Source organism: Canis lupus, chromosome 2 (genome assembly GCF_003254725.2).
Source record: "Canis lupus dingo isolate Sandy chromosome 2, ASM325472v2, whole genome shotgun sequence".
In the NCBI taxonomy this organism is placed as follows: Eukaryota; Metazoa; Chordata; class Mammalia; order Carnivora; family Canidae; genus Canis; species Canis lupus.
The window spans coordinates 56,310,754-56,382,842 of record NC_064244.1 but is presented as its reverse complement, the minus strand read 5'-3'; positions in this window follow the sequence as shown (position 1 = coordinate 56,382,842).

Here is a 72,089-nt window from a genome sequence, read left to right as displayed (position 1 = left end):
GAGACAAGCAAGACCCCGAAGCCCTATAGGTCCCATGTCTGGTCCTAATGGCTTACAGCAAACCAGAACCAAGTATCAGAGCCGCAAGGACTTCTGTTGCACAGCTGGTTTAGGTAACACCTGGTATGGATAAAAATGTGGGGGCAAGATTTTACTTATCAATAAGATCAAAGATACTATGAAAAGGAAGACAGCTAATCACAAATTCCAAGTGTCTGGTGAAAAAGAGACAGAGCCAGCATCAATGAAAAGAGCTCAGGGATCTGAAACAGGCCTAGGGAAAACTCCTTCACCTGAACAAAAGCCCTGATCAATCCTGGGCTCGCCCTGGGGCCTAAAGACTCCCCATGTCAACCATCACACACTATTTGACTTTTACACAACCTGAGTAGATGCCTCCCAAATTGCTTCCCTAAGCAAATAATAAGGTATTTATCTAGATATTCATTAATTAGCAACTTGAAAGAAACAGGTACTTTTTTTTTTTTTTTACTTTCTGGCAAAAGCTTTTTTAAATTCTTTTTATTGGAGTTCAATTTGCCAACATATAGCATAATACCCAGTTCAATTTGCCAACATATAGCATAATACCCAGTGCTCATCCCACCAAGTGCCCCCCTCAGTGCCCATAACCCAGTCACCCCCACCCACCCACCCCCACCCACCTCCCTTTCCACTACACCTTGTTCCTTTCCCAGAGTTAGGTGCCTCTCATGTTTTTCACCCTCACTGATATTTTCACTCAGAAATATGTACATTTCCTTTGTTATGAAATTATTTAGCTCTTAGACTCTCCGTCACATGGATCCAATTTAAAATCCTCTAGTGGAAAAAGTGGTTGGGGTGAAAATAGCCCCCTGGAGACGCTGTCAGGGCAGATAACTTTGCTGCACTGCTAATAACAATACAGAGTGACTATTGAGATCATGCACATGAAAGCAACAAAAACAGTATTGTAAATGTTTTGCTTCCACTTCTTTATACACTCACAAAACAAAACTTTGACAAGCTCCAAATTAGCATTTAAGTAATAAAGAATTTGTGGATTTGAAGAATAATGCACTCAGGATATGTTCAATACATAGAATTTGGCTCAAATTAAATATAATGCTGCAAAAGAACCAGACATCAAAAATCAGGAATAGGCATACATAATGCTCAATTCTTTGACAAAATGCTCATGTCCAAACTAACATGCCAAAGAGAATACTATGCCTTCAAAGAAGAGACAAGTTAAACTGCTTTTAAACATAGAAAATAGGGATCCCTGGGTGGCGCAGCGGTTTGGCGTCTGCCTTTGGCCCAGGGCGCGGTCCTGGAGACCCGGGATCGAATCCCACATCGGGCTCCCGGTGCATGGAGCCTGCTTCTCCCTCTGCCTGTATCTCTGCCTCTCTCTCTCTCTCTCTCTCTGTGATTATCATAAACAAATAAAAATTAAAAAAAAATAAATAAACATAGAAAATATTGGTAAGAGCATTTTAAGTTTTTTTAATAATTAATTTTTTATTGGTGTTCAATTTGCCAACATACAGAATATCACCCAGTGCTCATCCCGTCAAGTGCCCCCCTCAGTGCCCGCCACCCAGTCACCCCCACCCCCCGCCCTCCTCCCCTTCCACCACCCCTAGTTCGTTTCCCAGAGTTAGGAGTCTTTATGTTCTGTCTCCCTTTCTGATATTTCCTAGCCATTTCTTCTCCCTTACCTTCTATTCCCTTTCACTATTATTTATATTCCCCAAATGAATGAGAACATATAATGTTTGTCCTTCTCCAATTGACTCATTTCACTCAGCATAATATCCTCCAGTTCCATCCACGTTGAAGCAAATGGTGGGTATTTGTCATTTCTAATGGCTGAGGAATGTTCCATTGTATACATAAACCACATCTTCTTTACGCATTCATCTTTCGATGGATACCGAGGCTCCTTCCACAGTTTGGCTATTGTGGACATTGCTGCTAGAGACATCGGGGCGCAGGTGTCCCGGCGTTTCATTGCATCTGAATCTTTGGGGTAAATCCCCAACAGTGCAATTGCTGGGTCGTAGGGCAGGTCTATTTTTAACTCTTTGAGGACCCTCTACACAGTTTTCCAGAGTGGCTGCACCAGTTCACATTCACACCAACAGTGTAAGAGGGTTCTTCCCTTTTCTCCGCATCCTCTCCAACATTTGTGGTTTTCTGCCTTGTTAATTTTCCCCATTCTCACTGGTGTGAGGTGGTAGCTCATTGTGGTTTTGATTTGTATTTAATTTTATGTTTTTTAAAAAGGGAATGAAACTTTTGCAAAATAACGAAGAGGTCCTTGGAGGTCCTAAGCTGCAGACTTGTAGAACAAACTGCATTACTGACGTCTTGAAAACGTACTAAGAACCTAAAGTTTCCAGGAGTTTTCAGATACCATCTTAGAGCATGGGGAGGGGGATAAATATCCTCTCTTTGAAGGAAAGAGAGAGAAATTTTCACTAGCTCTGAGTTGCACATTTTGCAGATTCAAACACTTTAGAGGTGGCCATGCTCCCCTGATGGATGACATTGCTCTATTTCTGCTCACCTAATAGAATTAAGTCTATGTGAAGAAACTAATTATGATACAGTAGCAGGGAAAAAAGAAAGCCTGGCAGTTGAGGACATAATCATTGTGGTGTTATTTTTCATGACATGGCAACTATAGTATTATTTCGGGAATGCACAAGATGTATTTCTTTTTTAGTGTCAGCAATGTTTACTTCTACACTAAGAATTTGAAACTACTGCTTTAAAAACTCAAAAAATACAGGAAGAAATAGACAAAGTGTACTTTTACATCATTATTTTCGCTCATTCAAACACATGTGCAGAGGTCAATCCCCTCCAAATAAACTTTTCTACTGCTTCAATGTTATTTCACAATTCCACAAATTCAAAGTCCTTCAAATCGTTGCAAATATTTTTAGATCAGAATTTTTAGAATTACAAGGACATTAAATGTTTGTGGAAAAATGGTATGAAATGTCATATTCAACAACGGAGTACCACAAACGCAAAGCATGATGAACTGATTTGATAAACATTCTAGAAGTCACATCATTAAACAAGGCCTAAAAGGCAAATATAATTGTATTTCTTACAGTTTTTAAAATGAGTGAAAATTACCTTTCTTTTGGTATATGTGCTGCCGAAGCGAGCACTAAAATTACCTTTCTTTTGGGATGCCACCTCCATGTTTGCCTAGTAGATGAGTATTTAATTGCTTCTTCATTACAAAAGCAACCCTAAAGAAAGAAATAAGAATAATTATAGCACTGAAACATGACTCTCTGCTAAAAATTTTCCATAAAGTACTTTTTTTTTTTCATAAAGTACTTTGAAACAGGCATTTATATGTGGATATAAGACGAAAATGCACATTAATACAGTGGCACTCCTGGTAAACAAGAGACTTGTCTACAGATAGAGAGTCAAACATCACCGAAAAACTTTTGTTCTGCCCCACTCGCATCTGCAAATATTAAGTGAGGAACCTAGATTTCCATCCTTATTGGATGCTAACAAATTATCCCCAACCTCCTGCTAGAGAGGTCTCACAGAAAACTGAGTAGATGCCTCCCACCCTCACCCTTCCTGTCAGGGGAGACCACATGTAGAACCTGGACTTCTACCCCCAGTTGGTAGTAACAAGGTGCCCTCCTCCTTCCTTTTTTTGTGATGGTGGTGAGAGTGTCACAGTGTAATGTCATAATGTCAGGGAGGCCTACTCAAAAGAAAGAATTTTCATCAGTAACCATGACAACCCCTTCAGCTCATAGAGTCAGTAGAAGCCACCTGGGGAACAAGAAAGTGGCATTCCTATACTTCCCAGCCATGGATGTATTAGCGGAGGACTAGTAGGGGGACAGAATTGCAATCCCTGCCTAGCAGTAAGGAGGGCACTCTACTGTCACGATAGGGTGAGTGAGAACCCTAGTCTCATAAATGTCCATTAGTCATAGCAAGAACCAGGAAGGTCTCAAACTGAATGATAAAAGACAACCAACAGATCGCAAAACAAAACAACAATGACAAAAAAAAAAAAAACAGACATATTAGAATTATCTGAGAAAGAATCTAAAACAGATATCCTAAAAATGCTTGAATGACCAGTTGATAAAATGCTTGAAAATACGGGGGGGGGGGGGGGGGGGAAGGGAGTCCCAGCAGACATACAGCAACTATAAAGATAAAATGAAATTTTGTAAGTGAAAACACAATAATTGAAATAAAAATTACCAGGGACAAAGAAGAATATCAAATAATGGTAAAAGAGCCAATCCACCAAGAAGACATAACAACTTCTTCATGTGTATGTAACAAACATAGATGAAAACTACATTAAAAAAGAGAAAAAGGAAACTACGTGAAACAAAATTTGATAGGAATAAAAGGAGAAATACACAAATTAACAACTATAGTTGGAGACTCCAAAACCCCTTTCCACAACTCGTAAAATAACTACACAGAAGTGTAAGAAGGATACAGAACAACTAGAAACATCATTCATCAATAGGATCTAATCAAAATTTACAAAATATTCTACCAATCAACACCAAAATATGCATTCCTTTCCAGGATCCACAGAACCTATACCAAGATAGAGTATACACTGGGCTATAAAACAAACCTCCTCAATTTGGGAGAAATTTGACATCACGCATCATGTGTGCATCAACTACCATCAGAAATCAGCAAGGGAAAAAGAGGAGGGGTTCCAGGGTGGCTTAGTCGGGTAAGCATCAGCCTTAAGCTCCTGTCATGATCCCAGGGTCCTGGGACCAAGCCCTGCACTGGGCTTCCTACTCAGTGGGGAGTCTGCTTCTCCCTCTTTCTCTGATGCTCCCCCTGCTTGTGCTCTCTCACTCAACACACACACTCTGTCACTCATATGAATAAGTAAAATCTTTAAAAAAAGATAACAAGAAAATTTCCAAATCCTTATAAGTGAAACAACAAACTTCTAAATAATTCATGGGTCAAGTGGAAGTTTTAGGAAAATCAAAAGAGTACACTGAACTCATGAAAACAAAAATACAATGTATCATATGTAGTCCAAGACAACTAAAGCAATGCTAGACTCAAAATTACAGCAGGAAATGCATATATCAGAAAACCACAAAGTACCTTATCTCAAGGACCTAGAAAAACAAAAAAAAAAATAAAAAAACAAAGTAACCAAAAGAGAATAAAGAGCACATGTCAATGAATTGAAAACAGTAAAACAACTCAAAAAAAATGTTACAACTAGCTGTTTGTTTAAAATGATTAATGAAAGTGACAAATCTTCATCAAGATCAAACAAAAAATGAAGATACAAATGGCCAATATCAGTAATGAAACAAGGGACACCGTTATAGACCCTGTAGACATCAGAAGTTTAATAAGATAATACTACAAAAATTTTACACACAAAAGTTTGACAACTTTGATAAAATGGACTAATTCCTTAAAAAAAAATAAAGTAACAGGATGCCTGGGTGGCTCAGTGGTTGAGCATCTGCCTTCGGCTCACAGTGTGGTACTGTGGTCCGGGAATCAAGTCCTATGCCAGTCTCCACACAGGGAACCTGCTTCTCCCTCTTCCTAGGTCTCTGCCTCTCTCTCTGTGTCTCTCATGAATAAATAAATAAAATCTTAAAAAACAATAATAGTAAAATAAACTAATACAAAAGAAAATAGAAAATTTGAGTATTTTAGCTGTAAAGAAATTGCATTTCTAGTTAAAAACTCCTAAATTAGATATCTTCAGGCTGGTTGCACTACAGAATTCTACAAAATATTTTTAAAAGAATTAATACTGGGCAGCCTGGGTGGCTCAGCGGTTTAGCGCCACCTTCAGCCCAGGGCCTGATCCTAGAGATCTGGGATGGAGTCCCACATCAGGCTCCCTGCATAGAGCTTGCTTCTTCCTCTGCCTGTGTCTCTGCCTCTCTCTGTCTGTCTCTCATTAATAAATAAATACAATCTTAAAAAAAAGAATACGAATTTCCAAATAATTCCTTCCTAAAATATAGAAGGAAAAAATTCATTTTATGAGGTGAGTATTACCCTAATACCCAAACAAAAACAGTAAAATCCAAATAAATCGACAGACCAATATCAATATCCCTCATGAATACAAATGCCAAAATCTCTAACAAATATATGCAAATAGAATGCAACTACATATAAAAAGTACTATTCCAGGAATGCAAGGGTAGCTCAATATTTAAAAATCAATCAATATAATCCTATATTAGCCTGCCAAAAAAATTATTTTATCATATCGATACCGAAAAAATATTTGATAAATACCCATTCATAATAAAAACACTCAGAAAAATAAGAATAGAGGGGAGATTTTGTCACCTTTATAAAGAACTTCAAAAACTACATGTAATGCTATACTTAATGTTCAAACAACTAAATGCTGCTAAGAAAGGAGAATAAAGCAAAAATGTCCACACCAGGAGCTGCTGGGTGGCTCAGTAGGTTGAGTGTCTAACTCCTGATTTCAGCGCAGGTCATAATCTCAGGGTTGTGAGATCTAGCCCCAAATCTGGCACCTCTCAGCGGGGAGTATGCTTGAGATTCTCTCTCTCTCTCTCTCTGCTCCTCCCCTCACTGCTCATATGCATTCTCTCTCTTCAAAAAAATGTCCACACCAATAAATTGTATTCAACAGAGTGCTAGAAGCTCAAGAAACATAACTGTACAATTATGCAAGAAAATAAAATGCATTCATATCAGAAAAAAAGCTTTATAAATAAAACTGTGCTTCTTCATAGGCATGATTTTCTATATACAAAATTGCAACAAATAAAAATATATTAAAAACCTCCTAGAACCAGTCAGTGAGTTCAGCAAGGTTATAATATGTCCTAGTCTATTCGGGCTGCTAACAGAATTGTTATATACAGCGGCTTGTAAACAGAAATGTATTTCACATGGTTCTAGAAACTAAGAAGTCCAAGATTAAAGCACCAGCAACTTTATTGTCTGGTGTAGATACACTTCCTGGTTCACAGATAATCATCTCTTCGTTGTGTCCTTGCATGGCAGAAGGGGTAACAGAGCATTTTTGGGGTCTCTGTTATAAGGACACTACTGCTAATCAACCTCCAAACGCCCCCTCCCCAATACCACATCTTTGGGGGTTGGATCTCTATGGGGTGGTACAAACTGTCTATATCACAGTAGAATATCAATATAAAAATATCTGTTTGATTTCTGTAGACAAGCAATGAACACATAAACACCCAAATTAAAAAAAAAAACATTTATGATCAATTAAAAATACTGAGAAATAAATCTAACAAAACACATACAGGATCTGTATGCTAAAAAACTACAAAATGTGATGTAATAAATCAAAGATACACATAAATGGGGAGACATACCTTGCTTCTGAATTGGAAGACGAGAAATAATAAAGATCTCAATTATCTTCCAAATTGAACTATATGTTTAAACCAATTTATTTTAAAATCCTAGCAAGATGTTTTATAGACATGATAAGATTACATTAAAATTTATATGAAAAGGCAAAAAACCCTGGAATATTCAAAATTACTTTGAAGGAAGAATAAAGTATCTTATTCTGTCTACCTGACTATTCTATAGCTATAGAAACTAAGACTATTTGGTACCGTCAAAGAAAAGCATTGATCAGTGAAATAGAATATTCAGAAGCAGATGCAGACACATAAGCCCAATTTCAGTAGAACTATCAAAGTAATTCAATGGAGGAAAGATGGCCCCTTCAATAAATGCTGCTAGAGCAATTCAACATCCATTGTCACACACGAGAAAATGAACCTTGAGCTAAATCTCATACTTTATACAAAGATTAATTCAAAATTGATAAGAGATTTAAAGGTAAAATGTGAAACTAAAAAACTGTTAGGAAAAAATGGAAGACATGTTTTGGGATCTAGGGCTAGGGAAAGGTCTTATACTCAACACCAAAAACACCATTTGTAAATGGTAAAGTTGATAAATTGGATCTCATCAAAATTAAAAACTTTAGGCCCTGTAAAGAGTACCTTCAATCTAACGTCAGGAATAGATAAAGAAATTTCAAAATCCAAGAGTTAAGAAAATACAATTAGAACATGGGGAAAGGAAATTATCCATTTCACTGAAAAGAATATACAGATTTATTTTTTAAATTTTATTTATTTATTCATAAGAGACACAGACACACAGAGAGAGGCAGAGGGAGAAGCAGGTTCCCTTTGGGGAATCCAATGCGGGACTCCATCCCGTGATCCTGGGATCAAGACGTGAGCCAAAGGCTAAGACTCAACCACTGAGCCACCCAGGTGCCCCAGGATATACAGATTTACAGATAATCTATACGTTCAATACAGTGAACCAGTAGGTAAATGCAAATTAAAACCACAATGAGACACCTATGGGAATGGCTAAAATTAAAAATTTCATCAACATCAATACTAGCAAAGATGCAGACATGTAAATGGTACATTATGGAAAACAGGTTGGTACTTTGTTAAAAAAAAAATAAACATATGTCCCAACAATTGCATTCTTGATCATCCAGAGAGATTAAAAATTTCTATTCATACATAAACTTATAAATGAATATTTATTAGAAGCTTTATTCATAATAGCTAAAAAATAGAAACTCAGATATCATCCAAAAAGTGAACGGTTAAGAGTACTAGGTTGATACCATAAGATTGTACTCACAATGCAATAACAAACAGAAAACCACACTAGTGAAACACAAAACAATCAGGATGAATTTCCAGAGAATTGTGCTGAGTGGGAAAAAAATCATAAGATGTTACATGTTGTATGCTTCTATTTACATGATAGTCTTGAAGTGACAAAATTAGAGAATTAGAGAACAGCTTAGTGGATCGAGTGTTACAGAAAAGGAGAATGTGGGAGGGAAGCAGGGATGGCTCTAAATGGGCAAAGTGGGCAAGCCACGTAGTGATGGAAATGTTCTGTATTTTGACTGTTCCAGTGTTGGTTTGTTGGGATACTGAACTGTGGGTTTGTATTTGCATGTCCCTTAGGGGAAACACGGTCAAGGGTACAGGGGATCTCCAGTCTGTCTTTATAAGAGCATATGAATCAACAATTATCTCAAAATAAAAAGTCTAATTTAAAAAATGAAAGCTCAAAAATGCTAATCGCTCCTGAAATTGGCAAGAAATATGCCCACACCCTTTCTAATGAGCCACTCGGCCTGAGTTAATCAGAGTAAAAAGACAGGATAGAGTCACAATAAATGCTTGAAATGAAAGAAGTAATCAGAAAGGAAGGGCTGACTGTTCTAAAAGAGGCCCATCTGGAGAAAAAGCCAAGTCAGAAACAAGGTCAAGAATAGGCGATCTCCACAAAAGGTCAAACCAAAATTTTAAGATTTCTGCCTGAACAGAAAAAAGCAGACATAGGGAAGAGGAAAATGAAAATACCTGGGAGTTTCAAGCACTTATCTACCTTACTCCTGATGGCACTTCTCCATCTTCAATGGTTGAAGGTTAGCTGCCACATGACAAAGCTACCCCGCTCCCTCCAGGGACCAATGTGGACCAGAAATCAACTGACGAATATTTATGGAGGACCCACCAAGAAATAGTCAGTTCTTGGGAAAAGCACTGCATCAAATCTGACCACAGGATTTAAAAACGTAATAAAGATACAATTGCAAAAGAAAGTATATTATAAATAGTACCATTATGAACATGAAGTTCAAGAATAAACAGGTCAGCGGTATAGCATGATGACTTGTTCCAACATTTATTCACTATGTACATTAGCCCAAGTTTCTGAATGTCGTTGAAGTTCTCAGATTCTCCACTGATAAAGTTAGAAGATTTTAAACATAGCGTTTTTATAAAGAGCAAATGAGATTAAGAAGAAAGAAGAAAGAAGAAGAATCAAGTCTAAATTTAAGTCTTGTTGCCTAGGCTAAAAATGATATTCAGGTTACTAAAGCATCTTTTGTATTCTACAATTTAAGTTGCCTTACAAACTGAAAAAAGTAACAGCTTACATTTATCATATTTCTACTTTAAATATTATTTTGTGCTTTTTTAAAACAGTAAATATGCTTTTTAAAATGAGTATTCTAATCAATGCCTATGAAATTCATGAGTCTGCCCAGATACAGATCTTGTAGACTAAGCTGAGTTGACCCTAAACCCAATACTAGCCTTCCTAGTGGAAGTATCAAATATAGTTCCACAAAATCTGAGTGAGAATTTAATGAGAAAACTGCCCTTATGAAGAGTCATCCTGACTGTAAAGCAGTTGACTGACTCTTTGATTTTTTAAGACTAGCTCAATACTATAAAGAACCTAAGAAGTATTCATGTTAATTTCTAAGCCCTTTCATCAGCATACTCACCCTATTATCACATATCAATTTTTGGTACTTAGATTCATTGCTATATAAATTATGACTTTAACTGTCATATACATAAGCCTATCTTTGCAGATATATACTTTTTATAGCTCATTTTAGCAAAGATGAAGCTATTCTAGAAATCTATAATTATAAATAACTATGGGATATAGTTATCAGTAATTTAATAGACACAGAAACTTTGTCTTATGACAAAAAAAAAGACCACAGATAAAAGAATCCAATCTGTAATCTGAATATATTCAAGTATTTTTCATTAAAGCAATGTTATTTCAGGAAACAAAGTCATCTGGAGATATGCTGCAATACATAAGTGTCTTTATTTTCCTTAGGAAGCTTTATAATCTGAAATCAGTAATTCAGTCAATCCTTTGTGATTTCAATTTTAAAAGACTTCAAAGTAAGATAAATAGAACCAACAAGTAGCATGGAAGTGTGTCTTGTACCAAACTTGATTCCACAATTATACTATGCATTCTTCATCCTATTGGATTTGTTGCTGATGTCAGGATTGCTATTCACTTTTCTTCCCAAAGAGCACTTCGCACAGTGTATTCTCTCCCTCCTTCCCTTAGACTTGCCAATAATCTGTCAATTTTCTTGCCCATTTGAACAAATCAAGCTTGGAGTTCAGTGCTCCTTTCTGAGATACAGATTTGGGTTAGGGAGGCAAAGAATGTATCTTTTTGCTCTGAATTTTGAAAAAGATTTTACTTATGTATTCATGAGACACACAGAGAGAGGCAGAGACACAGGCAGAGGGAGACGCAGGCTCCATGCAGGGAGCCAGACGTGGCACTGGATCGCACCCCGAGCTGAAGGCAGACTCTCAATCGCTGAGCCATGCAGGTGCCCAATTTGCTCTGAACTTTTATTTGTATTTCACAGTAGCAAGAAATGTGGCCAAGGAGCATCAATTTTGGAAATACAATGGGATTCTCTTCATGACCTAATGTATGTGTGATGTCTGCAAATATCCTATAAAAAGTTATTCTTATCTTAGTAAGGTACAACACTGTACAATGCATTTAATAAAATGAATTTCCTAACCTTTGTGATAACATCATTTATATATATCCCAATTATATTTTGTTGTTGTTGTTGTTTATTACTTTGGACAAAAATTTTGTATCATTGTAGATTTGTCAAATTGCCCTTGTATTCTCATAGTTTGTATTCTTTTATATTTGTTTTTGAGTCTCTTCTATTTTGTCATCTAAAAGGCAACAGCACTATCATCTAACATACTGTTCCTTTCTTTGACAACTGTGTTTTTTTGTTGAATGCAACAGTCTCTATTACCTGATATTTTCTAATCCTTGAGTTCCTTTTGCTTGATATACCTTTGTCTATCCATTTGCTGTAATATTTTACTCTTCCTAACTGACTCAATTCTTTCTCATCCTAAGTACCATGAACTAATCTGAGAACCCCCTTCAAACAGGGAAGTACCTCTGGTCATCAGATGTGAAGTACTGAGGTTTCAGACAGCTTTGTTTTGCTCTTCTTTTAGTCTCTTTCCCTTAAACCAGAACAAGGAAATTCTCTCTTAGCCTCAACAACTGTCCTCCTAGGTTTACCAAGGTTACAAACACTGTAGTCAGCAGAGGAGCAGAGGGCTGCCTGGGGACCAATGCTTTAGCAGACTCTTCTCTGGGGGGAAGAAATCTATTGTGAGTTCCATAGTGAACGATGTCTCTTTGCTCTGAAGCCAATTTCAGCTTCAATTTTTAAAAAAATTTTCTCCTCTGATTTCTCCTTCACCCCACTTGTTGAACACATTTTAGAAATGTATTGAACTTATTTTCTGGGTGTATCCTTTCCTGCTTACCAGGATCCTTGCAGCCAGCTTTCTCCACACATACATTTTTCTGCCTTTTCAATGAAGTTCGTGGAAGCATGGGGAATTTAAACTCCTACGTGTCACATGCCATTTTGAACCTCAAGCCAATACTATAGATTACATTTTCAGCTCTGAGTTTCCACATAGACATTGGGAAATAAAAACTTTTGCTAAAATTTATCCAAGTCTAGCTACTTCCATAACCAGAAGATATTAACGAAGAAAATACATGTCCCAATATCAATAAAATGATTCAATTCTCATAATTTTTAACATAATCAATTCTTTGTCATCCATTTAAAGATCAAATGAAGAAATAAAAAGCTTGAATTGGGAACAGAGAGGAAGCAAAATGTCTATTAAAATACAACATTGGAAAGAAAGAAAAAAAAAAGATAAAAAAAACAACATTGGAGAATGATATAACAAAGTTAAACAAAGTATATGTTCATTTCTCTATAGGAGAAATAAGGCAAATGTGGCATGACATAGGTTCATAGAGTCCTGGAGATAATCAAGCAGTGCAGTATCCTTCCTATCAGCACATAACCTAGAGTCAGACTGCACGGGTTCTTAGCTCTGATGCACCATTAGCCAGCTGTGTGGCTTTAAGCAAGTACTTAACTCCTGACAGTCAGCTTCATCTGCCATATATAAAATATGGTAGCAGTGTCTACCTCACTGTGCCTCTGCCTCATTCTCTCTCCATGTCTGTCATGAATGAATAAATAAAATGTTTAAAAAGACCATATTTAAAAAAAAAATCACTAGCTAAGAACAGAGAGACCCAACACTCAACAGCGCCATCAAAAAGATGGCTTTGATACATGCTCACAACACCTCTTACCTGACTATAGTAGCCTTGTGTCAAAGTCTCCTGATTGTAATCTTGCCCCTGCTCCATGCCTCCCTCACAGTGCTCATGGCATGAGCTTTTTAAAATTTTTTATGTATATTTTTACTGGAGTTCAATTTGTCAACATATAGCATAACACCCAGTTCTCATCCCATCAAGTGACCCCCTCAGTGCCCGACACCCAGTCACCCCATTCCCCACCCACCTCCCTTTCCACCACCCCTTGTTCATTTCCTAGAGTTAGGTGTCTCTCGTGTCCTGTCTCCCTCACTGGTATTTCCCACTCATTTTCTCTCCTTTCCCCTTTGTTTCCTTTATTCCCTTTCAGGACACTTTATATTCCCCAAATGAATGAGACCATCAACACAGGGGTGCCTGGGTGGCTCAGCTGGTTAATCTCATGTCTTTAGCTCTGGTCATGATCCCAGGGTCCTGGGGTGGAACTGCTGAGGGGGGAGCCTGCTTCTTCCTCTCCCTCTGCCACTTCCCTTCCCCCACCTTGGCTCCTGCAGTCACTCACACACATGCTTGCACTCTCACTGTCAAATAAATAAAACCTTAAAAAAATTAATATTAAAATTAAATATCAACATCACATCAGTGTCCTGCTTAAGCCGTTCAACTTCCAAACTTTATATATGGGACTCTTCCTGTTTGGCCTTTCCTCCTTTCACCATACACAATCCACTGCAGACATTACAAAGCTCCGGGGCTCCTTCAAATGCACTGTTTATTTTACAACTCCATACCTTCCCCCATTTGTTTATCTTCTGCCTCCCTGCCAAGTAGTCTTACAAAATATGGCTTCAATACATTACTTATCCCTCCATAGAGCTCTGTTCAACCATCACCAAGTCCGGTCACATTTGTAATTACCTCCCTCTAAATCTAAGCATAGGTGGATCACAGTGTACTTCATTCCAGTGTGCCTGCCAAGTACCCTCCACCAGACTGAAAGATTTTAGAGAGCAGATACTAAAGAGCTGGACTTCTACTGCCTAACCAGCATGAGTAGTTATTTGATCAAAACACACACACACACACCTTTAAGGTAAAACAAGCAACAGAATTTACAGAGGCCTAAACTTGAGTCTGACTGCTACATCAATATCACGTAAAACTCATAAGCTTTCCTAAAGAAATAACAGAAATGCTGCCCACCTTGCGATCCTCAAGGCCATGATCTGAGGCTGTAGTGGGACAGGTGCTCTCTTGTTCAGACACGTAAGTAAGCCTACCCACACTGGCTTGTGGACACACCAACGTAGATGACTCACTCTCACAGGGGGGCTTCTGAGGAGCTGCTGAACCAAAAGACTCTAAAGCTCACCTGAAAGGGAGAACATCTCATGATTAGTCTTCCATTCCCTTATATAACATTATCTCCACTAACAAAAAGCCTTTTCTGCCTGCCCAATGGGCTTGTTCATCTTAGGCTCTGCTCTACCTGCCATGTATGATAACTCAACCATGGATTTTCCGTCTTAGTTATCTAAAATTCTAAATCATATCCCTATTGAATGAACTATTATAAAAGAAAAAGGCCGTGGCCTTTAAAAAAGATTTTATTTATTTATTTATTCATGAGAGACACAGGGAGAGAGAGGGAGAGACACAGGCAGAGGGAGAAACAGGCTCCATATAGGAAGCCCACTGTGGGACTCGATCCCGGCACTCCGGGATCACACCACAAACTAAAGTCAGACACTCAACCGCTCAGCCATCCAGGCATCCCAAGGCTGTGACATTTTCATTAATAAACCTCATACATAGTTGCCTAACAATGTTAGCTATTCATTTGATAAACACCTTCTGAATACCTGATATAAAGCTTTGAGTAGAGCATTCAAAAGTTCCTGGCCTCAAGGAGCACAGATAAAAGAAAGAATCATGTAGTTAAGTGCTAAGAAATGCAATCAGTCCTACATTGCTGAGTGGAATACGAAGTGGGACAACTTTTGACTGAGCAATTAAGCAATACATACCAAAGCCACATCGACTATGACATTTTATGTCTAGGAATTAATCCTAAGGGAAAAAATTCAACGATAACCATAAAGATTTGCCAAAAGGGGAGATATGAAGATGTAAGAGAAATTAGGCTATAGAAATTATGGCACAAACAAAATAAAACACTATTCAGCTATTTTAAATCATGCTGTCGAGTACTACCCTTTCACTCTGAAAGATGTTTAGGACATTAAAAAAAAGATTAGAAAGCAACAAATACATTAAGATGCCACATGGATCTCATATACACACCACCTTCTGTGACCCAATCCCCAGCACTGAGTCAGCCCAGCCCAACGCAAGGAGAGGTAAGAGGCAGGACCACCCGAAGAGAATGGCACAGTCCCAAGGGACAGGAAGCACTGCTGCCGATGTCAGGATGTCAGCTGCTACACCTGCTGCATGTACACTCTGCCATTTAGTTTCAATTCAGCCCTATTGGACAGAATTTTACCAAAGCCCCTTTTATTGCACAAAGTTCAGAATACCAAGCTGGGCAACAAACACAAAGAGAATCTCATTCTGAATTTTGGATTTTTAAAAAGCCCCAAATCAAGACAGTGATAGTGACAAAATCTAGTTAGTGAATTTCTAACCAATGGACACAGAACATTAACAAAATTGCTTCAGGCCTATTTTAGCATCCACATGACGTGTGTCTGCATGGGTTCCCATGTGTGCACACATGTGTATGCACAAACACCCAGACACACATTGTCACACACACACAGACACAGACACACACACACCATGAGACAGCATGAAACATGTTCTGAGTTATCAGGGTGATATACGGTATTAGCCTAGTTCTTTTTTTAAAGTTGTTTATTTATTTGAGAAAAAGAGAGTGAGCATTAACAAGATAGAGGAGAGAGAGAGAACATGAGTGGGGCCGAGGGGCAGAGGGAGAGGGAGAAGCAGCCTCCTCAATGAGCAGGGAGCCCAATGCAGGGCTCAATCCCAGAAACCCAGGATAATGACATGTGCTAAAGGCAGATGCTTGACAAATGGAGACACCCAGGTGCCTAGTCTAGTTCTTTGATTAAAAGAAAAATGCGGGGATCCCTGGGTGGCTCAGCGGTATGGCGCCTGCCTTTGGCCCAGGGCACGGTCCTAGAGTCCCAGGATCAAGTCCCGCATCCAGATCCCGGCATGTAGCCTGCTTCTTCCTCTGCCTGTGTCTCTGCCTCTCTCTATCATAAATAAAAAATAAATCTTTTAAAAAATAAAAAATAAAAGAAAAATGCGTTTTGGCTGTATTATTTCAAGTAATGAGAACAGTACCATCCGAACACTTGGAAAGAGAGGTTCCTGGGTGGCTCAGTCAGTGAAGCGTCTAACTACTGATTTCAGCTCAGGTCATGAACTCAAGATTGTGAGATCAAGCTTTGCATCAGGCTCTGAGTGGGTAGAGACCCTGCTTAAGATTCTCTTCATCTCCCACTGCCCCCCCCCCCCATTAAAAAACCAACATGTAAATAAAGAGAAATTTTAGTTGAGATGTCAAACTTCAAAGGAATTCACAGCTGCCAAGGCGCCAGCCACACATATACCAAGGTGGTTCTCAATTAGAAGACCGATGTCACCTCTATGGACCTGCTGGAAACCAGCCGGAAGCCCACCTACTTAACACGAATGCTAATAAGCATCAAAACTTATCAGATAAAGTACACTTACCATAAAAATGTCGCCACTGAAGAGATTAAAATTTTGACCAACAGGATACCGTGAATATAAACAAAAACAACAACAACAAACAATTACTTAGGGGAGCCTGGGTGATTCCATTAGATTAGCATCTACCTTTGGCTCAGGTCATGATCTCAGGGTCCTGGCACCCCGAGTCAGGCTCCCTCTTCAGCAGGGAGTCTGCTTCTCCCTCTCTGCATGCCCCTCCCCTCCCCACTCCAACCCCATGTGTGCACTTCTCTCTCTCAAATCAATAGTCTAAACACACACACACAAACACACACACTAAAGAATACCAGTTGTCAGAAACCAGAGAAAAAGAATGAAAATGTCATACTCAAAATAATAAGTCACACTAATTTTACCAAAATGAAAAAGTACAAGGAGGGCTTCAATTAAAAAACACAAAATCAAAGTCGATGTTGGCAGCAATAAAAAGCGTGATTCGTGCTCCAGAAAATCAGTGATGCAGAGGATGATGAACCCTTGAGTAGCTACCCCGCAGTAGAGTGAATGTATAAAAAATGAAAATTATGGAAAAGAAAACAGTCCTAAGTGACCAGAGAAGGGAGTGTTAACTAATGGGAAACCATTAGTTCCTCAAAAGGAAGAGAGGATAGATGGAACCCAGCCAATCACCAAAAGTAACAGAAAACAAAAAACATCCTCAGCTGAAAAAATTAACTGTGTATAGAGTTTATCATAATCCTGGAAAACCAACTAAGAAACTGACACAGGCATTTCAAGGTGATAAGGGAAAAAGGAGAGAAAGCTGCAGTAGGAACCTAAATTAACAGAGCTGGAAATGAGGCTTAGATGACAACACATATTGTGCAACAGGAGAACAGATACACAGCATGGCCACAGTCACTCGATGGTGTGCTCCAACAGCTCCTCCAACACGAGGAGCTATTGGTACAGGTAACCATTGGATGAATCTCAAAAACATGTTAAGTGCAGGAAGCTAGACACAGAAAAATGTATGAATCCATTCAAACGTAGTAAGACCCAAAACTAAATTAGGATGATACAAATCAGAAAATGAGTGGTAGAGAAGGGGTGGGGAAGCAGGAGAACTGACATGAAAACGGCAAAGGACTGTGAATGGGGGGAGAACGTATATGTTCTATAGATCTTAGGTGGTGGTTTTAAATAGGAATGTGTCAGAAATGCACTGAATGAAACCACAAAGATCTGTGTATTTCACTGCATGTTAATTATACATCAGTAAAAATCTAACAATGCATACTGTGAAAGCCTAAAATTGGGTTAAGAGTGAGCCAGAAACCTGACAGTAAGCATGCTAGTAGTCTAAACCACACCCCAAAATGATTCACGGATTAATCTACAGGCCAGAGACTGATGGAGAGATCTCTACTAGTATTTGCTTTAGTGGCTAAAGCAGCAAAACACGTATGCTGAGCAACTCAGCAACATCTCATCATTCTCCTTTCATCTTCCCCAGTGATTTTAATTCAGAGCACACTTACCCTCTTCTAAACTGGCCATTTCCCATTATGTGCTGTGGTTTTGCCCCACACTAAGAGGTGTGGGTGCAGGTGCTTGACTAGCTTATGAATTCCAAGGTCGCTTCAGAAAGATTACACATGATGCCCTCATTCAAAATATCTGAACATATACCAAGTTCATGAGATACTTCAGTTTCTCCCCAAGGTCTCTTTCTGACACATAATAGATAATTTTCTTAGAAGTGCACACATGCGCATACACACACACACACACACACACACACACACACAATCAGGTGGGTCCAAGAGTAAGGCCAGCCAGCCAGCATTCTGTCTCTGACCAAGGGCAGTATGGAGGAATACAATAATAATGGAAGGCTTTAGATAAGAGTACTTACCCATTTCATTCAATGCCTTCATATACATTTTTAAAAATACCAAACCACAGAACATAAGATAAAACTGGAAGGTACCCAGGAACAAAGAACACTGCAGAAAACACTGCAAGGAATGTAGAGATTAAATTCTGAAATGCAAACAAGAAGAAACCAATAAAGAGGCAGATCACTGTGGTGATGCTGAAGTTCTGTATCTCTGATTTTTGCATGGCAGTTACATGAATTCACACCTGTGATAGCACGGTACCCAGGACAAGTTCCTGGTGATGACACCATGGTATCATGATGGGAGATGTAACTGCTAGGGGAAATGGTAATCCCTCTATAAGATCTTTGTAACCTCCTGTGGATCTATAATTTTTCCAAAATAATAAGTTCTAATGGATTACAGAGACAATAAGTGCCAAAGTCAAGCAAAATAGATCCCACATATGCATCACCCGAGTTCTGGGGGCTGGAGCAAATTGTCCTTAATAAATAAATTGCTTGAGTCTACATATGGAAGAGTCACCATGAAGAGTCAACAAGAGATACAGCTTAATGAAACTAAAGTAGACTTGAAGGAGAGAGCATCTTTAGCAGAAGCTTACAAGAAAAAAAATCAAGTCAATTGTGAGGCAGGAAGAACTGAAGTGCCTCAGATTTCCCTCCTACATTCCACAACAAAAGGAAGCGCTCCCTACAAAACAAAAATATAAGGGATGAAAGCAGAAGCAGACAATTTGAAACACACCCTACTATGCTTTCATTATCAAAGCCACAGGTTAACTGTGGAACATGAAAGAGCCTAGTGAGTACTGTTCCCTCTGTCCTCTGAGCAAAAGACCAGAGTACATTCTTTAGTCTGTTGGGCGGGGGGGGGGGGGGGGGGGGGGTTGGGTGGGGTGGGGGGGAGGGACACCTGATGGCTAGATAAGAATATATTTAACGACAGAATAAGAACTAAACAAGTGTAGGATATGGCGATCAATCAAAATGTAAATGAAATGCCAATGTAGGAATTATGAAACTAAAAAAGAAAAAGGTGGAAAGGGAAAGAACATGAGCATAAGCTCCCTAATTGTGTCCTTGGTAAAAGATGCTATTATGGGTTGAGCTGTATTTCCAAGAAAACAAATATGTTTAAGTAGAAAGACCCAATACTTCAGAACACAACTGTATTTGGAAATGGGATCCCCGCAGATGTAATTAGTTAAAATAGGATCATAGTGAAAAAGGTTGGGCCCTTAATCTACTGTGAATGCAGATTCAGAGATTAGAGTAATTCATCTACAAACCAATGGATGCCTAGGACTACCAGAAGCTGTAAGATGTAAGGAAGGTTTCCCCTGTAAAAGCTTCAGTTGAAAGGCTTTATTGTAAGTAATCTCTACACCCCACAAGGGGTTAGACTTCACAGCCCTCAAATCAAGATTTAAGGGCTCTCCCAACTGAGCCAGCCAGGCATCCCCTTCCCTAAAAGCTGCAGGGAGAACATGGCCCTGAACTTCTAGCCTACAGAGTGTGAGGCAATAACTTTCTGTTGTGTTAAGCTGCCCAGTTTGGGACACCATGGCAGCCATGGGAAACTAATAAACTTGGGACTCAAAGAATATCACTTAAAATCTGACAAAGCAAGTGTCAGAAGCAGAAGCATATTGGACAGTACAAAGATAAATGCTCAGATAACTTTACAGACAAATATGAGAGGGGAGACCAAGAAAAATCAGTAGATGACATCAGTCATGACAAGTCAAGGACGGATAATGTTCAAATTTCGTTGGGCTAGATGAATTTTAATGTCTTACACACATAAACTGTGGAGACAAGGCTGTGCATATGAAAAAGTGTTAAGATGAGGTATCTAAGTGTCACTGAAACAGGAAAGAATTTTAGCCCTCTACTAAGAGTTCTAGCTTACCCATACCATTTCAGACAAATATGCAAAACTCCAATGGCAACTAGGGAACAATTTACTAGGTAACCTTGAAGTCAGATTGAATTTCAACTTGTTTCTAATTACTGAGCATTTTTGATAATGTCACCGTTTAGGTAAGTTTTTCTATTTATTAAAATCTTCCAATAGGGAAACATACAAAAGATGTTTTATAAAACCATAAGAGGGGCACCTAGGGAACTCAGCTGGTGTCTGACTCTTGATTTTGGTACGGGTCATGATCTCAGGGTTGTGAGACTGAGCCCCACATTACGCTCTACGCGGGACACAGAGACTGCTTAAGATTCTCTCTCCCTCCCTGCCTGCTTTATAGAAAAAACACATGAAAGAGAAATTGGGAAATTTAACAATGAATTTTCTATATGGCAAAAAATACAAGCAAAGTAAAACAAAAAAAAATTTTTCTAAAGACTAGGAACTATAACTCCTTCTTTACAAATGACTATTCATTCTCCCTAATACATCAAGAGTTCCTCGAAATGGAGGCCAAAAGAATACTAAAAATCCATGGAAAAAAGGAGCAACAAACATGGATAGTCATAGCAAATACAGAGGAAATGATGGTCACAATCACACCCCAAAAATTTGAATTAAAGTTATACCGAGTTACTATTTTTTTTTGCCTATCAAAATGTCAACAATTCAAAAGTTTTATAAACCTTCTGCTGACGAGTTTATGGGAAAACAGGCCCTGTCTAAAACTGTTGGTAGGAAAACTTAATAAGTACCTTTATGGAGTGGTTCTACTAATTTAATATGAATATGAATACAAATACTCTTTGATCCAAAAATCTCATTTCTGAGAACTTACCGTATAGACCTATTTCACACGACCACAGTGATGATAATACAAATGAAGCTGTAATAAGTAACCTTATATAGCCAAACATCCACAGTAAGGATATATATTCATATTTGGTTATGCATGCATAAGGAAACTCTAGGATACCTGAGAAACTAATAATAGCAGTTCCCTGGTGGGAAGGGATTCGGGAACAAGCAGACAAGGAACACAGTAACGAAGGAAAATACACACAGGTGCATGAGTCCATCTACACGCAAATACACATGTAGACATTTCATAAAGCAATGAACTTGCACTGTTCAAAAGGTACACACACATATACCTATATAGATAATTTTTGAATAATGCAAATTATGGCCCATTAAAATATGACACTTTAAAAAGTCCTTATAACTTGATGGTTAAATTAGTTTACAGTTTCAGTTAAAATCTGTGAAGTATCAGTATTCTTCTAGTATTTAGCAATCTCAAGGCTTAAAACCTCAAATTAATACTACAAGATAAAAAAAATCTAAACCTTTAAGCTATTTCAAATGCTGATAAGAAAACAGTGAGACAGATATTCTCCTCATACACTGAGGTGAGAACACGAGTCTTTAAGACCTATTTAGAAAATAATGTGCTAATAATTTCACCTCTAGGTATCTAGCCTTAGGAAGTCAGACGAAACATTAAAAAAATTTTATAGGCAAAGCTGTTCATCTCAAATGGCAAAACAGACGATAAATAAAATAAAATGGCAAAAGGTAGTAAAATATAGTATCAACCCCTACCCACCAGGGGCATCAAATAATCCATGACTGATTCAGGATGTAGGCTGTAACATTATTACTTTTCTTAAATACAATCATTATAATAAGTGAAAACAAGAAACTATAAAAAATTTCAGAGGAAAATGGCTTGAAACAAATTCAAATAATATTTGCAATGGTTACTTTTGAGAAGTGAACCTAGAAGTGATATTTTTCTTCTCTACGCTTTTTCCAATTTTCTTATACTGAATACGTATTTTTATTAAAGAAAAAAAAAGGTAAGTACCTACCCTCATAAACTTGTTTCAGAAATTTCGCTTGGAGAATGATTCAGTGGAGAAGAGGAAGGTCTGAAGCTACCTTCCTCAGCCATGTCCACCACCTTCAGGAGAGTGATTTTTGCAAACCTATCAGAAAAGTGTAATTTTTCAATGGGAACAACAACACAATCACTTCTAATTCTGTGAACGTGAACAATTACTTCAACACTTACCAACACTCTTAGGTGCAACTATGCAATGTTTTCCAACAAAAGTCACATGTTTTTCACTGTTGCTTGCTTCTCTAGCACATTCATTTTCCCTCAGATTTTCTTCATTATTTGGTATTTATTCACTCTTTTCTGACAGCCAAACGTATGCTGGGCCGGGATTCTTTACTAATGAATCACTATCAGATTTTGGAGTGGATACTGATGGGGCTGTTACATGGTTACCAATATCTGGTAATTTGCTATCACTAGGATAGGTCTTCACGTCAACTACCATATGTTCACTCTCATTTCTATTTGTAAAAATTGAACATGGAAAGTTTTTTCCAAATGATTCCTGATTCTCACTCTTTCCATTTTCACCATAAAAAGTAAATACTATATTTTCTTCTGGGTTCCCTTAAGGTTTTATTAGTAGCACCCAAGTCCATTGTATGGATGTCTTGTGTAGTCTGTTCTTTTGGCAAAGATAAATCCCAAATATCAGATGTACTACTGGCTCTTGAAAAGTCTTCCAGTCCACATTCATATCTACTAACTTCTGTTCTGGTAAGGTATTTCATCATATCAAACATGCTGGAGCCAATACTTTTTCCTATACAACTAGGCAAGAAATGAGACTCAGTGGAATAGTCCTTCTGTTCATTATCCTCCTGAAAAGTCTTCTCTCTAGTTTCATTTGAAAGTGCCTTGATCATGGAAGGAAGTTGGGAAGGATCAACACTCACTGATTCATCTGCAATGGCTGAAGCAATGGTGCTTATCCTACGTACAGAATCACCACCAGTAGGTAGCTTGTATTTTGTCTCTTTCAGGTTTACTACCCATGAAGAAATTATCCTAGAAAGAAGAAAATTCACATCAGATAAATTTACTCAAATCCATGGACATGTACATATTAGTGTAATCTTTAGACATTACATAAAATTTCCCAGCAGCTAAAAGTTAATGGCATACCGATTAAATACCCTTATTAAATAAAGGACACTTGGTATCAACTTTAATGATAGAGTACTGGGTTATTCAGAGTTGGATTATCAAGTTAACAAAAATATTCAGGAATTAAAGAGATGATAAAGAGGAGTTAAAACTGAACCAGACAGTAATTTAAAGCAAAAAAAATTGGGGCGCCTGGTAGCTCAGTTGGTTAAGTGCCCAAAGGTGGCTCAGTTCATCATCCCAGGGTCCTAGGACCTAGCCTTGCATTGAATTCCCTGCAAAGGGAGGAATCTGCTTCTCCCTCTCCCTCTGACATTCCTCTTGGTTGGGCCCTTTCTCTTTCTCTCTCTCTGTCAAAAATTTAAAAATGAAACAGAAACTTAAGACTGAAATTGAGAATTCATTGAGCCATTGTGATTCCAAGTATAATTCTTGGTAATTTCATTCAATTGTTAGAATGATTTATGAACCAGGCATAAATAGGAACCATGGGTAAACAACTGAAATGGAACCAAAAGCAAAGAAACATAAACCTATCTAATACTTAAAAATCCAAGGTAAGACTTCTATCTCCAGTAATAACAGACTAAGCAATGCAAACTATCTCTGGCTGAGAGCAATTAGAGCTGGATAGAATATCCAGAAGCATCTCTTGGAAGGCATTGCAGAGCTAAAAAATGAACAAAAAAACCACTGGGCCAAAATCCAAGACAAGAAACGATATAAGTACTGAGGAGGCTCTTCCCTGGGGGCGCAGGGGGAAATTTGTTGCTTCAAGATGATGCTGTGGATAAGACTTGAAGAAGAAATTCAGCAAAGCTATTCCTATGGGAGTGAGGGTATAAAAACAGAGTTCTGTGCCCAAAAATGATTAGTGGTAAGGAATAACCGGGACAGGGGATCCCTGGGTGGCGCAGCGGTTTGGCGCCTGCCTTTGGCCCAGGGCGCGATCCTGGAGACCCGGGATCGAATCCCATATCAGGTTCCCGATGCATGGAGCCTGCTTCTCCCTCTGCCTGTGTCTCTGCCTCTCTCTCTCTCTCTCTCTCTGTGACTATCATAAGTAAATAAATAAAAATTAAAAAAAAAAAAAAAAAGGAATAACCGGGACAAACACCCATGCTTTAAGAAGAGACCACAAAGGGCTACACACCCTCAGAGAAAAGGAAAACCAAAATTAGGCTGCCTCTCAGAAGGACGGAGGGCCAGTTCCAATCAGCTTCAATCCAAGAACTGGACCGAAGAGATCTGAGACTGCTAGTATTCCTCATTCATGTTAGAAGCAAACAGAAGTCCTGTCTGGAAGACTGTACGTCCCATGGCCTCAAATTATTTCAGGGACTTTTCATGTAGAAGTCTACCCCTCCATTCATGAATGACACATGGCGTTCCAAGATAATGTGGCCCAAATCCCAGAGAAACAGACTCATGAGGGATATACAGCAATGAAGCCATCAGAACCTAAAACACATCTAAATCTAAAATAAGTATCTAAAACATAAAACCTAAAACATACTTAAGTAAATAAAAGACGATAACGAGAATCAGAGAACTAGAAATTATTAAAAAGAATTAAATGTAAATCATATAATCCAAACTTACAGGAAACAAAATAAGAATCTAGTGGATGGGTTTCATAACAAACTGGATCCAACTGAAAAAAGAATGAGACTTACAAGTTTGAAAAAAAATCCAGAATAAACTATGAAAGAGAAAGTAACAGAAAATACACAACGGAACAGAAGTACCAGGAAGAAAGCTACTCTGAGAAAACCTAACATACTTGTACATGAACTTTCAAAAGAAAAAGGACAGATAATGGAACAAATGGTTTCTTGGAAGATATAGAGGCTGATAATTTTCTAAAACTTGTGAAAGTCAACAATTCAAGATGTTAGGAGGCCTACACACACTAAGCAGGATAAAACAAAAGATTTCTAAGCACATCACAGTAAAATAGATAAAAATCAAAGTAAAAAATTTTGAGAGCAGCCAGAGATAGTAAAATACATTATCTTTAGTAAAGTTAACAGGAAGATTGGTAACAGACCTTTAAAATGAAATGTGAAATGGTCTATTCAAATTGCTGAGTTATTTCCAACATGGAAGTCTGTACTAAACAAACACATGCTTCAAAAATAAAGGTGTGAGCAGCCCGGGTGGCTCAGTGGTTTACCACCGCCTCCAGCGCAGTGTGGGATCCCGGAGACCCGGGATTGAGTCCCATGTCAGGCCCCCTGCATGGAGCCTGCTTCGCCCTCTGCCTGTGAAATCCATCTGGACCAGTGGATCATTTCAATCCATCTGGACCAGTGGATCATTACTGAGGTGAGCACTTGACAGGATGAGCACTGGGTGTTATTCTATATGTTGGCAAATTGAACACAAATAAAATAAAATAAAATAAAATAAAATAAAATAAAATAAAATAAAATAATAAAATAAAATAAAATAAAATCTCTCAAAAAATAAAAATAAAAAATGGAACCAATTCTGAGCCACTTATCATGTGTCAAAACTTTTCAAAAGACTAAAACCAAGCATTCTCTGTCTGCAGGCCAACAGGCCTAGAATCAGTATTTGAAAATTTGCAAACTCCCCAAATGTTTGGAAACTAGGCAATACACCTGCAAAACACAATGGACCAGAGATATTGGGAAATAGGTTAAAAGGAACAAAAACCGTGTGAGATATCTAAACATATAGGATGTACAAAATAGTATGAGACACAACAACATCCTTGCTTTAAGGGAAATGTATACCATCAGATGTTTATATAAGAGAAGCAGAAACGCAGACAAGTTAAGCTAAACGAATTATCTCCAGAAGTTAGAGAAACTATAAATTAAATCCACCTTGAAAATATGGAAGGAAATAAAGAAAACAAGATATGAATAGAAAACAGAAAAAAATAGTGAGTTAATTAAATTGAGAAATCACTGGTAAGAAGCGACTTAGAAAAAAGAGGGGGAAAAAAAGCAAAAGCAAATACATAACAATGAAAAAAGCAAATACATAACAATGAAGATGTCCCTTAGGAGCCTAAAATGAAATTAGGGACACCAGGGTGGCTCAGTGGTTGAGGGTCTGCCTTTGGCTCAAATCCTCAACCTGGGGTCCTGGGATTGAGTCCAGCCATTGGGATCCCTGCAGGCGCCATGCTTCTCCCACTGCCTAAGTGTCCTTCATGAATAAATAAATAAATTCTTTAAAAAAGAAATCTAAAATATTAAAAGATCAAACAATCACAAGAGAACATTTTGATCAATATTTACCAATTAAATTTGAGTGATATATTTCAAGTTTAGATAAAAGATGCAATTCCTAGGAAACCACAATTTCCTAAAACTGACACAAGATTTATTTTTTTTAATAAATTAATTTTTTTGGTGTTCAATTTACCAACATACAGAATAACACCCAGTGCTCATCCCATCAAGTGCCCCCCTCAGTGCCCGTCACCCACTCACCCCCACCGCCTGCCCTCCTCCCCTTCCACCACCCCTAGTTCGTTTCCCAGAGTTAGGAGTCTTTATGTTCTGTCTCCCTTTCTGATATTTCCCACATATTTCTTCTCCCTTCCCTTATATTCCCTTTCACTATTATTTATATTCCCCAAATGAATGAGAACATACAATGTTTGTCCTTCTCCAATTGACTTATTTCACTCAGCATAATACCCTCCAGTTCCATCCACATTGAAGCAAATGGTGGGTATTTGTTGTTTCTAATGGCTGAGTAATATTCCATTGTATACATAAACCACATCTTCTTTATTCATCATCTTTCCATGGACACTGAGGCTCCTTCCACAGTTTGGCTATTGTGGACATTGCTGCTAGAAACATCGGGGTGCAGGTGTCCTGGCATTTCATTGCATCTGAATCTTTGGGGTAAATCCCCAACAGTGCAATTGCTGGGTCGTAGGGCAGGTCTATTTTTAACTCTTTGAGGAACTTCCACACAGTTTTCCAGAGTGGCTGCACAAGTTCACATTCACACCAACAGTGTAAGAGGGTTCCCTTTTCTCCGCATCCTCTCCAACGTTTGTTGTTTCCTGCCTTGTTAATTGGCCCCATTCTCACTGGTGTGAGGTGGTAGCTCATTGTGGTTTTGATTTGCATTTCCCTGATGGCAAGTGATGCAGAGCATTTTCTCATGTGCATGTTGGCCATGTCTATGTCTTCCTCTGTGAGATTTCTCTTCATGTCTTTTGCCCATTTCATGATTGGATTGTTTGTTTCTTTGGTGTTGAGTAAATAAGTTCTTTATAAATCTTGGAAACTAGCCCTTTATCTGATACGTCACTTGCAAATATCTTCTCCCATTCTGTAGGTTGTCTTTGAGTTTTGTTGACTGTATCCTTTGCTGTGCAAAAGCTTCTTATCTTGATGAAGTCCCAATAGTTCATTTTTGCTTTTGTTTCTTTTGCCTTCGTGGATGTATCTTGCAAGAAGTTACTGTGGCCGAGTTCAAAAAGGGTGTTGCCTGTGTTCTCCTCTAGGATTTTGATGGAATCTTGTCTCACATTTAGATCTTTCATCCATTTTGAGTTTATCTTGGTGTATGGTGAAAGAGAGTGGTCTAGTTTCATTCTTCTGCATGTGGATGTCCAATTTTCCAAGCACCAATTATTGAAGAGACTGTCTTTCTTCCAATGGATATTCTTTCCTCCTTTATCGAATATTAGTTGACCATAAAGTTCAGGGTCCACTTCTGGGTTCTCTATTCTGTTCCATTGATCTATGTGTCTGGGCCAGTACCACACTGTCTTGATGAGCACAGCTTTGTAGTACAACCTGAAATCTGGCATTGTGATGCCCCCAGATATGGTTTTCTTTTTTAAAATTTCTCTGGCTATTCGGGGCCTTTTCTGATTCCACACAAATCTTAAAATCATTTGTTCTAACTCTCTGAAGAAAGTCCATGGTATTTTGATAGGGATTGCATTAACGTGTAAATTGCCCTGGGTAACATTGACATTTTCACAATATTAATTCTGCCAATCCATTTGTGTCTTCCTCCATTTCTCTCAGAAGTGTTCTATAGTTTTTAGGGTATAGATCCTTTACCTCTTGGTTAGGTTTATTCCTAGGTATCTTATGCTTTTGTGTACAATTGTAAATGGGATTGACTCCTTAATTTCTCTTTCTTCAGTCTCATTGTTAGTGTATAGAAATGCCATTGATTTCTGGGCATTGAATTTGTATCCTGCCACGCTACTACCAAATTGCTGTATGAGTTCTAGCAATCTTGGGGTGGAGGCTTTCGGGTTTTCTATGTAGAGTATCATGTCATCGGTGAAAAGGGAGAGTTTGACTTCTTCTTTGCCAATTTGAATGCCTTTAAAGTCTTTTTCTTGTCTGATTACTGAGGTTAGGACTCCCAGTACTATGTTGAATAGCAGTGGTGAGAGTGGACATCACTGCCTTGTTCCTGATCTTAGGGGAAAGGCTCCCAGTGCTTCCCCATTGAGAATGATATTTGCTGTGGGCTTTTCGTAGATGGCTTTTAATGTCAAGGAATGTTCCCTTGATCCCTACACTCTGAAGAGTTTTGATCAGGAATGGATGCTGTATTTTGTCCAATGCTTTCTCTGAATCTAATGAGAGGATCATATGGTTCTTGGTTTTTCTCTTGCTATAAGATGAATCACATTGATTGTTTTACGGGTGTTGAACCAGCCTTGTGTCCCGGGGATAAATCCTACTTGGTCATGGTGGATCCAATTGGCCAGTATCTTGTTGAGAATTTTTGCATCCATGTTCATCAGGGATATTGGTCTGCAATTCTCCTTTTTGGTGGGGTCTTTCTGGTTTTGGAATTAAGATGATGCTGGCTTCATAGAACCAATTTGGAAGTCCTCCATCTCTTTCTATCTTTCCAAAAAGCTTTAGTAGAATAGGTATGGTTTCTTCTTTAAACATTTGATAGAATTCCCCTGGGAAGCCATCTGGCCCTGGACTCTTGTGTCTTGGGAGGTTTTTGATGACTGCTTCATTTTCCTCCCTGCTTATTGGCCTGTTCAGGTTTTCTATTTCTTCCTGTTCCGGTTTTGGTAGTTTGTGGCTTTCCAGGAATGCATCCATTTCTTCTAGATTGCCTAATATTGGCGTATAGCTGTTCATAATATGTTTTTAAAATCGTTTGTATTTCCTTGGTGTTGGTAGTGATCTCTCCTTTCTCATTCATGATTTTATTAATTTGAGTCTTTGCTCTCTTCTTTTTAATAAGGTTGGCTAATGGTTTATCTATCTTATTAATTCTTTCAAAGAACCAACTCCTGGTTCTGTTGATCTGTTCCACAGTTCTTCTGGTCTCGATTTCGTTGAGTTCTGCTCGAATTTTTTTTTTTTAGCATGTTTTTTTTAAACATTTTTAAAAAATTTTTATTTATTTATGATAGTCACACACAGAGAGAGAGAGAGAGAGGCAGAGACACAGGCAGAGGGAGTAGCAGGCTCCACGCACCGGGAGCCTGACGTGGGATTCGATCCCGGGTCTCCAGGATCGCGCCCTGGGCCAAAGGCAGGCGCTAAACTGCTGCACCACCCAGGGATCCCTCTGCTCGAATTTTAATTAACTCTCTTCTGCTGCTGGGCATAGGGTCCATCTGCTGTTTTTTCTCTAGCTCCTTTATGTGTAAGGTTAGCTTTTGTATTTGAGTTCTTTCCAGTTTTTGAATGGATGCTTGTATTGCAATGTATTTCCCCCTTAGGACTGCTTTTGCTGCATCCCAAAGATTTTGAACGGTTGTATTTTCATTCTCATTAGTTTCCATGAATCTTTTTAATTCTTCCTTAATTTCCTGATTGACCTGTTCATCTTTTAGCAGGATGGTCCTTAACCTCCACGTGTTTGAGATCATTCCAAACTTCTTGTTGTGATTTAGTTCTAATTTCAGGCATTATGGTCTGAGAATATGCAGGGGACGATCCCAATCTTTTGGTATAGGTTCAGACCCGATTTGTGACCCAGTATGTGGTCTATTCTGGAGAAAGTTCCATGTGCACTTGAGAAGAATGTGTATTCAGTTGAGTTTGGATGTAAAGTTCCGAAGATATCTGTGAAATCCATCTGGTCCAGTGTATCATTTAAAGCTCTCGTTTCTTTGGAGATGTTGTGCTTAGAAGACCTATCGAGTATAGAAAGAGCTAGATTGAAGTCACCAAGTATAAGTGTATTATTATCTAAGTATTTCTTCACTTTGGTTATTAATTGGTTTAAATATTTGCAGCTCCCACATTCGGGGCATATATATTGAGGATTGTTAAGTCCTCTTGTTGGATAGATCCTTTAAGTGTGAGATAGTATCCCTCTTCATCTCTCACTACAGTCTTCGGGGTAAATTTTAGTTTATCTGATACAAGGATGGCTACCCCTGCTTTCTTTTGAGGACCATTTGAATGGTAAATGGTTCTCCAACCTTTTATTTTCAGGTTGTAGGTGTCCTTCTGTCTAAAATGAGTCTCTTGTAGACAGCAAATAGATGGGTCCTGCTTTTTTATCCTGTCTGAAACCCTGCGCCTTTTGATGGGGTCATTAAGCCCATTCACGTTCAGAGTTACTATTGAGAGATATGAGTTTAGTGTCATCATGATATCTATTCAGTGCTTGTTTTTGTGGATTGTTCCACTGAACTTCTTCTTAAAGGGGAATTGTAAGAGTCCCCCTTAAAATTTCTTGCAGAGCTGGTTTGGAGGTCACATATTCTTTCAGTTCCTGCCTGTCTTGGAAGCTCTTTATCTCTCCTTCCATTGTGAATGAGAGCCTTGTAGGATAAAGTATTCTTGGTTGCACGTTCTTCTCATTTAGGACCCTGAATATATCCTGCCAGCCCTTTCTGGCCTGACAGGTCTCTGTGGAGAGGTCTGCTGTTACCCTAATACTCCTCCCCATAAAAGTCAGGGATTTCTTGTCTCTTGCTGCTTCAAGGATCTTCTCTTTATCTTTGGAATTTGCAAGCTTCAGTATTAAATGTCAAGGTGTTGAACGGTTTTTATTGATTTTAGGGGGGATCTCTCTATTTCCTGCATCTGAATGCCTGTTTCCCTTCGCAGGTTAGGAAAGTTTTCAGCTATGATTTGTTCAAATACATATTCTGGACCTCTGTCCCTTTCGGTGTGCTTGGGAACCCCAACTAAAAGTAGGTTTTTCTTCCTCAGGCTGTCATTTATTTCCCTTAATCTGTCTTTATGGTCTTTTAATTGTTTGTCTCTTTTTTCCTCAGTTTCCCTCTTTGCCATCAACTTGTCTTCTATGTCGCTCACTCATTCTTCCACCTCGTTAACCCTCATCGTTAGGACTTCTACTTTGGATTGCATCTCATTCAATTGATTTTTAATTTCTGCCTGATTAGATTTAAATTCTGCAGTTATGAAGTCTCTTGAGTCCTTTATGCTTTTTTCTAGAGCTACCAGTAGCTGTATAATAATGCTTCTGTATTGGCTTTCTGACATTGAATTGTAATCCAGATTTTGTAACTCTGTGGGAGAGAGGACTGTTTCTGATTCTTTCTTTTGAGGTGAAGTTTTCCTTCTAGTCCTTTTGCTCAGTGCAGAGTGGCCAAAAACAAGTTGTATTGGGAAAAGGAGAAAAAGAGAGAGAGAGAAGGAAAGAAAAGAGAAAAAGAAAAAAGAAAAAAGGAAGAAAAAAAGGAAAAAAGATTAGAAAAAGAGAAAGAAAAAGAAAGAAAGGTGAAAAAAAGGGGTGGGGGAAGCAATCAGAAATCAAAAAGAAAAAAAACACGGGGGAGTATCTTCTGATTCTGTATACTTTAAATCTCTTGACTTCCCCTGGAACTTGTCCGTCTAGCTGCTCTTCTGGGGGAGGAGCCTGTTGTGCTGATTTTCAGGTGTTAGCACTTGGGGGATCTGCTCTGCCCCCTGCTTGGTTTTAGGGCTCAGTCGGGGTTGTTCACCCCGTGAGGCCCCAGGAGGAACAACCGCAGTGGCTGCTCTGGAAACCTGGATTCAGCCCCCGAAGTAACTCCGGAGCTCTCCCTCTGCACGGCCTGGAGGCTCCGAGGGCTGGGCCGCTGAACTGCTCAGCTCGGGGCAGGAGCGTCCTTGCTGTCTGTGCCCCCTCTTGCCCCCTCGCCTCTGCCTGTCCTTGGGGGAGTTCAGATCTTGGGCTGTGTCCCGGCGCCCTGTGCTCCCGGTCTGCGCTGTTGGATTCGCGCTCCCGGCCGCGCAGCCGCCTCTCCGGGGAGCCGCTGCCCGAGCCTCTCCGAGTTGCTCCGGTCCCGCCGTGCGCGCTGCAGCCCTTAGGGAGCTCGGTGCACTCTCCCCGGGGCGCAGGTGTCTGTTAGTGTCCCAGGGAGCCAAGGGCATCCCCGCCCTCCTGGGGTCCTGCTCTAACTCCCTGTGGGCTCCTTTCCGCGGGGGGGGGGAAAGGCGCCTCCCCCACCGGCCTTGGTGCAGCTCCTGCTTTTCCGGGACGGGGCTCTCCTGTCCTGGGGACACTCGCCCCGGCCTTAGCCCGGCTCCTCGCGGGGCTCCTCTGCCTTGGATGCCTTTTGTTTCTTTATTTCTTTTTCCCCGTCTTCCTTCCTTGATAGAAGCGCGAACTCTTCTCACTGTAGCATTCCAGCTGTTCTCTCTTTAAATCTCAGGCCGAATTCATAGATTTTCAGGATGATTTGAAGGTTATCTAGGTAATTTGGTGGGGACAGGTGATTTGGGGACCCTACTCTTCCGCCATCTTGCCCCTCCTCCTGACACAAGATTTAAACATCGGAATAGCCCTCAACTATTAAAGAAATTGAAGGATACTTGGGTGGCTCAGCTGGTAAAGCACCTGGCTTCCGCTCAGGTCATGATCTTGGGATCCTGGGATCCAGCCTTGATCGGGAGCCAGCTGGTGAAAGTGCAGGGGGCCACAGGGCACCAAGGCCGCCCCCACCCACACCCCAAACACCACCCCAGGCCCGAGACCCCGCGTCACTCACCAGCCTCCAAGACACAGAGTGGGCTTTGCCCGCCGCCGCCCCTGCTCCCGCCGCAGAAGGTCCCGCGCTGGTCCGGACCCCGGGGGTGGGGGGCGCAGGGGGCCCACTGCACCATGGCCACCCACACAGCAACCCCAAACCCAGGCCTGCGCCCGCGTGTCCCCCACCGACCTCCCCTGATACAGAGCAGGCTCCGCCCGCCGCCCGCCAAGGCCGCCCTCTTCCTGACCCCGGGGGGACGCAGGGGCCACTCAGCACCTCGGCCGCCCCACCCCCACCCCCAAGCCCGCGCCCGGGCCTCACTCACCGGCCTCCCACCACACAGGGCGGACTCCGCCCACCGCTACCGCGGCCGCTGCCCGCCGAAGCCTTTGTCCGGACCAGGCGGACGGGGTGACAACGACCCTGCCCCCTCAGCCAGAGGCGTCCGCAGCCAGGCCCCTGAGGACCAACCGTCCCCGGGGCCAGACCGGCTCTGACTGGCTTTCCCAGGGTGGCGAGGCTGCGCCCTCTGGGGCTCCGAGTGCGCATGCGCCGGGGTGCTCCTGTCGCCAGCCTCCCACTGGCGCATTGCGGGCTCCCCGGCTCAGCGCGGAGCCTTAACCCTTCCAGCCCTGGACTGGGACGAGGGCGGCTTGGAAGAGCGCGGCAAGCGGGGCGAAGATGCCCACGGCGGCCACGCACAGGCTGCCTCGGCCATGTCGGGCGGCTCTGAACGCCCGGAGCCCAGCCGCGCGGGTGGTGCGCGGGGTTAAGGTTAGAAGCCCGGGAGGGAGCTCCGGAGTGAGGCCGCAGCCTCTGGCCCTTGTCTGGCACACGGGGGGGTGCAGGGGGCCACCTGGCACCTTGACCGACGCACACCCAACCCCAGACCTGCGCCTGCGCCTCCCCCACCGGCCTCAAAGGACACAGGGCGCACACCACGCGCTGCGGCCGCCGCCGCTGCCACCGACACTCCCGTAGCCGCCACCGCTCCCGCCCTTGTCGGGACCCTGGGGGGTGTGATCCTGGGGTCCTGGAATCGAGTCCCACACCGGCCTCTCTGCAGGGAACCTGCTTCTCCCTCTGCCTGTGTCTCTGCCTCTCTGTATCTCTCATGAATAAACAAAATCTTTTTTTAGAAAAAGGACTTCACTTTTTTTTTTTTCACTTTTTGAATCATAGTGTTGTACACCTGAAATTAATGTAACACTGTATGATAGTTATAATTGAGTTTTAAAATTATATATTCATATATATTTAATATATATTTATATATTTATTCGTGAAAGGCACAGAGAGAGAGAGACAGAGGCAGAGACACAGGCAGAGGGAGAAGCAGGCTCCATGAAGGGCGATGGACATGAGACTCCGTCTCGGGTCGCCAGGATAATGCCCTGGGCTGAAGGCGGCGCTAAACCGCTGAGCCACTCGGGCTTCCCTATATTTAAAATATTTAATACATTTATTAAATGTATATTATATCTATTAAAACATAGTTGATACATTAAAATTAAATATATTAATTAAATTAATATAAAAACAAATACCAATATTTATTTTAAATATTAAATATTATTAATTAATGTTAAATTTAAATAATACCAAAATATACTTATTCAATATATATATTAGTATATGTTATTGAATATATATTTATATGTAAATTTTTATATGTAATCTATTATCCTATTTATATATTATATTTATAATATTGCATTAGATTATATTCTAAATATATTAAATTATATTATAATATATTATATTTCTAATACTATATATATATCTATCCAGGTATTAGGTCAGCTGTTTGCTTGAGACCTCAGATTTCTAACACATCTAAGAAGAGTTGTTTTCCGTTTGTTCAGCCTTTTTCCTTATTGTGAGGACAGGAGCAATGAATTCTAAACTCTTTATGTGTTGGCCTGGCAATGGAATTTGACTATGCCTCTTTTCTCAAACCCTTTCCTGTACCAGATTTCCCTTAGCCTAGAGAAAGTGATGATTTTTCTTTCACTTACAGGGAAAAAAAAAAAACCTGTCATAACCTGGGGGCACCATCATAATTCAACTTATCTATTTTTGCTTGGCAATGGCCCCATTCCTGAGTGTTTGTTCTGGAATTGGGTGCATGGTTTTCCTGTCCACCTGCCCTAGATGTAGAGGCTGAACTTTCTATCAACACAGAATAGATTCATTTCTGGAAACTCCATCGCAGTGTAATCAATGGCAGCTTACTCTCAAGTACAAGCCCTTCATTCACACTTTACTCTGAGTTAACCAGCTCATGCTTCTTGTTGAGGTGCCTGGGGCTACATGCAGAACACCGTACCAAGTAAACTCATTTTGGTTAATTTTAAAACATTCAGGACCTTCTGAACCCTGTGGCTTTCATTGGAAAGCCAGTTTGATGGCCTAATTTACTAAAATTCACTTCATTTAGATCATTAATGAAAATGTTAACTATCAAGAAATATATTCCTTTTGTAACTGACCCCAAGTCTGTCTGTGCAATGTGCAGCAAGGTCAATCACTGAGACATCAGGTGTGCAGTAAGGAATGGGTTTTTGAGAGGCAGCCAAACAAGGAGAGCAAGCTTCCCCTCTTATGCCTCCCTGAAACAGGAGAGAAAAAGTTTTTTTATAATCATAGGGGGTTTGTGGTTACATATATGTTGATGAAAAGGGCAAGGAAGCTTATAATTCATGAGGAAAGATGGAGTATGTACATTGAGTAAACATATGTGTAACATACATCCATTGTTCACCCTGGGGTGGACACAACACCAAAATGAGGCAAAATTCAGCTCCTGATGTCAGAAGGTTGTCAGCATAAGGAGAAGGAGCTGAGGGCATGCTCTGAGAGCTAGTATAAACCAGATGGTGTCTTGGGCTGTGTAACAACACCTTGGGTAAGGAATTCAGGGCCTTGCTTGTTCACAGGCTAGGACCATATCATTGACCTTCAGTTCTGGCCTCTGTGGAGACAGCTCATGTATTAGTGGGGTTCAAAAAGACATGATAGGTGACTAGGGAGAAACAGTTCTCTGCGAAACAAGCTTTACATTTTCTACTACTTTCGACCTTCACTTGGGTATAGTTTTTTTCCCATTTTAATCTTTAAGAGATCTTTGGAAGGCAGAAGCCAATGCTCATCCTTTTCCCAAACACCTGCTAAGGTTTAGGGAGCCAGAACAGAAATGTAGATGAGGCTTCTGCTATCAAAGGACCTGAGCATTAGCCAGAGAGTTATGGTACAAATGAACACCACATCCTAGGCCTTGGATGGGAAGTGATGAATAGGTCTTATAATTATTGCAGGTTGAATTGTCAGAAGAGGGAAGATAATTTGTTTTTTTATCTGCTGATCAGGAAGCCTGACCAGTTGGGTGCTGACGTGACCTTTAAAGAACAGGCCACACACAAAGACACAAAGAAGAGACTAGTGAGGATGCAGAAGGCACAAGGTGTGTGTAGGAGAGTGAGGGCCAATGTGACAGAACAGACACTATGTAAGAAGGTTGAATTAATATGGGGCAGTACTTGGCGTAGAAGGACTGAAAAGTCTACAGGGGAACGTCTGTGACAGTCATCATCTGGCGAGTCTGGGGCCTGCATGGCATGGGGAATCTAGTGCAGCCTAGGGCAGCTGGCAGGGATAAGAGGGCAGGCTCGGGGGCAGAGAGGCCCACACAAGTGTCAAGGAGAAACATTCCCATTTTTCCGTACTGCCAATGGCCCTCTAGGGACAAGATACGTGCTTCTGGGGTTGATTGGTTTGTACTTCCTGCTTTCTCTGGGTGACTCTATGCTCCTCTCCACATTCAGCAGCTAAGTTAGTAACTCTGTGAGACCCAAGTAGAGGAAGTGTGCACTAGAGATATGTGGTAGCCCTGGTATGGAACCCCAGACTGGCTCCTTGGACCTGCATCTGCAAGGTTACACAGCTCCTTCTCCTGGGTGCCCTCCCTCCCACCCTCCCTTCCGCAGCTGCTTGCAGCAGGCTCCCAGCAGTCAGCTTGGGCCCCAAAGACATCTCTCTCAGTTCAGAGGATCTCCAGGGTGGGGGCTCAACTCCTAAGGGGATGCTAGCTTCCCCAATGGCTGGAGGGCCTGAATGTCTCTATTTTCATGACACTTTGCTGTCAAAAACACTTTGAAAACACATTATTAGCCTACTGTGCCTGACAGGGATCTAGATCCAGTTCTTTCTCCCTTCTGGGCAGTGTACCATCCCTTAGGGATGCTGTGGTTTCCTCCCCACAGCCATGCTCACTCCCTCTCTTCCTGGCTGCCCTGGTTAAAGAGGGGACTCAGACCCAGATCCCAGAGCAGGGAGCAGCAGCCTGCCATGCTCCTGGCTAACACGCAGTCGTGAGCTGTCCACAGAGCCCCCGAGTGCCGTCTGTCTCAGCCATGTCACAGGCAGATACTGCATCTGAGAGAGCAAGACCATTCACCCATGATGTGCATGCTCGCTGCCTGGAGGCCTGCTGCACAAAGAGTCATGTCTGACACCACAGGGGACAGGGAAACCTTCAGGAAAAGCAGCCCATGGGTTTCATTTATTGAGAAGCTGAATCCAGATACTCTGCTGGCATTTTCCCAACATTCCTTTGGGAAAACATCCAAAGGCCCTCAGGTCTAGCTCAGGGTCCCTTCTCTGTGTTTGTTTAACACCACAGTCTGTGAGAATTTTCTAGCCTTTCACTGTGCTAAAATCTCCATGAGAGCAAGAAGCAGATCAGTGCCTGTCTCAGAACAGATTATTAATACATTTTTGTATATATTGAATCTCTCAACAAGTCTGAGTTATGGGTGTGATTAGCCCTATTGGAGACTTTTGTTGTTGTTGAATATTCTTGGTAGGGACTCTTAGGTGTCTGACTCAGAGGATCAGGCATTTTCATTTGCCTGTGGTGCCCGTCATGAGAGGAGGGCTGGAAACAGTCTGGTTATTGTACCTCCAGGAGAGGACTACAAAGTCTTTATCCTCCTTAATCTTGCCATGTCACTTAAGAAAAATTTCTCTCTTAGGTTTTTAGTACAGTATATTTTCTTGATTCTCCTATTACCTTTCTAGAAGAAGTTCCTTCTTACTCCCAAGACTAATTGATTCATTTATTCACTACCAACAATGTGACAAGATAGTTTTATCCTATTTGCCCTTTTGTTAGGCAATCCTGACAAGTTATGACAAAGCACAATGAAAGGACTTCTCAAAGCATGACCTGGGAGTTCCTGGGGGAGCAACAGATCCTTTCAGAACTCCCAGAAACAAAACTCTTTTAACTGGGTCTTCTTCACTTCATCCCCAAACTGGTTCTCCCTCCCCTAGTCTTTATTGACCTTCACCTCAAGTGAGTCAAGCCAGAACTGCAGCGGGCATGAACAGTTCTGCGTCTCTAAAATCATCAGCAGTTATATCTACTAATTTCTCAATTGAACCTCACAGCTTTCCATAACTCCTGTTATAGCATTAGTTGCCATCAGTGCTTTTCTAGATTACAACAGCCCAACCAGTATAGCTAATTCCAGTCTCATCTTCTCCCCAATCCATTCTGCCCACCGCTAAAGCCCAGGGTGGGCGGTGGGGGTCCCTCTGTCCCCTTGGCCATCGGCCCCGCCCGGCCGCTCCGCTGGGTCCCGCGCACCGCCCGCAGCGGCTCCGCTACCTGCGGCCAGAGCCCTCCCTTGGCCCGGCTCTGGTGTGAGCGGGAGCGCGAGGTGCTGGGGCTGCGGGAGGCGGCGGCTCCTCGCACCGGAGCGGCCTCCGGATTTCTGAACTTAACTCGCGCCCCACCCGCGCGGCTGGGCTCCGGGCGTTCGCAGCCGCCCGACATGGCCGAGGCAGCCTGTGCGTGGCCGCTGTGGGCATCTTCGCCCCGCGGGCCGCGCTCTTCCAAGCCCCCTCTGTCCCCCTCGGGGCTGGAAGGGTTAAGGCTCCGCGCTGAGCCCGGGAGCCCCCACCGCGCATGCGGGAGGCCGGCCACGGGAGCGCCCCCGCGCATGCGCACTCGGAGCCCAATGCGGCCCAGCGTGGTTGCCACCGCCTGGAGGCCAGTCAGAGCCGGTCTCGCTCAGGGATCGGTCTGGCCGCAGGGGCCTCGCTGTGGACGTCTCTGGCCGAGGCGGGAGGGTCGTCGTCACACTGACCGCCTGCTCCAGACAACGGTGGTGGCGGTGGCGGCGTTGGCAGCGGAGGGCGGAGCCCAGCCAGTGTCCCGGGAGGCCGGTGAGTGAGGCGCGGGCTCCGATCTGGGGTGGGGGCGGCCGAGGTGCCGGGTAGCCCCCTGCGCTTCCCCCGGGACCGGAGAAGGGCGGGAGCGGTGGCGGCGGTGGCGGTGGGTTGAGTCCGCCCTGCATCGGAGAGGTCGGTGGGTGAGGTGCGGGCGCAGGTCTGGGGGTGGGGGCTGCTGTGGGGGCCGCCGAGGTGCCAGCTGGCGCCCTGCGTGCCCCCGGGGTCCGGACAAGGGCGGGAGCGGCGGTGGCGGCTGCGGCAGCGGCGGGCGGAGCACGCCCTGTGTCAGTGGAGGCCGGCGAGCGTGGCGCGGGCGCAGTCCTGGTTGTGGGGTTGGCGGCGGCCGTGGTGCCGGTTGGCGCCCTGGTCTCCTCGGGTCCGGACCAGGGCGGGAGCGGCGGCGGCGCTGGCAGCGGTGGCGGCGGCGGTGGCGGCGGGCGCAGTCTGCCGTTTGTCAGTGGAGGGCGGTGAGGGAGGGGCGGGGTGCAGGCCTGGGGCTGGGGGTGAGGGTGAGGGTGGGGGCGGCTGAGGTGCCAGGTGGCCACCTGCGCCCCGCCCCCCCGGGTCCAGACGAGGTCGGTAGTGGCGGCTGCGGCGGCGGCAGCGGGTGGAGTCCGCCCTGTTTCGAGGGAGGCCGGTGAGTGAGGCGCGGGCGCGGGCGCGGGCGCAGGCCTGGGTAGGGGTCGGGGTGGGAGGTAGGGGCGGTCGAGGTGCCCGGTGGCCCCCTGGGCTCCCCCCGGGGTCCGGACAAGGGTGGGAGCGGCGGCAGCAGCAGCGGCCATCAGTCAGCCCTGTGTCGAGGAGGCCGGTGAGGGAGGTGCGAGCGCAGGCCTGGGGTGGGGGTGGGCGTGGGGGCGACCGAGGTGCCTCCTGGCCCCCTGGTCTCCCCTGGGTCCGGTCCAGGGCGGGAGCGGCGACGATGGCGGCGGCGGCGGCCGAGAGTCTGGAGCTCCGGAGCTTCTAAACTTAACCCCGCGCCCCACCCGCGCGGCTGGGCTCCGGGCGTTCGCAGCCCGACATGGCCGAGGCAGCCTGTGCGTGGCCGCTGTGGGCATCTTTGCCCCGCGGGCCGCGCTCTTCCAAGCCCCCTCTGTCCCCCGCCGGGGCGGAAGGGTTAAGGCTCCGCGCTGAGCTTGGGAGCTCCCACTCGCATGTGACGCCGGCCGAGGAGCCTCGGGCGCTGTTGCACTCGAGCCCCAGCCGGCCCGGCGCGTGGGCCAAGGCGGGGAAGCCATTCAGAGCCCGTCCGGCGCGGGAGACGGTCCGGCTTTACAGGCCTCGCTGTGGACGCCTCTGGCCGAGGCCGGAGGGTCGTCATCACCCTTTCCGCCTGGTCCAGAACGCGGCGGCCGCGGCGGCTGTGGCGGCGGGTGGAGTCCGCCCTGTGTCGGGGAGGCCAGTGAGTGAGGCGTGGGCGCGGGCGCCACCCTGGGAAAGCCAGTCAGAGCCGGTCTGGCTCCGGGGACGGTTGGTCCTCAGGGGCCTGGCTGCGGACGCCTCTGGCTGAGGGGGCAGGGTCGTTGTCACCCCGTCCGCCTGGTCGGGGCAAAGGCTTCGGCGGGCAGCGACCGCGGTAGCGGTGGGCGGAGTCCGCCCTGTGTGGTGGGAGGCCGGTGAGTGAGGCCCGGGCGCGGGCTTGGGGGTGGGGGTGGGGGTGGGGGTGCGGTGGTCGAGGTGCCCTGCGGCCCCCTGCGCTTTCCCCGGGTGGCGCCCCTTCTCTGTCATGGACCCTGACTCAGGGCTGGATCCCAGGATCCCAAGATCATGACCTGAGCGGAAGCCAGGTGCTTTACCAGCTGAGCCACCCAAGTATCCTTCAATTTCTTTAATAGTTGTAGGACTATTCTGATGTTTAAATCTTGTGTCAGTTTTAGGAAATTGTGGTTTCCTAGGAATTATTACATCTTTTATCTAAACTCGATAATGTATCTCTATTTTAATTGACAAATATTGATCACAATGTTCTCTTGTGATTGTTTGATCGTTTAATATTTTAGATTTCTTCTTTAAAGAGTTTATTTATTTATTCATGAAGGACACTTAGGCAGTGGGAGAAGCATGGCTCCTGCAGGGATCCCAATGGCTGGACTCAATCCCAGGACCCCAGGCTGAGGATCTGAGCCAAAGCCAGGCCCTCAACCACTAAGCCACCCAGGTGCCCCTAATTTCATTTTAGGTTTTTAAGGGACATCTTCATTGTTACGTATTTGCTTTATTTCCCCTCTCTTTTTTCTAAGTCGATTCTTACCAGTGATTTCTCAATTTAATTAACTCACTATTTTTTTTCTGTTTTCTATTCGTATCTTGTGGTCTTCATTTCCTTCCATATATGTAACGTGGATTTAATATATAGTTCTTTCTAACTTCTGGAGATAATTCGTTTAGCTTAACTTGTCTGCATTTCTGCTTCTCTTATATAAATATCTGATGGTATACATTTCCCTTAAAGCAAGGATGTTGTTGTGTCCCATACTATTTTGTACATCCTATATGTTTAGATATCTCACATGGTTTTTGTTCCTTTTAACCTATTTCCCATATCTCTGGTCCATTGTGTTTTACAGGTGTATTGCCTAGTTTCCAAACATTTGGGGAGTTTGCAAATTTTTAAATGCTGATTGTAGGCCTGTTGGCCTGCAGTCAGAGAAAGCTTGGTTTTAGTCTTTTGAAATGTTTTGAAACATGATAAATGGCTCAAAATTGGTTCCATTTTTTATTTTTATTTTTTGAGAGGTTTTAATATTTATTCATGGGAGACACACACAGACTCAGGCAGAGAAGAAGCAGGCTCCATACAGGGAGGCTGATGTGGGACTCAATACCAGGACTCAAGGATCATCCCCTGGGCCGAATGCAGGCACTAAACTGCGGAGCCACCCAGGGATACCCTGTTCCGTTTTTCAAAATATTTTCTATACATGTGACAGGAATGCCTTGCTGTGATCCTTGGTTGCTCTCTTCTGTATATTTTATTCAGGTAAAACTGAATTTAATTTAATAATTTTAGTTAAAATTATTGTACACTTAAAATTATTGTACTTGTTCTTTCAGTTACTTAGGTGTTAATGTCTCACACTATGATGATGAATTTGCCTGATATTCACCGTGAGTCTGGTAGTATTTACTTTGAAAATTTTGAAGCTCTCTTTTTAGGTACATACAACTTAGAATGCTATCTCTCTGAAGAGGGACACTATATCATACTTAACGGGTCTACCCAACAAGAGGACCAAAAAATCATGAATAGGCCCCTAATGTGGGAGCTGCCAAGTCTATCAATTCATAACCAAAGTAAAGATCTACTTAGATAATAATACACTAATAGTTGGAGAATTCCACACGGCAATTTCTGCTACTGAACGATCTTCTAAAGATCTTCTAAACACTACATCTCCAAAGAGACAAGAGCTTGAAATGATCTACTGGTCCAGATGGATTTCACAGGCAGAGGGCGAAGCAGGCTCCATGCAGGGGGCCTGACATGGGACTCAATCCCGGGTCTCCGGGATCCCACACTGCGCTGGAGGCGGTGGTAAACCACTGAGCCACCAGGGCTGCTCACACCTTTATTTTTGAAGCATGTGTTTGTTTAGTACAGACTTCCATGTTGGAAATAACTCAGCAATTTGAATAGACCATTTCACATTTCATTTTAAAGGTCTGTTACCAATCTTCCTGTTAACTTTACTAAAGATAATGTATTTTACTATCTCTGGCTGCTCTCAAAATTTTTTACTTTGATTTTTATCTATTTTACTGTGATGTGCTTAGAAATCTTTTGTTTTATCCTGCTTAGTGTGTGTAGGCCTCCTAACATCTTGAATTGTTGACTTTCACAAGTTTTAGAAAATTATCAGCCTCTATATCTTCCAAGAAACCATTTGTTCCATTATCTGTCCTTTTTCTTTTGAAAGTTCATGTACAAGTATGTTAGGTTTTCTCAGAGTAGCTTTCTTCCTGGTACTTCTGTTCCGTTGTGTATTTTCTGTTACTTTCTCTTTCATAGTTTATTCTGGATTTTTTTTCAGACTTATAAGTCTCATTCTTTTTTCAGTTGGATCCAGTTTGTTATGAAACCCATCCACTAGATTCTTATTTTGTTTCCTGTAAGTTTGGATTATATGATTTACATTTAATTCTTTTTAATAATTTCTAGTTCTCTGATTCTCATTATCGTCTTTTATTTACTTAAGTATGTTTTAGGTTTTATGTTTTAGGTACTTATTTTAAATTTAGATGTGTTTTGGGTTCTGATGGCTTCATTGCTGTATATCCCTCATGAGTCTGTTTCTCTGGGATTTGGGCCACATTATCTTGGAACGCCATGTGTCATTCATGAATGGAGGGGTAGACTTCTACATGAAAAGTCCCTGAAATAATTTGAGGCCATGGGACGTACAGTCTTCCAGACAGGACTTCTGTTTGCTTCTAACATGAATGAGGAATACTAGCAGTCTCAGATCTCTTCGGTCCAGTTTTTGGATTGAAGCTGATTGGAACTGGCCCTCCGTCCTTCTGAGAGGCAGCCTAATTTTGGTTTTCCTTTTCTCTGAGGGTGTGTAGCCCTTTGTGGTCTTATCCGAAAGCATGGGTGTTTGTCCCGGCTATTCCTTACCACTAATCATTTTTGGGCACAGAACTCTGTTTTTATACCCTCACTCCCATAGGAATAGCTTTGCTGAATTTCTTCTTCAAGTCTTATCCACAGCATCATCTTGAAGCAACAAATTTCCCCCCGCCCCCCAGGGAAGAGCCTCCTCAGTACTTGTATCGTTTCTTGTCTTGGATTTTGGCTCAGTGGTTTTTTGTTCATTTTTTAGCTCGGCAATGCCTTCTAAGAGATGCTTCTGGATATTCTATCCAGCTCTAATTGCTCTCAGCCAGAGTTAGTTTGCATTGCTTAGTCTCTATTACTGGAGATAGAAGTCTTACCTTGGATTTTTAAGTATTAGATAGGTTTATGTTTCTTTGCTTTTGGTTCCATTTCAGTTGTTTACCCATGGTTCCTATTTATGCCTGGTTCATAAATCATTCTAACAATTGAATGAAATTACCAAGAATTATACTTGGAATCACAATGGCTCAATGGATTCTCAATTTCAGTCTTAAGTTTCTGTTTCATTTTTAAATTTTTGACAGAGAGAGAGAAAGAGAAAGGGCCCAACCAAGGGGAATGTCAGAGGGAGAGGGAGAAGCAGATTCCTCCCTTTGCAGGGAATTCAATGCAAGGCCAGGTCCTAGGACCCTGGGATGATGAACTGAGCCGCCGTTGGGCACTTAACCATCTGAGCTACCCAGGTGCCCCAATTTTTTGCTTTAAATTACTGTCTGGTTAAGTTTTAATTCCTCTTTATCATCTCTTTAACTACTGAAGATTTTTGTTTGCTTGATAATCCAACTCTGAATAACCCAGTACTCTATCATTAAAGTTGATACCAAGTGTCTTTATTTAATGAGGGTATTTAATCGGTATGCCATTAACTTTAAGCTGCTGTGAAATTTTATGTAATGCCTAAAGATTACACTAATAAGTACATGTCCATGGAACTGAGAAAATTTATCTGATGTGAATTTTCTTTCTAGGACAATTTCTTCATGGGAAGGAAACCCCAAAGAGACAAAACACAAGCTACCTACTGGTGGTGATTCTGTACGTAGGATAAGCACCATTGCTTCAGCCATTGCAGATGCAACAGTGACTACTGATCCTTCCCAACTTCCTGCCATGATCGAGGCACTTTCAAATGAAACTAGAGAGAAGACTTTTCAGGAGGATAATGAACAGAAGGACTATTCCATGGAGTCTCATTTCTTCCCTAGTGATATAGAAAAAAGTAGTGGCTCCAGCATATTTGATATGGAGAAATACCTTACCAGAACAGAAGTTAGTAGATATGAATGTGGACTGGAAGACTTTTCAAGAGCCAGTAGTACATCTGATATTTGGGATTTATCTTTGCCAAAAGAACAGACTACACAAGACATCCATACAGTGGACTTGGGTGCTACTGATAAAACCCTAAGGGAACCGGAATAAAATATAGTATTTACTTTTTATGCTGAAAATGGAAAGAGTGAGAATCAGAAATCATTTAGAACAAACTTTCCACATTCAATTCTTACAAATAGAAAAGAGAATGAACATATGGTAGTTGACATGAAGCCCTATCCTATTGACACCAAATTACCAGATATTGGTAACCGTGTAACAGTCCCATCGGTATCCACTCCAAAATCTGATAGTGATTCATTAGTAAGGAATCCCAGCCTAGCATCTGTTTGACTGTCAGAAAAGTGTGAAGAAATACCAAATAATGAAGAATATCAGAGGGAAAATGAATGTGCCAGTGAAGCAAGCAACAGTGAAAAACATGTGACTTTTGTTCGAAAACATTGCATAGTTGCACCTAAGAATGTTGGTAAGTGTTGAAGTAATTGTTCATGTTCACAGAATTGTAAGTCATTATTTTGTTGTTCTCATTGGAAAATAACACCTTTCTGATAGGTTTGCAAAAATCCGTCTCCTGAAGATGGTGGATATGGCTCAGAGGATGACCAAGATAGCTTCAGACCTTCCTCTTCTCCACTGAATCATGCTCCTAGTGAAATTTCTGGAACAAGTTTATGAGGGTAGGTACTTACCTTTCTTTTTTCTTTAATAAACATACGTGTTCACTATAAAAAAATTGGAAAACGCGTAGAGAAGAAAAATATCGCTTATAGGTTCATTTCTCAAAGGTAACCATTGCAAATATTTTTTGAATTTGTTTCAAGCCATTTTTCTCTGCACATTTTTATAGTTTCTTGTTTGCACTTACTATAATGATTCTTTGTGTTTAAGAGAAAAGTAATAATGTTACAGCCTACATCCTGAATCAGTCATGGATTATTTGATGCCCCTGGTGGGTAGGGGTTGATACTATATTTTACTACCTTTTGCCATTTTATTTTATTTATCGTCTGTTTTGCCATTTGAGATGAACAGCTTTGCCTATAAAATTTTTTTAATGTTTCGTCTGACTTCCTAAGGCTAGATACCTAGAGGTGAAATTATTAGCACATTATTTTCTAAATAGGTCTTAAAGACTCGTGTTCTCACCTCAGTGTATGAGGAGAATATCTGTCTCACTGTTTTCTTATCAGCATTTGAAATAGCTTAAAGGTTTAGATTTTTTTTATCTTGTAGTATTAATTTGAGGTTTTAAGCCTTGAGATTGCTAAATACTAGAAGAATACTGATACTTCACAGATTTTAACTGAAACTGTAAACTAATTTAACCATCAAGTTATAAGGACTTTTTAAAGTGTCATATTTTAATGGGCCATAATTTGCATTATTCAAAAATTATCTATATAGGTATATGTGTGTGTACCTTTTGAACAGTGCAAGTTCATTGCTTTATGAAATGTCTACATGTGTATTTGCGTGTAGATGGACTCATGCACCTGTGTGTATTTTCCTTCGTTACTGTGTTCCTTGTCTGCTTGTTCCCGAATCCCTTCCCACCAGGGAACTGCTATTATTAGTTTCTCAGGTATCCTAGAGTTTCCTTATGCATGCATAACCAAATATGAATATATATCCTTACTGTGGATGTTTGGCTATATAAGGTTACTTATTACAGCTTCATTTGTATTATCATCACTGTGGTCGTGTGAAATAGGTCTATACGGTAAGTTCTCAGAAATGAGATTTTTGGATCAAGGAGTATTTGTATTCATATTCATATTAAATTAGTAGAACCACTCCATAAAGGTACTTATTAAGTTTTCCTACCAACAGTTTTAGACAGGGCCTGTTTTCCCATAAACTCGTCAGCAGAAGGTTTATAAAACTTTTGAATTGTTGACATTTTGATAGGCAAAAAAAAATAGTATCTCGGTATAACTTTAATTCAAATTTTTGGGGTGTGATTGTGACCATCATTTCCTCTGTATTTGCTATGACTATCCATGTTTGTTGCTCCTTTTTTTCATGGATTTTTAGTATTCTTTTGGCCTCCATTTCGAGGAACTCTTGATGTATTAGGGAGAATGAATAGTCATTTGTAAAGAAGGAGTTATAGTTCCTAGCCTTTAGAAAAATTTTTTTTTGTTTTACTTTGCTTGTATTTTTTGCCATATAGAAAATTCATTGTTAAATTTCCCAATTTCTCTTTCATGTGTTTTTTTCTATAAAGCAGGCAGGGAGGGAGAGAGAATCTTAAGCAGTCTCTGTGCCCCGCGTAGAGCGTGATGTGGGGCTCAGTCTCACAACCCTGAGATCATGACCCGTACCAAAATCAAGATTCAGACACCAGCTGAGTTCCCTAGGTGCCCCTCTTATGGCTTTATAAAACATCTTTTGTATGTTTCCCTATTGGAAGATTTTAATAAATAGAAAAACTTACCTAAACAGTGACATTATCAAAAATGCTCAGTAATTAGAAACAAGTTGAAATTCAATCCGACTTCAAGGTTACCTAGTAAATTGTTCCCTAGTTGCCATTGGAGTTTTGCATATTTGTCTGAAATGGTATGGGTAAGCTAGAACTCTTAGTAGAGGGCTAAAATTCTTTCCTGTTTCAGTGACACTTAGATACCTCATCTTAACACTTTTTCATATGCACAGCCTTGTCTCCACAGTTTATGTGTGTAAGACATTAAAATTCATCTAGCCCAACGAAATTTGAACATTATCCGTCCTTGACTTGTCATGACTGATGTCATCTACTGATTTTTCTTGGTCTCCCCTCTCATATTTGTCTGTAAAGTTATCTGAGCATTTATCTTTGTACTGTCCAATATGCTTCTGCTTCTGACACTTGCTTTGTCAGATTTTAAGTGATATTCTTTGAGTCCCAAGTTTATTAGTTTCCCATGGCTGCCATGGTGTCCCAAACTGGGCAGCTTAACACAACAGAAAGTTATTGCCTCACACTCTGTAGGCTGGAAGTTCAGGGCCATGTTCTCCCTGCAGCTTTTAGGGAAGGGGATGCCTGGCTGGCTCAGTTGGGAGAGCCCTTAAATCTTGATTTGAGGGCTGTGAAGTCTAACCCCTTGTGGGGTGTAGAGATTACTTACAATAAAGCCTTTCAACTGAAGCTTTTACAGGGGAAACCTTCCTTACATCTTACAGCTTCTGGTAGTCCTAGGCATCCATTGGTTTGTTGATGAATTACTCTAATCTCTGTCTCTGCATTCACATTGGATTAAGGGCCCAGCCTATTCCACTATGATCCTATTTTAACTAATTACATCTGCGGGGATCCCATTTCCAAATATAGTCATGTTCTGAAGTATTGGGTTTAATTTGTTTTCTTGGAAATACAGCTCAACCCATAATAGCATCTTTGACCAAGAACACAATTAGGGAGGTTATTCTCACGTTCTTTTCCTTTCCACCTTTTTCTTTTTTAGTTTCATAATTCCTACATTGGCATTTCATTTGCATTTTGATTGATCACCATATCCTACACTTGTTTAGTTCTTATTCTGTCTTTAAATATATTCTTAACTAGCCATCAGGTGTCCCCCCCCAGCCCAGCCCAACTGACTAAAGAATGTACTCTGTGGTCTTTTGCTCAGAGAACAGAGGGAACAGTACGCACTAGGCTCTTTCATGTTCCACAGTTAACCTGTGGCTTTGATAATGAAAGCATAGCAGGGTGTGTTTCAAGTTGTCTGCTTCTGCTTTCATCCCTTATATTTTTATTTTGTAGGGATAGCTTTCCTGTTTCTGTGGAACATAGCAGGGAAATATGAGGCACCTCAGTTTTTCCTTCCTCACAATTGACTTGATTTTTTTTCTTGTAAGCTTCAGCCAAAGATGCTCTCTCCTTCAAGTGTCCTTTAGTTTGATTAGGCTGTATCTCTTGTTGACTCTTCATGGTTACTCTTCCGTATGTAGACTCAAGCAATTTATTTATTAAGGACAATTTGCTCCAGCCCCCAGAACTCGGGTGATGCATATGTGGGATCTATTTTGCTTGACTTTGGCACTTATTGTCTCTGTAATCCATTAAGATCTTATTATTTTGGAAAAAATTATAGATCCACAGGAGGTTATAAAGATCTTATAGAGGGATTACCATTTCCCCTAGTGGTTACATCTCCCATCATGATACCATGGTGTCATCACCAGGAAGTTGTCCTGGGTACCATGTTATCACAGGTGTGAATTCATATAACCGTGCAAAAATCAGAGATACAGAACTTCAGCATTACCACAGTGATCTGCCTCTTTATTGGTTTTATCTTGTTTGCATTTCACAATTTAATCTCTGCAGTGTTTTCTGCAGTGTTCTTTGCTCCTGGGTACTTTCCAGTTTTTTCTTATTTTCTGTGGTTTTGGTATTTTTTTAAAATGTATATGAAGGCACTGAATGAAATGTTGTAAGTACTCTTATATAAAACCTTCCCTTATTATTGTTTTCCTCCATACTGCCCTTAGTCAGAGACAGAATGCTGGCTGGCTGGCCTTACTCTTGGACCCACCTGATTTTGTGTGTGTGTGTGTGTGTGTGTGCGCACGTGTGTGCGTGTGCTTGTGTGCACTTCTAAGAAAATTATCTATTATGTGTTAGAGACCTTGGGGAGAAACTGAAGTGTCTCATGAACTTGGTATATGTTCAGATATTTTGAATGAGGGCATCATGTGTAATCTTTCTGAAGCGACCTTGGAATTCATAAGCTAGTCAAGCACCTGCACCCACACCTCTTAGTGTGGGGCAAAACCACAGCACATAATGGGAAATGGCCAGTTTAGAAGAGGGTAAATGTGCTCTGAATTAAAATCACTGGGGAGGATGAAAGGAGAATGATGAGATGTTGCTGAGTTGCTCAGCATACGTGTTTTGCTGCTCTAGCCACTAAAGCAAATACTAGTAGAGATCTCTCCATCAGTCTCTGGCCTGTAGATTAATCCGTGAATCATTTTGGGGTGTGGTTTAGACTACTAGCATGCTTACTGTCAGGTTTCTGGCTCACTCTTAACCCAATTTTAGGCTTTCACAGTATGCATTGTTAGATTTTTACTGATATAATTAACATGCAGTGACATACACAGATCTTTGTCGTTTCATTCAGTGCATTTCTGACACTTACATACCTATTTAAAACCACCACCTAAGATCTATAGAACACATACATCCCCCCACCCACCCCCGCATTCACAGTCCTTTGGCATTTTCATGTCAGTTCTCCTGCTTCCCCGCCCCCACTCTACCACTCACTTTCTGATTTGTATCATCCTAGTTTAGTTTTGGGTCTTACTACGTTTGAATGGATTCATACATTTTTCTGTGTCTAGCTTCCTGCACTTCACATGTTTTTGAGATTCATCCTGTGGTTACCTGTACCAGTAGCTCCTCGTGTTGGAGGAGCTGTTGAAGCACACCGTCGAGTGACTGTGCCCCTGCTGTGTATCTGTTCTCCTGTAGCACAACATATGTTGTAATCTAAGCCTCATTTCCAGCTCTGTTAATTTAGGTTCCTACTGCAGCTTTCTCTCCTTTTTCCCTTATCATTTTGAAATGCCTGTGTCAGTTTCTTAGTTGGTTTTCCAGGATTATGATAAACTCTATACACAGTTAATTTCTTCAGCTGAGGAAGTTTTTTGTTTTCTGTTACTTTTGGTGATTGGCTTGGTTCCATCTATTCTCTCTTCCTTTTGAGGAACTAATGGTTTCCCATTAGTTAACACTCCCTTCTCTGGTCACTTAGGACTGTTTTCTTTTCCCTAATTTTCATTTTTTATACATTCATTCTACTGCGGGGTAGCTGCTCAAGGGTTCATCCTCTGCATCACTGATTTTCTGGAGCACGAATCACGCTTTTTATTGCTGCCAACATCGACTTTGATTTTGCGTTTAATTGAAGCCCTCCTTGTACTTCTTCATTATGGTAAAATGAGTGTGATTTATTATTTTGAGTATGATATTTTTATTCTTTTTCTCTGGTTTCTGCAAACTGGTATTCTTTAGTGTGTGTGTTTGTGTGTGTGTGTTTAGACTATTGATTTGAGAGAGAGAAGTGCACACATGTGGTTGGAGTGGGAAGGGGAGGGGCACGCAGAGAGGGAGAAGCAGACTCCCTGCTGAGGAGGGAGCCTGACTTGGGGGCTTGGTGCCAGGACCCTGAGATCATGACCTGAGCCGAAGGTAGATGCTAATCTAATGGAATCACCCAGGCTCCCCTATGTAATTGTTTGTTGTTGTTTTTTTTTTAATAAATTTTTTTTATCGGTGTTCAATTTACCAACATAACACCCAGTGCTCATCCCGTCAAGTGCCCCCCTCAGTGCCCGTCACCCACTCACCCCCACCCCCCGCCCTCCTCCCCTTCCACCACCCCTAGTTTGTTTCCCAGAGTTAGGAGTCTTTATGTTCTGTCTCCCTTTCTGATATTTCCCACACATTTCTTCTCCCTTCCCTTATATTCCCTTTCACTATTATTTATATTCCCCAAATGAATGAGAACATACAATGTTTGTCCTTCTCCAATTGACTTATTTCACTCAGCATAATACCCTCCAGTTCATCCACGTTGAAGCAAATGTTGGGTATTTGTCGTTTCTAATGGCTGAGGAATATTCCATTGTATACATAAACCACATCTTCTTTATCCATTCATCTTTCCATGGACACCGAGGATCCTTCCATAGTTTGGCTATTGTGGACATTGCTGCTATAAACATCGGGGTGCAGGTGTCCTGGCATTTCACTGCATCTGAATCTTTGGGGTAAATCCCCAACAGTGCAATTGCTGGGTCGTAGGGCAGGTCTATTTTTAACTCTTTGAGGAACCTCCACACAGTTTTCCAGAGTGGCTGCACCAGTTCACATTCACACCAACAGTGCAAGAGGGTTCCCCTATTCCACATACTCTGCAAGATTTGTTGTTTCCTGTCTTGTTAATTTTCCCCATTCTCACTGGTGTGAGGTGGTATCTCATTGTGGTTTTGATTTGTGTTTCCCTGATGGCCAGTGGTGCAGAGCATTTTCTCATGTGCTTGTTGGCCATGTCTATGTCTTCCTCTGTGAAGTTTCCCTTCATGTCTTTTGCCCATTTCATGATTGGATTGTTTCTTTGCTGTTTTGTTTAATAAGTTCCTCATAGATCTTGGAAACTAGCCCATTATCTGATAGGTCATTTGCAAATATCTTCTCCCATTCTATAGGTTGTCTTGTAGTTTTGCAGACTGTTTCTTTTGCTGTGCAGAAGCTTTTTATCTTTTTTTTTTTTTTAGAAGCTTTTTATCTTGATTAAGCAGTTGGGTGCTTTAAGATTACCAATTCAATTTCTTTCCTGGTAACCAGTCTGTTCAGATTTCTCTTTTCTCTTTCCCTGATTCACTTTTGGGAGGTTATGTTTCTATGAATTTATCCATTTCTTCTTGTTTGTCCCAGTTTGTTGGCATGTAATTTTTCAATATATTCTCTTATAATCCTTTGTATTTCTTTTCAGTTTTTGTCTTTTTTTCAGCCCTGATTTTGTGTTCTCTCTCTCTCTCTCTCTTAAATGAGTGTTCCAAAGATTTATCCATTTTGTTGAACCTTCCAAAGAATCAGCTTCTGGTTTCTTTGATCTGTTCCATTGCTTTTTTTAGTTTTTATTTCGTTTATTTCTACTCTATTCTTTCTATCCTTTTACTGGTCCTGGGTTTTGTTTTCTTCTTTTTCTAGCTCCTTATTTTGTTAGGTTAGGTTGTTTATTTGAGATCTTTCTTGCTTTTCGAGGTAGGTCTGTGTTGTTATAAAGTTACTCGTAAGAACAGCTTTTGCTGCACCCAAAGGTTTTGGATTGTTGTGTTTTCATTTGCATTTGTTCCTGTATTTTCTTAATTCCTATTTGATTTCTTGGTTGACCCATTCATTTCTTAGTATCGGGTTATTGAACTTCTGTATATGTGTGTTCTCTCCAGATGGTTTCTTGTGTTTGATTTCTAGTTTCCTACATAGACTTGTGTCAGAAAAGATGCATTGTGTGACTTCAGTATTTTTGAATTTGTTAAGACTGGTTTTGTGGCCTCAAATGTTATCTATTCTGGAGAATAGTTTGTCTTGCAAAGTATTCTGCTGTTTGAAGATAGAATGTTCTAAATATATCTGCAGATCCATCAGGTCCAGTGAGTTATTCAAAGTAACTGTTGATTTTATTTTTTGATGATCTGTCCATTGCTATACATGGGGTGTTAAAGCCTTTACTGGTACTGTGTTATTCTTCAGTCCACTTTGCATATTTGTTATCAGTTGATTGGTGTATTTGGTTCCTCCCATGGTGGGTGAGTAGATATTTGTTAAATCTTGTTGTATTATGCCCTTTATGTAGTTACTGTGTGAGCATGGAACCTGATATGGGGCTCCATCTCATGACTCTGAGAGCATAACCTGAGCCCAAATCAAGAGTTGGACCCTCCCTCAGCAGTCTGAGCCACCCAAGGGTCCATAGGTTTTACTTTTTAGTGCAATCTGGTCATCTGTTTTTGGGATGAACTGGTTAGTCCTTTAACACTTAGTGTAAGGGTTAGTATTCTTGATTTTTCAAAACTTTACTTCTTTTTACATTTACATTATTTTTATCATGTTTTCAAAACATTTTTTAAAAAGATTACTTGTGTTGGAGTGAGAGACTGCTAGAGAGTGCAGGAGAAGAGAGGAAGGATAGAGGCAGAAGCAGGCTCCCCACTAACCAGGAGCCTGATGCTGGCCTCAATCCCAGCACCCTGGGATCATGACCTGAGCCGAAAGCAGACGCTTAACTGACTAAGCCACATGTGCTAACTAACCCACTTCAAAATGTTTTATGGTACTATTTAGCCTGCTCTCCCCTCTGCCTTCCATCTTCCCTCCTTAAGCATTTAGAATGTTTTTGGTTTTTAAAAAATTGATTTAAAGAGTCATATTTTTCATATTTTAACACTTGTGAAATCAATACGTGTCATATAGCTATTATATGTCATAGTGTAACGTTCTTTGTGGCACATACAACAATGGCATCTTAAAACTCAATGTTTAGATTCTATGAGGGAGGCCGGTTTTTCATTTTCTGGAGGGCATTCTTTCCTTTCCTTAATTCATTCTCAGACATGGTTTTCATCCATTATTTGAGATGACATCAGCATGTTCCGACTAGGGCACCTTGTTGCCTTTTTGTTTCTCTTAGATGCCGGTAAGAGGAGACTTTCAAATAATTTTTAAAACTTTCAAATAAACCTATTTATTTGAGAGAGAGCAAGAGAGAGAGCGAGCAAGAACATGTGCAGTGGGAGAGCTGCAGAGGGAGAAGGAGAAGCAGACTCTGCTCACCATGGAGCCCGATGTGGGGCTCAAATCCAGGCCCCTGGAATCATGACCTAAGCCGAAGGCCAATGCTGAACCGAGTGAGCCACCCAGGCTCCCTCAAATAATTTCATTATCTCCTCTCGAAACCCTCTGTCCTAAGAGAACTTTAGGTTGATTTTCCTTTTTCTTTCTTCTCCCATTTCCTAACTCCACTGTTGGTGGGAAAGTTGCACTGTCAGAATATAAACAAAAACCTATTTTGTGTTTAGGTTTATAAACGATCAAAGCAGTTGCACCTGTCTTTGTATTATTTATTATTGTTTATTAGCTCACAGCAAGGAAGTTCCTCTGCTCTGGAGGGAACCTCAGCTCACACGTGGGTAATCTATGAAAGGGTTTAGTACCAGACATCCCAGTGACAGTACATGTGTGTGGGTTTGCTGGGATGACTGTTGAGACCTCATGTCACCGTGTTGTCATTCAGCCTGGGTGGAATTCAGACATAGAGGCTTGCAGTCATAATCCCACAAATGCTAGCGTGTCACTGTTGCCTCCTCAGCCAGTCACATAAAGGGATCACATGCATTCTATCAGCAAGAGAAGGGACACTGGAAACTATCACCAGACTGCATTCTTTATTCAAGACTGTTGTAAGTAGCTTTACTGAGGAGATAGCTAGTTGGCAGCATTCTGTCATTTATTTTTATTTTTATTTTATTTATTTATTTTTTAAAGTTAATTTATTTTTTATTGGTGTTCAATTTACTAACATACAGAATAACCCCCAGTGCCCGTCACCCATTCACTCCCACCCCCCGCCCTCCTCCCCTTCTACCACCCCTAGTTCGTTTCCCAGAGTTAGCAGTCTTTACGTTCTGTCTCCCTTTCTGATATTTCCCACACATTTCTTCCCCCTTCCCTTATATTCCCTTTCACTATTATTTATATTCCCCAAATGAATGAGAACATATAATGTTTGTCCTTCTCCGACTGGCTTACTTCACTCAGCATAATACCCTCCAGTTCCATCCACGTTGAAGCAAATGGTGGGTATTTGTCATTTCTAATAGCTGAGTAATATTCCATTGTATACATAAACCACAGCTTCTTTATCCATTCATCTTTCGTTGGACACCGAGGCTCCTTCCACAGTTTGGCTATCGTGGCCATTGCTGCTATAAACATCGGGGTGCAGGTGTCCCGGCGTTTCATTGCATTTGTATCTTTGGGGTAAATCCCCAACAGTGCAATTGCTGGGTCATAGGGCAGGTATATTTTTAACTGTTTGAGGAACCTCCACACAGTTTTCTAGAGTGGCTGCACCAGTTCACATTCCCACCAACAGTGTATGAGGGTTCCCTTTTCTCCGCATCCTCTCCAACATTTGTTGTTTCCTGTCTTGTTAATTTTCCCTATTCTCACTGGTGTGAAGTGGTATCTCATTGTGGTTTTGATTTGTATTTCCCGGATGGCAAGTGATGCAGAGCATTTTCTCATGTGCGTGTTAGCCATGTCTATGTCTTCCTCTGTGAGATTTCTGTTCATGTCTTTTGCCCATTTCATGATTGGATTGTTTGTTTCTTTGGTGTTGAGTTTAATAAGTTCTTTATAGATCTTGGAAACTAGCCCTTAATCTGATACGTCATTTGCAAATATCTTCTCCCATTCTGTAGGTTGTCTTTGAGTTTTGTTGACTGTATCCTTTGCTGTGCAAAAGCTTCTTATCTTGATGAAGTCCCAATAGTTCATTTTTGCTTTTGTTTCTTTTGCCTTCGTGGATGTATCTTGCAAGAAGTTACTATGGCCGAGTTCAAAAAAGGTGTTGCCTGTGTTCTTCTCTAGGATTTTGATGGAATCTTGTCTCACATTTAGATCTTTCATCCATTTTGCGTTTATCTTTGTGTCTGGTGCAAGAGAGTGGTCTAGTTTCATTCTTCTGCATGTGGATGTCCAATTTTCCCAGCACCATTTATTGAAGAGACTGTCTTTCTTCCAATGGATAGTCTTTCCTCCTTTATCGAATATTAGTTGCCCATAAAGTTCAGGGTCCACTTCTGGATTCTCTATTCTGTTCCACTGATCTATGTGTCTGTTTTTGTGCCAGTACCACACTGTCTTGATGACCACAGCTTTGTAGTACAACCTGAAATCTGGCATTGTGATGCCCCCAGATATGGTTTTCTTTTTTAAAATTCCCCTGGCTATTCGGGGTCTTTTCTGATTCCACACAAATCTTAAAATAATTTGTTCTAACTCTCTGAAGAAAGTCCATGGTATTTTGATAGGGATTGCATTAAACGTGTATATTGCCCTGGGTAACATTGACATTTTCACAATATTAATTCTGCCAATCCATGAGCATGGAATATTTTTCCATCTCTTTGTGTCTTCCTCAATTTCTTTCAGAAGTGTTCTATAGTTTTGAGGGTATAGATCCTTTACATCTTTGGTTAGGTTTATTCCTAGGTATCTTATTCTTTTGCGTGCAATTGTAAATGGGATTGACTCCTTAATTTCTCTTTCTTCAGTCTCATTGTTAGTGTATAGAAATGCCACTGACTTCTGGGCATTGATTTTGTATCCTGCCACGCTACCGAATTGCTGTATGAGTTCTAGCAATCTTGGGGTGGAGACTTTTGGGTTTTCTATGTAGAGTATCATGTCATCGGCGAAGAGGGAGAGTTTGACTTCTTCTTTGCCAATTTGAATGCCTTTAATGTCTTTTTGTTGTCTGATTGCTGAGGCTAGGACTTCCAGTACTATGTTGAACGGCAGTGGTGAGAGTGGACATCCCTGTCTTGTTCCTGATCTTAGGGGAAAGGCTCCCAGTGCTTCCCCATTGAGAATGATATTTGCTGTGGGCTTTTCATAGATGGCTTTTAAGATGTCGAGGAATGTTCCCTCGATCCCTACACTCTGAAGAGTTTTGATCAGAAATGGATGCTGTATTTTGTCAAATGCTTTCTCTGCATCCAATGAGAGGATCATATGGTTCTTGGTTTTTCTCTTGCTGATATGATGAATCACATTGATTGTTTTACGGGTGTTGAACCAGCCTTGTGTCCCAGGAATAAATCCTACTTGGTCATAGTGAATAATTTTCTTAATGTACTGTTGGATCCTATTGGCCAGTATCTTGTTGAGAATTTTTGCATCCATGTTCATCAGGGATATTGGTCTGCAATTCTCCTTTTTGGTGGGGTCTTTGTCTGGTTTTGGAATTAAGGTGATGCTGGCCTCATAGAACGAATTTGGAAGTACTCCATCTCTTTCTATCTTTCCAAACAGCTTTAGTAGAATAGGTATGGTTTCTTCTTTAAACGTTTGATAAAATTCCCCTGGGAAGCCATCTGGCCCTGGACTCTTGTGTCTTGGGAGGTTTTTGATGACTGCTTCAATTTCCTCCCTGGTTATTGGCCTGTTCAGGTTTTCTATTTCTTCCTGTTCCAGTTTTGGTAGTTTGTGGCTTTCCAGGAATGCATCCATTTCTTCTAGATTGCCTAATTTATTGGCGTATAGCTGTTCATAATATGGTTTTAAAATCGTTTGTATTTCCTTGGTGTTGGTAGTGATCTCTCCTTTCTCATTCATGATTTTATTAATTTGAGTCTTCTCTCTCTTCTTTTTAATAAGGCTGGCTAGTGGTTTATCTATCTTATTAATTCTTTCAAAGAACCAACTCCTGGTTCTGTTGATCTGTTCCACAGTTCTTCTGGTCTCGATTTCGTTGAGTTCTGCTCGAATCTTTATTAACTCCCTTCTTCTCTTGGGTGTAGGATCTATTTGCTGTTTTTTCTCTAGCTCCTTTATGTGTAAGGTTAGCTTTTGTATTTGAGTTCTTTCCAGTTTTTGAATGGATGCTTGTATTGCGATGTATTTCCCCCTTAGGACTGCTTTTGCTGCATCCCAAAGATTTTGAATGGTTGTATCTTCATTCTCATTAGTTTCCATGAATCTTTTTAATTCTTCCTTAATTTCCTGGTTGACCCTTTTATCTTTTAGCAGGATGGTCCTTAACCTCCACGTGTTTGAGGTCCTTCCAAACTTCTTGTTGTGATTTAGTTCTAATTTCAAGGCATTATGGTCTGAGAATATGCAGGGGACAATCCCAATCTTTTGGTATCGGTTCAGACCCGATTTGTGACCCAATATGTGGTCTATTCTGGAGAAAGTTCCATGTGCGCTTGAGTGACATTTATTTTTAAATTGAAGTATAGCAGACCTACAAGATTATTTTGATTTCAGAGGTACAACATCATGATTTGACGATTACATAGTGTCATGATATGCTCACCTTCATAAGTGTAATTACCCTCTGCCGACTAAGTTAGGGTGATATTACTGTATTTTCTGTGTAGTACTTTTTATCCCTGTGACTTACTTTATACCTGGAAGTCTATACCTCTTAAAGCCCTTCACCTGTTTTATCCAATATCCTTTGACCCTCCTCCCATCTGGCAATTACCAGTTTATTCTCTGTATTTTTATGGGTCTGTTTCTGTTTTGTTTTTTAGACTCCACAAAGAAGTGAAATCATATGTATGGCATTTTTCTTTTTCTGATTTATTTTACTTAGCACGATGCCCTCTGGGTCCATCCATTTTATCACAAATGGCAAAATCTTTCTACAACTGAGTAATAATCCTGCGTGTGTGTATGTGTGTGTGTGTGTGTGTGTGTGTGTGTGTAAGTGACATCTTCTTTATCCGTTCATCTATTGATGGATACTTGAGTTGCTCCCATACCTTGGCTATTGTAAATAATGCTGCAGTCAACATGGAGGGTGCATAGATCTTTTTGAATTAGTAGTTTCATTTTCTTTGAATAAATACCCAACCATTGGGATGGCTGAATCACTTGGTATTTCTGTTTTTAATTTTTGGAGTAACTTTCATACTATTTTCCATAGGGCCTGCACCAATTTACACTCCCACCCAACAGTGCACAAGTGTTCCTTTTTCTCCACATACTCACCAATACTTGTTTCTTGTGTTTTTTATTTTAGCCATTCTGATGGGTATGAGGTGATATCTCATTTTGGTTTTGATTTGCATTTTTCTAATGAGGATTGATGTGGTACATCTCTTCATGGGTCTCTTGGCTCTCTGTAGGTCATCTTTGGAGAAATGTCTGTTCATGCCTTCTTTCCATTTTTCAGTTGGACTGAATTATTTTCACTGTTGTGTTTTAGGAGTTCTTTGTATATTTTGGATATTAACACCTTTTGCATATAAGACTTATTTATACCTTCATTTATGTAGTAGATTCCTTTTTTATTTTGTTGATGCTTTCCATCACGGTGCAAAAGCCATTTGATTTCATGGACTCCCAGTTGTTTGCTTTAGCTGTGGTTTCCTTTGCCTAAGGACACAGATCTAGAAGAATACTGCTAAGGCCAGAGTCCAAGAAATTATTGCTCCTCTTTTCTTCTAGGAGTTTTATGCTTTCAGGACTTCTATTTAGGTCTTTCATTGGTTTTGAGTTTATTTTTGTATATGCTGAAAGCAGGTGGTCCAGTTTCATTCTTCTGCATGTAGGCGTCCAGTTTTTCTAATAGTGTTTACTGCAGATATAAGTTTTTATTATATCTTCTTGCCTCTTTGTCATAGATTAATTGACTATGTAAGTGTGGGTTTATTTCTGGGATTTCTATCTGTTCCTTCAATCTTTGTTAAATTTTGTGCCAGTACCATACCTGTTTCTTCTTTCTTTCTTTCTTTCTTTCTTTCTTTCTTTCTTTCTTTCTTTCTTTCTTTCTTTCTTTCTTTCTTTCTTTCTTTTCTTTCTTCTTTTCTTTCTTTTCTTTCCTTCCTTCCTTCCTTCCTTCCTTCCTTCCTTCCTTCCTTCCTTCCTTCCTCTTTCCTTTTCTTTCTTTTCTTTTCTTTCTTTTCTTTTCTTCTTCTTTTCTTCTTCTTTTCTTGATACCTAACATGGGGTTTGAACTCACAACCCAGAGATCCAGGGTCTCATGCTCTATTTGAGCTAGCTAGATGTCCTGTAACTGTTTTGATTACTATGCTTTGTAGCATAGTTTGAAATCTGGCATGGTAATATGACTAGCTTTATTTTTTTAATTTATTGTTTTAAATTAAATTCAGTTAATTAACATATGTTATTACTTTCGGAAGTAGATTATAGTTATTTTTAATCAGTCTTATACCTTGTGCTCATTATATCACGCGTAACCTCCTTAATGTCCATCATCCAATTACCACATCCCACCACCTCTCTTCCCTCCAGCAACCCTCCATTTGTTTCCTATGATTAAGTCTCTTGTGGTTTATCTCCATCTCAGATTTCATCTTGTTTTGTATTTTCCTCCCTTCCCCTATGATCTTCTGTTTTGTTTCTTAAATTTCCCATATGAGTGAGATTCTATATTTATCTTTCTTTCATTGACTTACTTCACTTAGCATGATACCCTCTAGCTCTATCCATGTCTTGCAAATGACAAAATTTCTTCTTTTAAGGTCTTATTTATTTATTCATGAGAGACATATATAGAGATAGAAAGAGAGAGAGAGAGAGAGAGAGAGAGAGAGAGAGGGGCAGAGACACAGGCAGTGGGAGAAACAGGCCCCATGCAGGAAGACTGACAAGGGACCCTATCCCGGGTCTCCAGGATCACACCCTAGGCTGCAGGCTAAACCGCTGAGCCACCCAGGCTGCCCTCAATTATGGCTAAGGAGGGTTCCATTGTATATGTCTACATGACATCTTTATCCATTCATCTGTTGATAGACATCTGGTCTCTCAATGTTTGGCTCTTGTGAACATTGATGGTATCAATATTCCGATGCAGGTGCCCCTTCAGATCACAGTACGTTTATCTTTGGGGTAAATACCTAGGAATGCAATGGCTGGGTCATAGGGTAGCTGTCTTTTCAACTTTTTGGGGAACCTCCATCCTGTTTTCCTGAGTGGCTCCACCAGCTTGCATTCCCAGCAACAGTATAAGAGGGATCCCCATTCTTCATATCCTCACCAACCTCTGTTTCTTCCTGACTTGTTAATTTTAGCCATTCTGACTGGAGTGCAGTGCTATCTCATTGTGGTTTTGAATTGTATTTCCGAGATACCGAGTGATGGTGAACATTTTTCCATGTATCTGTTGGCCATTTGTCTGTCTTCCTTGGAGAAATGTCTGTTCATGTCTTCTTCCCATTTTTCAGTTGAATTATTCTTTGGGTGTTGAGGTTGATAGGTTCTTTATAGATTTTGGATACTAGTCCTTTAACTAATGAGACACTTGCAAGTATCTTCTCCCATTCTGTCGGTTGTCTTTTGGTTTTGTCGACTGTTTCCTTTGCTTTGAGAAGCATTTTATCTTGATGAAGTCCCTCCCAATAGTTCATGTTTTGCCTTTTTTCCCTTCCCTTTAGAGATGTATCTAGCAAGAGGTTGCCGCCTTTGTTCTCCTCTAGGATTTTGTTGCATTACTGTCTCACATTTAGGTCTTTCATCCATTTCCAGCTTTGTTCTTTCTCATGATTGCTTTGGTGATTTGGAGGCTTTTGTGGTTTCACACAAATTTGAGGATTGTTTGTTCTAGTTCTGTGAAAATTATTATTGGCATTTTGATCGGTCTTGCATTAAATCTCTAGATTGCTTTGGGTAGTATGGAGATTTTAACAGTATTATCCCAGTCCATGAACATGGTTTTTCTTTCCATTCATCTGGGTTATCTTCAGTTTCTTTCATTAGTGTCTTAGAGTTCTCAAAGTATAGATCCTTTACTTCCTTGATTAAATTTATTCCTCAGTATTTTATTCTTTTTGATGCTATTGTACATAGGATTTAAAAAACATTTTTGCTACATTGTTATTAGTGTACAGAAACACAACAGATTTCGGTATATTAATTTTGTATCCTGCATCTTTACTCAGTTTATTAGTCTTAGTAGTTCTTGGTGGAATCTTAGGGTATTCTATTTGTAGTATTATGTTATGTGCAAGTAGCGACAGTTTTCTTTTTCTTTTAATTGGAAGATGTTTACTTCATTTCTTGCCTGATTGGTGAGCTGAGCCTTCCAATAATATGTTAAATAAAAGTGGTGAGAATGGATATCCTTGTCTTTTTCTTGCTCTTAGAGGCAAAGCTTCCAGCTTTTCAACATTGAGTAGTATTCAGTTGTTGGTTTGCTATATATGGTCTTTATTATGTTGAGGTATGTTCCCTCTACACCCTCTTTTAGAGACATTTTTTATCATGAATGGATAATGAGATATGGACAATATTTCTTTCTGCATCTGTTGAGATGATTGTCTGATTTTTATCCTTTATTTTGGTAATTACCTTGTTTTGGTAATTTACTTTGATTTATGAATATTGACCTACCCTTCCACATCGGGAACAAATTCCACCTGATCATAGTAGATGATCATTTGAATGTGTTGTTGAAGTTCATTTGTTCATATTTTGTCAGCGATTTTTGGATATATTTTAATCAGGAAATGGGTCTATAATTTTGGTGTCTGGTTAATGTTGGTCTTGTCGAATGAATTTGGAAACATTACTTCTTCTAGTTGTTTTGAAGTAGTTTAAGAAGAACAGGTGTTAATTCTTCCTTAAGTATTTGGTAGAATTCACCAATGAACTCAGCTGGTCTTGTATTTTTTGCTTATTGGGAGTGTTTTGGTTACTGATTAATTGCTTAGTATTAATCAGTCTACCTAGATTTTCTATGATTTCATGGTTGAGTCATGGAGGATTGTATGTTTCTAGAAATGAATTCATTCCTTGCAGGTTGTCTAATTTGTTGGCTTATAATTTTTCATAATATTCTCTTTAATCCTTTGTATTTCCATGTTGGGGATTGTAACTTCTTTCATTTCTTGTATTTCATGTATTTGATTCTCTCTATGTCTTGATAAACAAAACTGACAAACCTTTAGAAAGGCTTATATTGTCACAGAATCAAAACTTAGTTTCACTGATTTATTTTTATTTAAATTCAATTGGCAAACATACAATCTTTTGTTTTTCTAATCTCTATTTCACTCTGGTTCTTTTTAATTCTTGCTAGTATTATATAGCAAACATTGATTCCTTTTTTTTTAAATGGCCATTCTTTGTTTCCCTGTCTTTTTCTTTCTTTTGGAATACTCCTCATTTAACTAATCTATAAACTTTCTATGTCGAGATAGTTTGAATTCTACACATTTTATTTATTATTTGGCTCAAACTATTGAAATTTATTTTCTCATATTTCTAAAAACTTCTGAAATTAAAGTTTTAGCAGGATTGGTTTCTCTGTGCTTTTCTCCTTGCCTTATAAATGGCCTTTTTTCCTGTGTCTTCAGATGGCCTTCCCTCTCTCAGTCATTAGGCATTTTAGGCTTTATGTATCTATTTTTAAAGATTTTACCTATCCATGAGAGACAGAGAGGTGGAGACAGGGGCAGAGGGAGAAGCAGTCTCTCTAGAGGGAGCCTGATGGAGAACTCGATCCTGGGACCCTGGGATCACAACCTGACCTGAAGGCAGACTGTCAACCACTGAGCCACACAGTGCCCCGAATTTTACATTTTAATGTTTTTATTTGTTTCATAGGGCTGCTAGAACAAATCGCCAAAATTTGGTAGCTTCCAACAATTGGAATTTATTCTCAAAGTTCTAGAGGCCTAAAGTTGGAAATCAAAGTATTGAAAGAGCTAAACTCCCTCCAAAGGCTCCTTTCTTCCCTCTTTCAGCATCTGGTGGGTTCCTGGTTTTCCTTAGCTTGTGCCAGTTTCACTTGAATATTTGCCTCCATCTTCACATGGCCTTTTTCTCAGTGCCCCTGTGTCCTACTATATCTTTTTTTTCTCTTATAAGGACATTGCTAATTGGGTTAAAGGGCCATTGTAAATCCAGGATGATTTTATTTCATAATCTTTACCTTAATTACATTTAAAGACCCTTTTCCAATAATTAGGCTCCTAAATTAAAGGACCAGTGGTTAAGTCTGATAAATGTTTAGCCCACCGGAGTGTTATATGTAGATGTTATCTACTAAAGAGTATACAACTGTTCATCTGTATTCTCCTAGCACTTTTGCATCTAAATCTGTAAGCCATCTGGAATTTATTTTGATTTAAGGTAGGATATAAGTTTATTTTTTGTATAACATTATTGGCAGATCACCCATTTAATAAGGATAGGATTTAAACCTATGACTTTGGGATCCCTGGGTGGCTCAGTGGTATAGTGCCTGCCTTTGCCCCAGGGTGTGATCCTGGAGTCCCGGGATCAAGTTCTGCATCAGGCCTGCTCCTCCCTCTGCCTGTGTCTCTGCCTATCTCTCTTTCTGTGTGTGTCTATCATGAATAAATAAAATCTTTTAAAAAATAAATAAACCTATGACTTATTTTCAAAGTCAACATCTTTACTTTTATGTATAACTACCTCTTTTTAGTATTTTAACTTTTAAAAAGTTTGCCTGTGAGGCTTTTTTTGTCATCATACATCTCATAACAGAAAAGACTACTATTACAGGCTTTGTTGGTATTTGAAAGTATGATGGAAGCTAAAAATCCAGAGAGTTTGTCAGCACGTGGCGCCCCCAACCCCAACCATTTCCTTAAGCATTTGTTATTCCAGGAAAGAAGGAGAAATGCCAATTGGGAAAGTATGTTGGAGAGCATGGTTTGAGATGCTGGCTTATGTTGCTGTGCCTCATATAGTTGTGATTGGACACCTCGTGGACATCTGTAATATATGCTGTTTAGTCCTGTTAAAAGGTATTTTAGGGTCTTTTTCAAATTTTTATTTACATTCTAGTTAGTTAATGTAGAGAGTAATTATGGTTTCAGGAGTAGAATGCAGTGATTCATCACATACGTATGACACCTGGTGCTCATCAGAACAAGTGCCCTCCTCAATACCCATCACCCAGTTAGTCCATCTGACACCCAAGTCCCTCCATCCACTGTGTTTTTTATCTGTTGTTAAGAGGCTTTTGTTGTTTCCCTCCCTCTCTCTTCTCATCTGATCATCTGTTTTGTTTCCTAAATTCCACATATGAGTGAAATTGTGTGGTATTTGTCTTTCTCTGACTTATTTCACGGAGCATAATACATTCTAGCTCTATCTCCATCAGTGCAAATAGCAGGGTTTCATAGTTTCTAATGGCTGAGTATTGTATTGTGTATCTATGCACATCTTCTTTCTTCATTCATCAGTCGATGGACACTTAAGCTCTTTCCATAGTTTGGCTATTGTTGATAATGCTGCTGTAAACATTGGGGTGCTTGCCGATTCAGTGTCATTACATAGTAGTACAATGGCTGTGGGGAAGTTTTACTTTTAACTACTACTTTTCTACTTTTAATATTTTTTCCAAAGATTTTATTTATATTGAGTGGGGCGGTAAGCAGGGTGGGAGAGCAGAGGCAGAGAATAATAGACAATCTCAAGTAGCCTCCATGCTGAGCATGGAGCCCAACGTGAGGCTTAGTCCCATACCTATGAGATTGTGGTGACCTGAGCCAATATCAAGAGTTGAGCTTAACTAACTGAGCCACCCAGGAGCCCCTCTATTTTTGACTTTTTGAGGCATCTTCATACTCTTTTCCAGAGTAGCTGCACTGTTTTGCCTTCCCACCAATGCTGTAAGAGGGTTCCCCTTTCTCTACATCCTTACCAACATCTGCTGTCTCCTGTATTGTTAATTTAAGCCATTCTGACAGGTATGAGGTGATAGCTCATCATGGATTTGATTTGCATTTCCCTAATGATGCGTCTAGTCTTTTAGTCATGTGGGTGTCTTCTTTGGAAAAGTGGTTATCCATGTCTTCAGCCCATTTCTTAACTGGATGGTTTTTCAGTGTTGAGCTTGATAAGTTCTTTATAGATTTTGGATACTACCCCTTTATCCGATATATCATTTCCAAATGTCATGTGGTATTTGTCTTTTCTCTTTCTGACTCGTCTCCCTTTTTTTTTCTGATTTTCTTATTTTTCTGATTTTCTGATTTTCTTTTCTGATTCGACTCCCTTAGCATGTCTCATTGGCTATCATGAAACCTGTGGCGATGAAAATAGGTGCATGTGTATCGTTATCAGTTACCAGTTTCAGGCCTGGAGGACCGAACCACGTACAATGGGCAGTTATTCCTTGGTAGTAGAAGGTAAATGTCCTCTTTTCTTTCTGTTGGAATCCTCATTTAATTAAGTAAATACCGTCTGTCTGAATCCTTAAGGAACCATTTACTTTATTACCTGACACTTGACATTGAGGGAACCCTATCCTGGATAATGGAAATATTTCATTTGGGGGCTTCACATGATGTTTGTTCACTCAGAAATATGGATTTGAAATAAAAATGATATGTTTCTTAACTACTGGGAGAAAGATGAGTTGCTTTCGTGTCTCCAGCAGAGACAGGAGGCCACACCGAGGATGCCAGGCACACGCACGTCCCAGAGGAAGAAAGGTAGCAGAGACAGAGAGAAAGGCAGTGGCTTCAGGGACAGCAGGGAGGAATGGTCAGTCATCGGTTGTCCCTGTGGTGGAAATGTGGCCCATGTACCTTCTGGTCTTGCCTGAGCAACACTGGCAATGGACATAAAGTACCACGATGTGTAATTTGAAAGCATCCGAGTTAGTTTTTGTGTGAAGTTAACTTATCCTTTATTACAAACAAAATGCATGAAGGAATTATAGAGGTTGATGACAACCACAACAAAAATTAGACACAGTGCAATGAGAGAGGAGGGGAAGCCTTCTGTTGGGCTGCAGCCATGATGAGCTGCTGCTCAGTGGCGGAGGCTGGCTGCTCCAGTAAGGCAGGTGGATGCACGGCCCTTCGATGAACTCGAGGGCGGGCACTGAGGCCTGCCCCACGTTTTGGAGGGGCCAGGGGTGCAGGCAGCACCTCCAGGTGGGGACAGTGAATCAGAGGTGTGACCAACACCTGCAGTGGCTTTGACTCAACAGGTGACATCTCGGCCCCTGGCAGGCACTCAACTCCAGCAGCGTTGACTGGCTCGATCACTCTGGCCCTGAAGCTTCAGCAGGCCCCGTGGTAGGAGCTGGGGCGGGCTCTTGAGGTGGTTTTGGATCTTGCTCAGGAGCGGAAGCTAGTTGGTCCCCTGAGACAGGTGGCTGCTGCAGCATGTGGGGGAACCTGATTGCATGCACCGGGACTTTATGTATTTGTTTCCTATCTACTGTCTGTGTCCACCCTAGTACCTACAACAGTACCTGAGGTAGAGAAGGCCCAAAGATTTTTTTTTCCTAAGGGTACATTGTTGTTTTGGGGCCTTGTGCAGAGATTTTGGGAACTTCAGTGATGAAAGTCACTGAGTAAGAGATATAGGCAGTCCTCCAGATTCCCTTTTAGATTCAAGTATCCCACATGTCACTTAAAAATGTCAGGTTCAGTCGAAGCTGGGTCCTTCATTAGTTTCTCATGAGTAAATTTGCTCCCTGTTGCTAGGGCTGCAGTCCTAAAATTGTAAATGTTGTTTCTCTCATCATAAAAATGTACTCTCCGGATTATAGTTGTTATTATGTCTTGGACAAATTTCATAATTTTTTTCATAGTCTATTGTTTTAGGAATTAAAATTCTTTAATCTCTGGGTTGTTTCATTCAGACATTGATGCGTTACTATTTTTTGAAAAACTTGCTTAAGATTTTTTTGTTTACCTACTATGCTAAATTCTCAGCTCTTTGAGATCTTGTTTGATTCATTGTTGAATTGCCTAACCACCTAGCAAATGTGTTAGAAATGATGGGTATCTATAAAAGTATCCTGAATCTAATTTAATACCAATTTCAGTTTTCTGTATTGACCCATAAATTTACAGCCTCTTCGAAATTCCATTATAACATTGTTACATGTACAATGTTATAATGTTATAACATTGTTACATGTTTCATATTTGAAATACATTATTTCATAATTGCTTATGTAAAAAAAAAGCACTGTGCCCAAGATTTAAAATTCTTATTTACGAATGCATTCACATCATTCTCATAATGATGTACGGCATTTAATGTAGTAGGGAAATTGTTCATGTCGGTGTCTCCGGCAACTTTTCCTTCTGTACTTGTGTTGTTCCTGTTTATATCATTTGGATATCTTTTGAAAAACAATGACATTCTTTAGACCCCTGAAGATTTCCCTTGTGGTTTTTATTTTTTTCATGTCATTTATTTCTATCTATTTGACCTGTTGAATACATCAGTTAAACAAATGTTTGCTTATTTTACATAAATGGTTCTTCCCTCTTCATCTTCCCTTTCATTCCTGCCTTCGTCCTCTCCCTGTTAGCTAGAGCCATGCTAAATTCTGTCCAGTTCTCTGACTGTGTGCCTTGATTTCTTCTACATACTTCTACATACTTGCATACCTAAATTCTGCTCATCTTCCCGAAATGCTTCTTGGAAGCCTTCCCTGAGCTTCCACAGATGGACAAAGTGCCCGTCCAAGTGCTGAGTGTTCCTGAGTATGAGGTGTATCACCCCCTCTGCTAGGGAATGAGGTCTCTCTCTGGACCCTAGGTTACTTAAGGCACAGATGATTTCTTTTCCTCTTTCCTTCACGTAACATGCGTTCATATCATTAGACACAGACAAATATTTTTGAGGAGTGACTAAATTCATCTGGATGATACATTTAATATTTGTCTATATGTTTATCTTAGAATGGATTTTGGAATAGGTATTGCCTTATTTCTTACAGTCAACGTACACTTTGAAAAACATGGATGTTAAATATGTTAAGTGATGGTAATCTATTTTGTAAGAAATACTGAAAACAAAATCTCAACAGGTTTTCAAAAAATTCCAATTTGTTAAAATGTGCTTAAAATTAGGGATTCAGAATCCTATGCTTTTTTTTTTTTTTTTTTTTTTTTTTTTTTTTTTTTTTAGAATCCTATGCTTTTAATTGTCAGCATGGGAAAGTATGAGAAAAAGCGATAAGAAGTTTTTTTTTTAAGGTCCTCATTCGTAAGGAATGTGAGAGGACCCAGAAGGTACAATTTCTGAATGAATGCTCAAAAGGCAGTTTTGAAAGTTAGCCAGTAAACATATTCAGAGTTTTGTCAACCCTGGAGGGTAGGCCCTAAAGCAATGGAGGGGAGATAGGACTAGGACAAGTCTAAGGGCATAGATTCACAGGACTAATGATTGAAAGGCAAGGTCTGAAAGTGAAATACTGGAAGGAAGAAAAGCCAAGTGGCCCTGGATGGATGACAGTGGAGTAAAGCATGTGGCTCAGGCCATCTGTGACCCATATAAAGAGAACAGGGTGCTCTACTGCCTTCAGGGGTCAGGCTCAGAAGGCGACAAGAAGGGCAAAAGAGATCCCTGAAAGAGTGGAGGGGTTTTTCTTCATTTTAGTCAACCTTCAATCTCTGCCTTGTAACTTCACATGTCTAGTAATTGAAAAGAATTGGAGAGCCATGAAATGAGAGTGACATTTGGTTCTACTTGTTGGGTTCATGTTGTTGTACATGTCTGTGCAGCCAACCAGCAGTGCTCATTATGTACCAGATCATGTACTAAGAAGGGTCTCTTCCTGAAAATCAGGAAAGAGGAGAAAGAACTAGTTTCTATAGCTTTCTGATTTGGAAAAGCATTATAAAAATCATGATTTAAAAAAATAAAAAAAATAAAAATCATGATTTTCATTATACAGTAAGGGAGTAGCTTCCTTTCTGTGTTCATTCTCATGAGGATTAACCACAGAGCAAGTCCTGTGAAATGAAGAATGGTTGTATTGTAATTTAATTCCTTGAATTTCTTGTTTCCTTGTTTTTAAGTGGAGATTTTGGTGGGTTTTTTTTTTTGGTTCGTATTTTTTATTGGGGTTCGATTTGCCAACATATAGCGTGACACCCACTGCTCATCACATCAAGTGCCATTCTCAGGGCCCGTCACCAGTCACCCCATCTCGCCACCCACTTCCCCTTTCACTGCCTCTTGTTCATTTCCCAGAGTTAGGAGTCTCTCATGTTTTGTTATCCTCTCTGATTTTTCTCAGTGATGTTTTTATGTATTTATTTTAATTTTTTTAGGATTTTATTTATTCGAGAGAGAGAGAGAAAGAGAGAGAGAGAGAAATGCAGAGACACAGGCAGAAGTTGAAGCAGGGTCCATGCAGGGAGACCCATGTGGGACTCAATCCCGGTCTCCATGATCACAACCTGGGCTGCAGGTGTCACTAAATGGCTGATCCAATGGGGCTGACCCGAAGTGAAGATTTTATTTTATTTTATTTTATTTTATTTTATTTTATTTTATTTTATTTTTATGTTTTTACATTTTTATTGAAGTTCAATTTGCCAACATATCACGTAACACCCAGTTTTTATCCCACCACGTGTCCCCCTCAGTTCCCATCACCCAGTCACCCCAACCCTCACCCACCTCCCCTTCCACTACCCCTTGTTCATTACCCAGCATTAGGTGTCTCTCATGTTTTATCACCCTCACTGATATTTTTACTCACTTTCTCTCCTTCCCTTTACTCCCTTTCACTAATTTTTATATCCCCAAAATGAATAAGGCCATATAATGTTTGTCTTTTCTGATTGACTTACTTCACTCAGCATAATACCCTCCAGGTCCATCCACGTTGAAGCAAATGGTGGGTATTTGTTGTTTCTAATGGCTGAGTAATATTCTGTTGTATACATAGACCACATCTTCTTTATCCATTCATCTTTCGATGGACACCGAGGCTCCTTCCACAGTTTGGCTATTATGGACATTGCTGCTAGAAACATCGGGGTGCAGGTGTCCTGGTGTATGACTGCATCTGTATCTTTGAGGTAAATCCCTAGCAGTGCAATTGTTGGGCCGTAGGGCAGATCAATTTATAACTCTTTGGGGAACCTCCACACAGTTTTCCAGAGTGGCTGTACCAGTTCTCATTCCCACTAACAGTGCAAGAGGGTTCCCCTTTCTTCACATCCTCTCCAACATTTGTTGCTTCCTTTCTTCTGTTTGGTTTTTACTGACATTCAAAAAACATAAAACTTCAGGGTCATAACTTTGTTGCATTTCTAAGTCCTTTCAACAACAAAAGGAAATCGTGTATTATGACTAGAAGTTTAAGTGAGTCCTAAACTATTGGAAGA